Here is a 72,089-nt window from a genome sequence, read left to right as displayed (position 1 = left end):
CACAGACCAGGAGACACTAGTTGTGGAACAGACAAATGGCACCATCCGGGTCCGCTATCAATGTGCTTGGCCAGAGAGATTTGATTAGCAGCTGGTCCTCAGAAAACCCTGCCCAGTCTGACTTCTCCGGGCCCCAAAGGGCCCATTCCCCATATACCGCTGTTTTTACCCAACTTGCCACATAAAGGCCCGAACCCCAAAAGTTTAATATGTAAATGCAACTTGTTGAGGATTGAGGGTGGTGGCTCCTAGTCGCTGTTATCATCTTGATGAGGAGTGTGGCCCACAGACTCAGGGGTTTGACATTTGGTTCCCAGCTGGGGGGTCTCTTCCAGAAGGTTGTTCACCGCCTAGAACTGTATTCTAACTAGCTGCATGGGATGCTGGGAGTGGGTCTTGAGAGTGACATCATCTTCAGGTTCAAGCCTGAGAGCTACGCTTTTTGATCCTCCAAACCTTGAGAAACTGCCATGCCGGGCCCCTGGCTGCCTATGACGATGCCTTCTCTGACCCAGGACTGTCACTGTGAGCTGAAATCCGGTTTCCTCCTCTAGGTTGCTTCCTTTAATTATTCTGTCACGGTGAGGAGGAAGTCATGGGGGGGATTTGCATATTTTGGAACAGTGAAGGCAGGGAATTAGGAATTATTTTCTCCCTGTTTGTATTAAAGACAGCTGGGCAGGTTAAATGGGCATACAATTTCCGATAACAGGACTCTAGAGTTCCCTTTAGTTTTTGCCTAAATGGGGCCAGGAGTTAGTTAGCAAGGAATACAGGGTAAGAATGGAAATGGAAATAGGGGAAATTTAGCCTGAGGTTCCTTTCACCCTAGGTGGGGACCCCTTTTGTGTCCGCATCCCACCCCAGCAAGGCTACTCTCCATAACACCCCAACCATCCTAGGATCCAGTGATGTCCCAGGGCTAGAGCACACAGCTAAAGCACCAAGAGGAGTCTTGCTTGTTTCTGGAATTTTAAATTTTTTCTTTTGTCCCATTGCATTAGAATAATGTAAACAGGTTGTGAAAGACACAAGCAGTCTCCCTCTGAAGAAGTGCCTCTATGAGGTCAACCCAGTCAATGGTGAGGCTCTGGGCATCACCACCACATCCCTAGCCCACTTCTGAGAAGCAAGAGGTACTACCTGGGGTGGGTGATGTGAAGATGGTTTCAATTTGCCCTTATCTATAAAGACACGTGGCCTTTTTGTTTGTTTGTTTGTTTGTTGTTTTGAGACAGGGTTTCTCTGTGTAGCCCTGGCTGTATTGGAAATCTCTCTGTAGACAGGCTGACCTCAAACCCACAGAGATCCGCCTGCCTCTGCCTCCTGAGTGCTGGGACTAAAGTCATGGACCACCACTGTCCATGTACCGCCAGTCCTCTGCTAGACACGTGGCCTCTAAATATCACACCATATTTCTCTAAGGCTAATACCAGCACGATGCTGGAGAGCTGAGGCTGTTCTCACAGGGTAATACCAGCCTGATGATGGCATGCTAGATGGTGTTTTCATGGCATGACAGTAATACAATGTTTGCGTGCTAAAGGATGCTCTCATTTTAAAGTTTTAGCACATTAGTGGCTAGTTCATGGATATTATTTAGGACGAGACCAAGTAATAACCAATCTAATTAGATAATTTAAATAATAAGCTAATGGTATAATGACATACAAGCAGCACAAAATTCAGGAAACAGGAATTTTCCCCACTGTGTGCCAGCTAGGTAATTTACCCAGTGTGCACAAAAAAATAAGGTCTAGAGATGGCCTCACAAGAGCTGTGAGTTTAGAGCATCCATGTTCAGAGCTGGCTATTGTAGCTCACTCCTGTAATCTCAGCACCAAGGACACTTCAGCAAGAGGATCAAGAGTTTGAGGCTAGACCAGCAAGACCCTGCCTCAAACCAAACCAAACTAAACCAAGCCAAATGAAATGTGCCAGAAAAGGTCCAAATCCTAGACGTGTTATTTTCTTTGCTCTGTGACAGAGGGCAAATCATCTCTCTGTGTCTTTCTGTGCACAGTCTCATGTACCCTAGGCTAGCCTCAAACTCTATGTAGCTGAAGCTGACCTTGAACTCCAGTCCTCCTGTCTCTGCCTCCAAGTGCTGGGATTTCATATAAGTCACAACTCATTAAGCTTTAGCTTCTTCATCTGTAAGATAGACTTTAAAATCCTACCCCAGAAGATAGCACTGATGATTAGATAGTACTTACAAGGCTATTAGCAGCAGGTGGCAGATAGTAAGGAAGGGCTGGGAAAGTAGGGGTGGTTCTAAGCCTTTGGGGTTAATCAAGAGGCTGAGGACAGGGGCCTGAGAGATGGCTCAGTGGTGAAGGGCACTCATTCTTCAGGAGGACAGGGGTTCAGTTCCCAGCACCCACATAGCTTCACTCCACTTCTAGGGGATCTGATGCCCTGGTCTGACCTCTGCGGACACCAGGCGTGCACAGGGTGCGCTTACATACAGGCAGGCAAACATTTATACACATGGGGGAAAAATAAAGTTAAAAAACTTCCAAATACATGCAAAAGACACTTTTCTAAGATTGTTTTTATTCTAAAACTGATTGTGTGTGTGTGTGTGTGTGTGTGTGCGCGCGCGCGCGTTTGTGTTTATCTGTGTCTGTGCACACACCTGCGGTGTGTGTGCCCCAATGGGCAGGGTGGATGGACATACAGAAGTCAGAGAACAGTTCCTGGGAGTCTTTCCTCCCATCAGCGGGTCCCATGTATTGGACTCAGGTCCTCCGACTTGGCAGCAGGTACTGTTACCTGCTGAGCCACCTCGCTAGTGTGGCTTTTTCTTTTGTTTTATTGTTTGTTTTGCTTTTTCCGGACAGGCTATCATTATACAGCCCAAGCTGGCCTCAAACTCACAGACAACCTCCTGCCCCTTCTTGAGGGGTTGGGCTACAGGCCTGTGACACCAAGCCTGAATTCACAGGACTCATTGCTAAATTCTAAATTTCTAAATGTTCTTATCCTCCTCTCTACCCTGAGATAACTGCCCTGGAAGATATACTGTCCAGGACCATCTTTGCTCAAGAACTGTTCCTGAGAAATAATAAAAAAATAACACTTGAGACATTGTCAAGTGTTTCCTGTCTCAGAGAGCTCACAAACCTCCGCCCTAGTTAGTGCCCTTTGACCTCTTCTAGGCTACTACAGACCTGGTGGTGAACAAGGACCATCTCTCCCAAGGCTTGGAGTCACCTTGCCTCTAGGTGTGCTCCTGATCAGACTCCAGTTGACACTGGGGGCCTCTTACCATGTAGGCCGGCCACATGAGTCTCCACATGAGTAGAAGGCCTGCTGCGTGTGCTCTGTCAGCACATACAGCCTGCCCACGTACTAAAGGGGTTGATAAATTCATGTGATTGGTGAGTCTACAGGGAATGGCTTCGTCTGGGTGGGCTGCTGATAGGGTGGGCTTGGGCTTCTGCTATTTCTGCTTAAACACTGAGAGACCCCTGGGCAAGCAAAAATCCTTTTGTGTTCTGAGCATCCACAGCTGCCATCTGAGGTCCAATCTGGACGTCGTACCCGGCTCACCGGAGTGGAATCGTGGTGAGAGAAAGGAGAGGTTTCCTACATCTTATCAGACAAATTTATACCTGGAAGACTAAGCTATCTTAGTCCTGGGGGCTCCACCCTACCACTTCACAGATTCTCAACAATCAAGAGTTAGGGAAAAAAAGTTTTCTAGAACATTCTCTACAGATCATTCAAGCAGGACATGTGGCAAGCTCAAACCATGGCCTTCCCTTATCACCCTGGAAAGAGAGGCTTCTCTCAACTCACAGGAGGGGTGTGTGTGTGTGTGTGTGTGTGTGTGTGTGTGTGTAGGGGGGTGTCGTTCAGGACCTAGTGAGTTTACCTGCACTTCCTTCCTGTGTTCCCAATAGGAAGTCAAGATCAAGCCTAGAAACACTCCTTTGGAAACAGTATCTCAGACAGGTGCGTGTGTTCCCCCTATGACCATTGAGTTCTTACAACTCTGTAAGTGATGTGTGTGTGTGTGTGTGTGTGTGTGTGTGTGTGTGTGTGAATCTTTCTTCAGTACCACTGTGGGCTAAAGTTTGATTCTGCCACCTTGTGCATTCTGGGCTTCCTGGGACCCTGCTGGTTAGAGTCACAGCTGCAGTCTCACCAGGCCCAGGCCTGGTTCAAGTCAGGAAGCACAGGACTGGGTCATTCGTGAAACTGCTGGAAGATGTGAAACAGAGCAAGCGGTGTGGATCGGTGCCTTTCGTTTCTGCTGTAGATCTCTACTTAAATATTGACTTCAAAAAAATGTTCAAGCCAGGAGTGATTGTAGCACACAACACCTGTCTGCGCCCTATGCGCTACCATACAGTTTGTGAGCTTCGGGCAAGGGGCTGGAGGTTGAAACACATACAAAGACACAGACAGACAGAGAGACGGAGACACAGACCTCTAGTCACTGGTAAGGAGCCCTTTATTCAATAGCACCACGGAGGCTTAATATACCCAACAGTCAGGTGGGCCAACAGGTGAAAACCTTATCCTCTGATCCTCAAGGCAAGGCAACATGTGCTCGTAAACAACTTTGACACAGCTTTCAGTAACCCCAATCAGAAGGAAAGTAAAGATCACTAGCAGGGAAAAGCAGCTGGAGGCCAAGACTCCAAATGGTCCCAACAAGTGGTGGCACACACCTTTAATCCCAGCAAGTGGGAGACAAAGGTATCTCTATGTGTTCAAGGTCAGCCCGATCTACAGACTGAGTTCCAGGACAGCCAGAGCTACACACAGAGAGACCCTATCTTGAAGGGGGAAAAAAGTTCAACTTGGAGACAAATGCCTGCCCTGAGCGCTCTAAATGCAAATGAATTTGTCCCTGTAAACATCTTGGTATATCTGAGATAGTTTGGCAGCTTCGATCTTCTCTGATGTGAAGACTGGAGTGTTCTCAGAGGTCTGAAGACTGTTCTTCACAGAAAGATCCTTCTTGAATACAATAGCATGAGTGGCATTTTGAGGCATTAAAAAATTATTAGTAAAGTGCTTGCTTGCAGGCATGAGCTCCGAGTTTGTACCACGAAGCCCAAGTAAATGATGGCACACGCCAGGAACTACAAGCTCGGAGAGACAATGCTGGGGAAGAAGGGACAGGCAGATTCCTGGGGCCTGCTAACTACCCAGGCCAGCCTACTTGGTGAACTCCAGGTTAGTGAGAAACACTCCAGGATGCTGGACGGCTATGCAAAGGGCATTTGTAACCTGAAGATGCAAGCCTGAGAACGTGGAGTTCAGGACCTGAAACCCACATAGAGGTGGAAGGGGAGAAGCAGCTAACTCTACAGATTTGCTGTCTGATCGCCAAATATGGGCTGTGGCGTGCAAACCCCGTACATCTATCATACACACACAAATACACAACACATACACACATATACACATCATACCCACACCCACAAATACATGACACACAGACACATACACACATACCTCATACACACACACACACACACAAATACACATCGCACACACACACACACATACCTTTTATACATTCAACCATACAATGACGACAAAATATTTTAAAAATTAAAAAAAGCATAGCACTGGAGGAGTGACCCAGACAAGGCTGGGAGTAGAATTCGGTGATGGAGCACTTGCTTCAGATCCTGGGTTTGAACACTGAGATGCCTAAAGGAAAGAAGGCCCAGGAAGAACAAAACAGAGAGCTGGGCGGTGGTGGCGCACGCCTTTAACCCCAGCCCTCGGGAGGCAGAGGCAGGCGGATCTCTGTGAGTTCGAGGCCAGCCTGGTCTACAAGAGCTAGTTCCAGGGCAAGCTCCAAAAACTACAGAGAAACCCTGTCTTGAAAAACCACCCCCCCCCCAAAAAAACCCAAAACAGAATGCTGAGAACATAGTAAATAATAAAAGCCACCTGTTACCATGGCAAGCATCTGTGACAGTCATTACATATTTACCGAGGGTTTAAAGCTTCACACGAAGTCATTTGGTGTGAATTTCTCACCAACAGAGAAACTGGGTCTCTTGTACACTGTAAGGTTGAGGACCTAAACCTAACCAAGATCATCTATGACCAGTCTTGTCATGTAAAAATACAATTGGCTTAAAGGGGTATGAATGCTTATCAAATTTATAGTGTTTTGATAGGATTAAGTGTTGAAAATTATTTGCTGGGGAAGCGAGGCTTTGCCTGCTTGGTGGTAGAGAATGCAAAATAATCCCCTTTCTAGTAATCGTCAAGGATCAAGTGAACGTGCACATTAGTTCCTACACAAATGCTCCACGTGGTTCCTAGGAAAGCAGCATGCTGTGTGCTCTCGTGCGGGCTGCTGCGGGAATGTGGGAGGGAAGGAATGGCTTGATTAATCCGGGACAGCCTAATGACAACCTTCGGGACTGCAGGGATGAGGAGAGGGAGGGAGTGGGGCATGAAACTGTGGTCCTGAGAAGAAAATGAATGGCCTAGGTTAGAATGACATGGTTCCGACTTTCAGAGTCCTGTCTCTGGATTGGTGCTGGAGCTGAGAGCAGCACTATGGACCGGGCACCTCAACCTGCTTTATCTTTTTCGTTTGTTTTTGTTTTTGTCATGTGTCCCCCCCCCCCCCCCCCAACGTGGTTTCTCGGTTTCTCTGTGTAGCCTTGGCTGTTCTGGAGCGAGCTCCACAGAGCAGGCTGGCCTTGAATTCACAGAGGTCCGCTGTCCTCTACCTCCCGAGAGCTGGGATCAAAGGTGTGTGCCGCCACGGCCTGGCTATTACTTTATCTTCTTATTTTTTTAAGTTTTCTTCCCCCAGATATGTGTCTGTGTATGAATATATGCTTGTATGTGCAGAAGCCCATGGAGGCCAGAGAAGATGCTGGATCCCCTGGAGCTGGAGTCACAGGATGTGAGCCATATGACAAGGGTGCTGGAAATTGAGCTGTGGTCCTCTGCAAGACCAGCAAATGCTATTAATTGCTGAGCCATTTCTCCAGTTGCTATGTAAATTATCTTTATTTAGAACTAGAAACAGCCCTGGGTTGAGGATGGAGCTAGACTGATTCAGCACACAACGTCCCGGGTTCAATGCCCAGGACCTCATAAACCCAGTGTGGTATTACATGCCTGTAATCTGAGAGCTAAAGTGGAGGAAGAAGAATCAGAATTTCAAGGTCATCCTCTGCTATATAGTGAGTCTGAAGCCAGACAGGGCTGCATGAGACCCTGTCTCAAAAGAAAAATAACTAAATAGCCGGGCGGTGGTGGCACATGCCTTTAATCCCAGCACTCGGGAGGCAGAGGCAGGCGGATCTCTGTGAGTTCGAGGCCAGCCTGGTCTACAAGAGCTAGTTCCAGGACAGGCTCTAAAGCTACAGAGAAACCCTGTCTCGAAAAGAAAAAAAAAAAGAAAAAAAAGAAAAATAACTAAATAAAAACAGCCCAAGAGGAAATATGTTAACCCACAGACAGGAACACCAAAGACAGGAACCCACAGACAGGAACACCAAAGCGTAGGCAGGGTGAGCAATTGAGCAGGCGGGGGGGGGGGGGGGGGGGGGCGAGGTCGAGCCCTAGGCCAACAACTTCCCTCGGCAGCTAGTTCGAAGGCCTAGGCCCACAGTCCCAGCTGTTTCACTCTGCATCCTTCTAGGTCCCCTCTGGGGCAGCCTTTCCAGTGAACAGCCACCTGTCCCTCTTCTGAAGCATTTGGCTTTTATGAAGAACTTCTAGACAAAAACATAAACGAGCAGATGACGGCCTCAGCGTGGGGGAGGAAACACTCCAGCAGCACTCAAAGTCTTCGGTGGTTTTCTGTTGCTGCCATAAAGAACCCTGAGGGGCTGGAGAGGGGGCTGGAGAGATGGCTCAGAGGTTAAGAACACTGACTGCTCTTCCAAAGGTCCTGAGTTCAATTCCCAGCAACCACATGGTGGCTCACAACCATCCATAATGAGATCTGGTGCCTTCCTCTGGCCTGCAGGCACACATGTAGACAGAACACTGTATACTAAATAAATAAATAAACTTTATATATAAAAAAAGAGTCCTGAGTAAAGCCACCTAAGGGTTTATCTGGGCTCACAGTCCAAGGTACAATCCACCAAAGCCGGGGAAGTCGACGCATCAGTCACAGCAAGAGGAGCACCGGGAAACGCCTCTGTTCAGCTCGCCTTCTCCCTTTTATACAGTCCAGGACGGTGCCCTAGGGAATGCAGCTGCCCACAGTGGAGGACTCTTCCATCTCATTAGCTTCATCAATGTACTCTCCCCCCCCTCCCCCCCCCGCCCAGGCATCTCCAGCGACCATTTCCCATCTGATTTTACCAACAGCTAAGACTGACCATCGCATCAAGTAAGGCAGAGGAACTTTATAGTCAATGGGTTGGAGGTACTGCTCCTGAGAATACCTGTCTGGTGACAAGCAAGGCCCTGAGGCTGATTGCCAGCGTCCCAAACCCACACTAGCACAGAGGTAGTATGATGTGGGAGGGTCTTCTGTTTGAATTGATTTCATTGGTTAATAAAGAAACTGCCTGGCCCATTTGATTGACCAGCCCTTAGTTGGGTGGAGTAGATAGAACAGAATGCTGGGAAGGGAAGTCAATTAATCGTCATGCCTCTGCTCTCTGGGTCAGATGCGATGAAGCTCCGGCCCAAGATGGACAGTACGCTAGAACTTTCCCGGTAAGACACCACTTCGTGGTGCTACACAGATTATTAGAAATGGGTTAATCTAGATGTGAGAATTAGACAGTAAGAGGCTGGAACTAATGGGCCAGGCAGTGTTTAAATGAATACAGTTTGTGTATTGTTATTTCAGGTGAAAAGCTAACCATGCGGGAGCCGGGCGGGACGATAAGCAGGCCTGCCCGCAGCATCTCACCACAGTAGTATTTATCAAATAGAGACCCAAACCACGCTACAAGAAACCATGTACAGCCAGGCTTGGTGGATTACGCTTGTAATTCCAGCACCAGGGAGCTGAAGCAGGAAGATTACTCAGTTTGAGCCATGACTTGGGCAACAGAGTAAGTTGAAAAGGCTTGGGATATACAGTGTGAGATGCTGTTTTAAGCAAGCAAATATTTTTAGTTCACAAAATAGTTCCTAATCACTGTATAAACAAAATAATATGAATTTAAGAAATATGGAAATGAATTTTTTTTTAAAAAAAATAACTTCTGCCAGTTGAGGTGATGCTTGTCTTTAATCCCAGCACTCAGGAGACAGAGATAGGAGGATCTCTGTGAGTTTGAGGCCAGCCTGATCTACAAACTTGGTCTACAAACAAGCAAGAGCAGTCAGAGATGCATAGCAAGATCTTGCCTCCAAGCAAAACAACAAAGCTGAATTGCATCTATGCATAACATACAGAAACTGGTTTTTGTTTGGCTGGTTTTGTTTTTTTGAGACAAAGTTTCTCTGTGTGTACCTTTGGCTGTCCTAGAACTCACTCTGAAGACCAGGCTGGCCTCAAACTCATCCATCTCCCTGCCTCTGCCTCCCTAGTGCTGGCATTAAAAAGGTATGTGCCACCACCACCTGGGCTGCAATTTTTTTAAAAAGTAGAACGTGGGGTTCGTGGGTTAAGAGCACTTACTGTTCTTACAGAGAACCCAGGTTCCATTCCTAGCACTGATATAGTGACTCACAACTAGGAACTCCAATTCCAAGGGCTCTGACACCCTCTCCTGGCCTTGACAGGTACTGCGTGAACACAGTACACTTACATACATGAGATAAAACACTCAGACGCATAAAAAAAAAAAGTCTTTAAAAGAAGTGTTTGCTGCTCTCCTACAAGAGCTGGTTAGTTTCAAGCAGCTCACAACCACCTGTAACTCATGCTTCAGGGGATTTTCTGGCCTCCATGGGCACCTGTACTCACATGGCAAGCACACACTTGTACACACACACACACACACACACACACATACACACAGATACATCTTTTAGAAAAAAAACAAAACAATATAGAACTTGGTACTGCTAACCCAAGGGATTACCCAGCTCTCATCTGTATTGTTTCTGAGGGGAATAAAAACCATACATGGAGAGGAGGCTTCAGGGACTTGGGATTTGAAAATGTAGGCAACATTTCTTGGCTCCTTTTCAGCTGTCTGATGTCACCCAAGAAGTGCTCTGGAGAGCAGACTTGGATAAACTTATGACCTCTGTCTGGCCCTGGATCCTAAAATTTTTATGGGAAGGTCGCTAATAAACTAAGTGTGTAAATGCTCCGCCATCCAGCTAAGAGGTAATGGCTACCGGTGCTCACACTACGTATTTTCTGCAAACATTTATTTACCTTTCCTTCTAATAAAGTACACTCGCTGATACATAAAAGGTAGTAAAAATATCCACAGCCTGCTCTTAAACTTGGTGTTTTTTTCCGACAAGTTTTAACATACTGTTTTTGGATGGGTCGGGCAGGATTTGAGGACAAGCAGCCAAGGAGGACAATGACTGAAATTAGCGCCCGGGCCCAAGCTCGGTCATCTGTCCAAGTGCGGCGTCTGTCCCGAGCGTCAGTACCTCCATCTCAAAGATCAGACTGCCTGTGAAAACAGCCAATGTGCTTCTAGCAAAGAGTCAGTCACTTGCGTAAAAATGCCACCATAAAACACATTAGACTTTTGGGGGTTTTGTTTTGTTTATTTAACTTTAAACTGCAGTCTGGTGAATTTAATTCATCACATTCTCACGAAAGTACTGCAGGGGCAGCGAAGGAGAACCTTTGAGTAGGGATCCAGTCACTTCTTGAGACAGCTGCATGTGTAAAGGAAAAACGACCCAAGAAAAGAACCTTTTAAAAAAAAAATCCTTAGTCTTTAACTCACGCTGGCTTCCTTTTACAGAGGTCAGGGAGCTCGTGCGATCGGCTGGCAGTGTACACAGCGGGTCTGGGCGACCACAGTGGGACCAAGAAAGGTGTTCATCTGCTCCGCACCCCATCCCATCCCACCCCCAGTCCTTCCCTTTCTCACCGCCCGCATCTGGCTTTCCTAGGTTACCCTCCTTGCCAGGATCTCCCATCTACTCTCCCCTTAGTAGAAGTAGTCAATGGGAACATCAGAATGGCCCATCAGTAAAATTCTTCCAGAGTCAACAAACATTTGAAAATAGCTTAGGATCTAGACAGCGATTTTGTTTCCTGATGTAAGAATTCTGGATAAAGGCGAGAATGGTTCAGCAGGTAACATAATGACCTGAGTTAATCCCTGGATCCCAAGACAAAGATAGAGCCACCTCCCTCAAGTCCTCTGGCCTCCGCCTATGCACCCATGCTCACACACACTTCACAAAGAAGCAAATACAGAATCCTGGGCAGCCCAAACCTTTCTAGTGGAGCTTTAGCAGGAGGTAGCAGTGGGAATAAGCTGACCCAAAGAGTTTGCCAAGGAGCTCCATTCATTCGCCACCTCCCTCTCCCCTGGTGCGAGATGGCCTAGGACAACACGGAAGGTGCCATCAAAGAAAGCACAGGCTGAGGGCATCTGTTGGTCACACTGTCACCAACATGGGTCCTTCCACATCTCCAGAATGCTGAGGTCTCACAGAGGCTTCTGAGTCCTTACCCTTGAACCATTCTGAACAGAGAAGGATCTACCACGATTTTGTTTTTGTTCATTACATCTATTTTGTGTCCTCCTGTGTGTACATGCGCAAATAAGGTGAGGTGCTTCCTCGAAGAAGGCCAGTGACGAGAGCAGATGCACTGCCAGGTGATGGGCTGGCTGCGGTAACGAGTGCTCTCTACTTGGCTCTGGGAGTCTGTAGCACATAGAGGAAGTGGTTCTTAGTAGGGATACAAACGCAAACACAACTGCAAGCTGCAAGCTGCAAGGCTCCATTCAGGCCAGGCTAAGACAGGGTCTCGCTGTGTATGTAGTTCCGGCTGGCCTCTAACTCACAGAGATCCACCAAGGCAGCACCTTTTTTTCTTTTTCTTTCCTTCCTTCTTTCTTTCTTTCTTTCTTTCTTTCTTTCTTTCTTTCTTTCTTTCTTCCTTCATTCCTTCCTTTCTTTCTTTCCTTTTTCTCTCTTTCTCTTTTCTTTCTCTTTGTTTCTTTCTCTCTCTTCTCTCTCTCTCTTTTGTGCACATGATACTGTGATTTATTTTGGGAAAAAACTTTTTATACAATATATTCTGAACAGTTTCCCCTCCCCCAAGTCCTTCCAGAACCCAAACTCTATACCCTTCTTTTTCTTTATTAGACCAACAGGCAAACAAACAAATAAAAACCCAGAACAAACAAAAAGCATGAAACACATACACACATGGAAATATACACAGAGGCAAACACACATAAACACCCCAAACCAAACCCACAAAAAAACCCCAAAAACTGGAAACCATAATATACAAGCAAAAGACTAGTAAAAAAAAAAAAAATTAAGCAGTATACTACATACAGTCTAAAAAAAATGCCAGTGAGTTTACTCTGTGTTGACCATCTAATGCTGGGCATCGGGCATAAGGGTGGTTAATATACCCAGTGAGACTCCACTGGAGAAAACTAACTTTTCCTTAGCAAGCCGATATCAGTTGGAGAGTGTCTTGGTTAGGGAGGCGAGTTCATGTTAATTTCCCCCCTCATCTCTGGGACCCTGTCTGGCTTGAATTGTGCAAGGCCTAAGCGTGCAAGGCAAAGCAGCACTTCCTTCCCTGCCAGCCCCCATCCCGAGGCAAGGTTTCTGTTTTACAGTCCAGCTCCTCCAGGATGGCCTTGAACTCACAGAACCACCTGCCACTGCCTCCCAAGCACTGAGATTAAAGGCATGTACCACCACTGTCCAGCACACAGTACTTCCTAACCAAAATCCAGTCTGGATTCCGCTTTTTCTAATAATACTGTGTTGGGGATTTTTTTTTTTTTTTTTTTTTTTGTTTTTCGAGACAGGGTTTCTCAGTGTAGCTTTGGTACCTGTCCTGGAACTCACTTTTGTAGACCAGGCTGGCCTCAAGCTCAGCCTCCCAAGTGCTGGGATTAAAGTGCCACCACTGCCCAGTGAATTTTTCTTCTTTTTTCAAGATTACATTTAGATTTTGTTCTATTATCTTCCCACCCCCACCCCCCGCCAGGCAGTATCGTTCTTCAGAACGTGACAGTTAATCTTCACTGCCACCTAGGGACACACCTTTGGACTTGCCTATAAGGCTGTTTCCAGATCAGGTTCCTGTGCGGGGAGACTTATTCTGAAGGAGGGTGGCAGGCACCCTGGACACCCTGGGACTCCACACAAAAGACAAAGGCAGAAAGCAGGGGGGCACTGGCTCCCTGTTCTCTGCTTCCTGCTCAGTGCCATGGACCCAGCAGCTCCCACCATGCCTTCCCTCCATGTTGCTCAGACTGTCTCCCTTCTTAAGGCCCTAACCAAAGGAAATCCTTCTTCTCAGTGATAAAATTAACTAATATACCAGACAACTGAAGAAAAACAAGGAACACTGCCTTCTTCCTGAGCCTTCAGGACACGTCTTCTCAGATTTCAAGGAAGCCACCCTCCTCAGTTTGGGAATCTATCAGCGCATGATCACGAACAGATGGGAGTATCTTTTCATTTCCCACATAAATGACTGGGTTATGCTCGCGGTGCTGAGTGGCGGTCGCCAGGCTTCGTAAATACTAAGCACATGCTCTACCACCGAGCTGCGCCCCAACCCATACATGATTTTAATTAATTGCTTTTGGAGAAGGATGAGCCATACACAAAGCAAGCTGGGTGGCAGGGATGTCCCACAACTCCCATGCCAACCTTCATCTGAGCATCTGCACAGATGCATGTCTCCCCTTCCTCTTCACAGTCGTCTGCACTCAGGTTAAGAGATCTGGTTAACAGGACATGCTGTTCTTACTAGAGCTGGGTTCTTAGCACCCATGCCAGGTAGCTCACAACTGCCTGTGGCTGCACCTCCATGGGCACCTATACTCGCACACGCATACCCACAGAGCAACACACATGTGCACATAACTAAAAAACAGTAAAAAGCGAGGCATGCTAGTATCCGCCTTTAATCCCAGCACTTGGGAAGCAAAGGCAGGCGGATCTCTGATATTGAGGCAAGTTTTGGGCCGGTCAGAGTCAAGTGGTAAGGCCACCTCAAAAGCCAATAAACAAAAACAAACCTTAATGCTGGGCGGTGGTGGCGCACGCCTTTAATCCCAGCACTCAAGAGGCAGAGGCAGGCGGATCTCTGTGGGTTTGAAGCCAGCCTGGTCTACAAGAGGTAGTTCCAGGACTGGCTCCAACAGCAACACAACATTAGCAACTAGCAACACAGAGAAGCCCTGTCTTGAAAAACCAAAAAAGAAAAGAAAAAAAAAAAAAAAAAAACATTGGAAAGATTTACACTGAAATTAGTTTTTTTAAAAAAACGTGTGTGTGTGTGTGTGTGTGTACGTGTGTGCTGGTACATGTATGCTATAGGAAACATGATTATCTGGAGGTCAGAGGACCTCAGTTAGTACTTTCTTTCGAGTCTCTTGTATTTTCCCATTGAGAACAAGCTAATTGGCTCACAGAGCATCGAAGGATGCTCCTTATCCACCCATCTTCCTACAGAACACAGGGGCAGATATTTGCTATTGCATTCCACTTAACCTTGGTCCTGAGGACTTGAACTCAGTCCCTCAAGCTTGCACAGCAAGTGCTAACTCCACTGAGCCATGTCTCCGGCCTCATCTGACTTTCTGCTGCTGGTGGGGGAAGTGGAGGCTGTGCTGGGGATATGCCCAGGTCCCTGTGCATCCTTCACATGGACTCTACGCCCCATCCCCACTGCTTTGCCAACTTATGAATTTAGGATTAAACCTCAAAATTAGAAGACAATGCTTTTTGGAAAATGAAGAAATGAAAACAAAACAGTCCTTTTAAGTAAGGATTGGGATCAAATTAAACTGGAACCTCTGAGTAACACACTTACCCTTCAAGTGGCCAACTGTGACAAGGGTGCATGAGGGGTTAAGACACTGTGCAATAGGGCTGAGTGTTTATTTTTTTATTTTCATTTAGCTCTATATTTCTCTGTATTTTTCTCTGTTCCCCTCCCTACTTCTCCCCTCCCCTTCAAGCCTCTCCCAAGGTCCCCATGCTCCCAATTTACTCAGGAGATCTTGTCTTTTTCTACTTCCCATGGAGATTAGACCTAATTTACTCAGGAGATCTTGTCTTTTTCTACTTCCCATGGAGATTAGACCTATGTAAGTCTCTCTTAGGGTCCTCACTGTTGTCTAGATTTTCTGGGATTGTGATTTGTGGGCTGGTTTTCTTTGCTTTATGTTTAAAAACCACTTTTGAGTGAGTACATGTGATAATTGTCTGTGTCTGGGTTGCCTCACTCAACATTTTGAGACAGGCAAAACTATGAGCTCAAGGCCAGCCTGGTGTACATAACCTGGGTTACAAGGTGAGATCCTGCTTCAAAATATGAAACTAAATGAAAACATTATGCAGTAGATGGAGTGCTTAAAATATTACCAACAGGGACACCAGCCTGGGAAAACAGCTCTTTCACAACCAGGAGGCTGTGGGTGATACAAGACGGCTATAGAACAGCCTCTTGCAGGAATGGGTGAGGCTGGGTGTGCTGGCAAATGCATGTAATCCTGCGAGCTCAAGGCAGGAAGATGCTGTTGAGTTTGAGGCCACCTTAGGCTACATAGTGAAGTCTAGCCAAGCAGGGAAAATGCAATTTTGTCTCAAACAAAAGCAGGGCTAGAGAGTGTTTGCTGCTCAGTAAAGAGGACCTGAGTTCAAATCCCAGCAGTTCACAATCACCAGCACCCCAGCTCCAAGGGATTCAATACCTTCTGGCTTCCACAGGCACCTCCACACTGGCACACTCGCTCACAGGGACACACATGCACATATACAAATAAATAAAACCAACCTTCAGCAAAGAATGAGGATGGTAAAATATCAGGTTCATAATCTTTTCCCTTCAAGCTAAATTCCTTTTCCCTTTGGATATTCCTGGTGAGTTTTTTTCAGAGGGGTTTCCCCCAGCGACCTATGACTACCCAGAGCCCTCCTGCAGCTAAGGAGGTCACGTGGGTGACTTCAGCAAGAACTCTGTCCAACAGTACACACCCAAACTGATCCTTCAATCCTGGTCTGGTAAACGATCCCGGCCAACTCATTTTACCAACTGCAGTAGATGCAGATACTAGATAGCCTCCAAAATAGACAAACTAAAGCCAAACCACCACACATCCTAACCATCTATGGAAGCACATCTCACATTTGCATCATGTTACACCTTTATTATTCCCCAAGTCATCTTTACTGGAAGGCAATTATCTTCCAAGTAGCTGAAAACAGACCAACTGGACACCAGCAGAGGGGACAAATTATTAAGCTATATCTTAGCAGCTCTGTGTTCACTATTTCTTTTTTTTTCCCCCAAGACAGGGTTTCTCTGTAGCTTTGTAGTCTGTCCTGGAACTAGCCCTTGTAGACCAGGCTGGCCTCGAACTCGCAGAGATCCGCCTGCCTCTGCCTCCAAAATCCTGGGATTAAAGGTGTGTGTCACCACTGCCCGGCCACTATTTCTTTTAAAAGTTTATTTTTATGTACACTGGTGTTATGTATGTCATCAGGTATATCTGTGTGAGGGTGTCAGAACCTGTGGAACAGAGTTACAGACAGTTGGGAGCTGCCATGTGGGTGCTGGGGTTTGAACCCAGGTGCTCTGGAATAGCAGTCGGTGCTCTTAACTGCTGAGCCATCTCTCCAATCCTGTGTTTACTATTTCTTCATAAGGAAATTTATCAATGCTGTTATTGCCAAACAATCTAGTGCTTTCCAGAAAAAGGAATGACAATTACACAATGCTCTAAGCATAAGCACGCCTACTTCAAATGGCAATTACAGAGAGCGGTGTTGATCCAAGCCAATTTATTCTGAACCTTCAGCAAGTTGTGTTTCCTTCCTTTCTTCTTCCAAAGTAATTTATTAAAATTTCTACCTTTTATCATATTTTACTGTTCTGCATGACAATTTTAATAGTTCCCGCTGCATTTCTATTTTCAGATTGTTTTCATTAAGGAATTAAGACACAAGAGGTCATAAAAATGTCTTACTGGTATAATCTGATGGAGGGGGATTTCAGAGACTATCACCACAGCTGAGCATGGTGGTAGACGATGCCATGAGGGTGGGCAGGAGGGACGAGAAGTCAATAGCAGCCTGGGCTAAACAGGAAGCCCCTCAAACAAAACAGAACAAGAATACACCATAATAACCAATAATCTGGTTGTACTATTGATGTGTCAATCTAGGCAGGGTGCAGTGATACACATCTGTAATGATAGCACTCAGGAGGCAAAGGCTTGAGGGCTGATACAAGTTCAAGGCCAACTTGGTCTACATTAGATTTCTACATTAGTGAGCGCCTGTCTCAAAAAATAAAAAAACTGACCGGCAGTGGCGCATGCCTTTGATCCCAGTGCTAAGGAGGCAGAGGCAGGCAGATCTCTGTGAGTTCAAGGCCAGGCTGTCTACAGAGTAAGTTCCAGGACAGCTAGGGCTACACAGAGAAACTCTCTCCAAAAAGCCAATAAACAAAGTAAAATAACACAACATACACACATACACAACAAAGCAATTCCAGGAGGCTCTGATGTTTAGTTTCAGACAACTTAATGTTTCTATGTATTATACACTAACACCCCAAAGACTTCCTAGGTTGTTCCCAGGCAGCAGACAAATGAGCACTTTTATTAACTATCTCATATAGCTAGTGCTAGTTTACAAGGTAGTTTGAAACCTTGTGGCGTATTTTTCTTTATATTTCATCTAAGTAGAATACGGTGCAAAAAAAAGGCTAATATGACTACCACTTGTCTTTAAATTTAATACAAGTAAATGGCAATAAAGATGTGGAGGAATGAGGACCCTTTCCCGTTCATTCCTTAAGTCATAGGCTGTGTTAAACTGAGGGAGGCGGTCAATGATCCAAGCAGGCTTTTTATGGTTGTGGCACCAGAAGGAAGCAGACAGCGAGCTCCACAGCAGCTTCTGCAGGCTTGCCATGCTCCTTCTACTTTGGTTTATTGTCTTTTGTAGGGGTAATGTTCAGATACTTGTAGGAACGTACAGAGTGAGACATGAAAGGGGAGATTTCTACTCCAATTTGTGAGTGTACAAACATGAACTGTGTGCAGAAGTGCAATCATAGCGTGTTGGCCAGTTTTATGACAGCTTGACCCAAGTTAGAGTTAGGAAGAAGGAACCTCAACTTAGAGAATACCCACCTCCAGACTGGCTGTGTACAAGCCTGTATATAGTGCCTTTTTTTTTTTTTTTAACTGATAATAGGTTCGGGAGGGCCAAGTTCACTGTACGTGGTGCCATGCCTGGACAGGAGGTCCTGAGAGCCATGAAAGACAAACCAGTAAGCAGCACTTTTCCATGGCCTCTGCTCCAGTTCCTTCCTGCAGGTCCCTGCCTTGAGTTCTCACCCTGACTTCCCTCAGTGGTGGACTGTGTTGTGGAACTATAAACTGAAATAAACCCTTTTTTCCCCAAGTGGCTTTTTTTGAGACAGGGTTTTTCCTGTGTAACACTGGCTGTTCTGGAACTCAGAGATCTGACTGCCTCTGCCTCCTGAGAGTTGAGATTAAAGGCATGTACCACACCTGCCTTGGCTGTGATATATTTTTTTCCACAGCAATAAAACTATAATTAAGACACAAAGTTTTAATTTTTAGAATATATTCTGGATTATTGTGTAAGATTAGAAAATGCAGTCATAGTCAACAACTTTAAACTCCAAAATTAAACACTGATTACAGTAAAAGGTGCTACACAAGAGACATTTATTAATGTTCTATTGTATTTACAGTTTAATATAGCAACCAAAGTGAGCTAGCACTTGGGCAGCAAGCACATCATTCTACAGTTATAACAGTTGTAAAAGCAAGGAGTACAGAATGTTAGGGATCCTCTCAAAAGTTCCAAGCTAATTCTTGGTTCCTGACCCTCTGGAATTCTAGCCCGTTTCCAGAATAACGTTTAGTATTTAATCTGAATCTGCCTTTGCCCTTTCCATTTCATACAACGACAAATGCCTTTAGAATTCCTTTGTACACAGAACTACAGAATGAAAGGTAATTTCTGAATAGAGACTATGAAAAATTAATGCTTATGTACCAATTGAGAACATCTTTTTAACACTACAATGACTTTTGCACTATGGTTTTGCTTCCAGGTGTTCACACAGTACAATTTAACATATTTCTAGATTAATTTGAACAGGAATATGGATTATGTGCAGAAATGCAGTCATAACCAAAGTTTTGACTTTTGAGAAAACCCCCTTTCAAACAGCCAGCTTTATGCATAGCTAACACTAATCTGAAATTTCAAATCTGCTTTGAGATGGAGAATGAATAAAGCAAGATTGCCCCCTACTGACTACAGGGGCATGGCTCATGCTATTTAAAATGACTACAAACAATATATAAGGCATTATTAATAATACATCACAGACTTGATTGCAAGAGCTTTTTCAAACATTAACCACTAATGATTCAATGATTACAGAATTCTGCATTAACTATTAACATTTTACACCTAGGAACAAATAGAGAGAAATGATCTTTTTCAACAGTACTTTTATTTTTTAAAGCAGGTGACTGTTCCTCCATTCTGGTGGTGATTCACTTCCTGCAGGTGCACGCTCTTCTCAAGGGACTTCATCGGTGCAGGAAGGCCTTTGCCAGAAACTATCTGCCAGAGAAGGATGTTGAATAGTCAATCTCTAGTTAGCCTGCTATTTTGACTAAAAGCAGGATATAGTCACAAAAGACAAGATGTTTTGAGACATTTGTGGTATATTTCAACATAATCTGAAGATTACTATACATGGACATCATAGTAGCCAATAAGCAGTCAACTTTCAGTTTTTAACACCACCCCCCCCAAACACACACTATAAATAACTGACACATTCTCTCTAAAGATTTATTTTATGTGTATGGGTGTTTGTCTGCATGTCCATCTGTGTACCACATGTGTGCAGTGCTCTCCGAGGTGAGAAGAGGGTACTGCAGTCAAAGATGGTTTTGACCACCATGTGGGTGCTGAGAATTGAACCCTGGTCCTCCAGAAGAGCAGCCGTGCTCTTAACTGCTGAGCCATCTCTCCAGCCCCAGGATGTTTTCTCTTTAAAACAGAGATCAGGAGTTTTTCACTCTTTTCTCTTCTGTTCTAAAAAAGCACAAAATGGAAGTGGTGGTTCTTCATCCTACAGTTATTCTCCTTAGGACAGACTAGAACAGGACCATCTCCTAATCCACCTATTGTTAGCATTCACTTGACGATTCTGTCAGCGCTCACACAGTGAATTCCAGTGAGGATACCAATGATGTCACTCTCTCTGTAAATGGGCAAAGTTAAAAAGTGGGCATAGTAAACTCACCTGTCCTAGTCTACAAATATGCTGCAGAAATTTTCAAACCAATGTGTGCGGGAAGCTGTTTTTCAGAATATATGCAATTCCTAAGCAACTTTTAAAAAGTAATATGACAGACATGTATACTTTCTTTTTTTTATCTTTTTAAATGTATTTATTTTATGTGCATTGGTGTGAAGGTGTCAAATCCCTTGGAACTAAAATTACAAGCAGTTGTGAGCTGCTATGTGGTTGCTGGGAATTGAATCCAGGTCATCTGGAAGAGCAGGCAATGCCCTTAACCACTGAGCTATCTCGCCAGCACCTGAAATGTATACTATACTTTCAAGATGATGTCTGTGTCTATGTGTGTCCCTGCCCTCCTCTCCTGTGCTGGAAACTGAACTCGGGGCCTTGAATGCTAAACAGAGATGTGTCACTGATCACAGTCCCAGCCCTATACAAACACACTGGTTTAGTTCTTGTGGAGGTCATGTGGGGAAAAACGTTGAGTAACTCCTCATTGTAATGCCCAAAGAAAGAGCACTAGGGACACACATACCAATTACTTTAACAAGTGTAAGGCACTACTTTTTGGCACCCAATGCTGCATGACAACGGGATGGGTTCATCTATGATATGAGTCTTTAGTGTCCCCTTTCTCTCCAGATTGTGGTAAAAACCACACAAAACCTTGATGTTCCTTTTGTTTCTCCTTAGACTATATAAGCTTAAAAGGTGCCAACATGCAAAGAAGATTCAAATAGTCAGGGAAACTGGCCACAACTCCAGATTCATTCCTGTCTGGTAGATCACTGGTATGGATTGCCTTTCACACCAAGAAGACAAAGTGACAGACCACAGCTCACCATCAACACCGGAGGACTCAGACTGGAAACGTGAGCAGAAACAGAAAGGAAACCTATGGCTACTGCCTGGAGGCCGTTCAAACGAGGCCTAATGAACTCAAGTCATTCCACCTTCATCAGTTTTGATGAACAGATGAAAACCAAGAGTCAATGACCGCCAAGTCCAACTGCAGGACACTGGAATACAGGTAACTTTCCCCACCAGTTCGTCTCTGCTGCTTTATAAACAGCTTTAAAGGGACTCACAGAGTCAAAACCTGCCACTCAGCAGTCACGTAACATCCTGCTGGAGGATCCAGACTGAAGAAAGGAGCGAGAGCGGAGTATCAGCATTCATCCTCGCCTCTCAAATCCATTTGTCATGTGACCGCGAGAGCGGAGTATCAGGAGTATCAGCATTCATCCTCGATTCTCAAATCCATTTGTCATGTGACCAGCTGGCTCATGGCCATACTGCCATGCCTTCCCTACCACTATCTTCTCAAACTGTGAGCCATAGTAAGCTCCTCCTCTTTCAAGCTGCTTGTTGGGTGTTTTGACACAGCGGAGCAGTAAAGCAGCCACTGCAGTGGGCAGTGGTACGCCGTCATCACAGTGGCACTCAATTGAGGAAGGAGTTGTTACCTATGTAGACAATGCCTTAAAAGAACAAAAACCAAATACACTGCTGGTTGTTGGTGGTGCACACCTTTAATTCAGCACACAGGGGCAGAGGCAGGTTGATCTTCGTGGGTTCAAGGCCAGTATGGTCTACAGAGTGAGTTCCAGCATGGCCAGGGCTACCCTGTCTTGAGAAACAAAAAAGCAAAACCAACCAACCAAAACAAACAACAGAAAACAAGTTTGAAAAATTGGAGGAACACTAAATGGCCTCAGCAAGTTTTGTGTTTGTATATAACATACATGTGTAATAATAATTTGACAGCTATGAGATGCAGGAATAGTTGGAAGGGAAGAAGAAGTGAAGATGAAAAGACAGTACTCATGCATGAAATTCTCAAAAAGAGAAGTTTTTCAAGTTCAAAAGTATAAAGGGTTAATGCAGCTTAAAAAAAAGCTGTGCAAATGCACCGTGCTTCTTCCCTGTGCACTGTGCACATGCCCTGGTGTGCCACAGCTACAGGAGAGTTCTTCAGCAACAGCAGCTTGCCCTTGTATTATATACCAAGATGTATTCTATAAAAGCACACTTTCAGTGAAGGAAGAACATTATCACTTCTGAGTAATATAAAAGGTACAGGTTCTTTCTGCCGCTTTCATAGCCACAATTGATATCACTATGCCCATTCATAGAGACCCCGCTGACTTTTCTTGCAAAGAGGGAAAAGTGTTGAGTTATTTAGTTAACTATGTACTTTTTCATTTGTTTTACTGAGACATATTCAAAGCTGGCCCGTAACTCACTACCTCCCATATCTAACTCAGTATCATCCTCCTGTCTCAGTCTTCCCAGTTCTGGAACTGTGGATGGCAAGCTATCAGTGTACCATTTCCCCCTAGAGCCTGAGTGAGCTGTGAAAGGGTGTCTGATTACTGCTCTACCATAGTCACAAACTCTGTAACTCCTGCTTCAGTTGGTTAAAGACGGCCTTTTTCTTTAAGAAACTTATGGGCCAGGTAGTGGTGGCACATACCTTTATATCTCAGCACTCGGGAGACAGAGGCAGGTGAATCTCTGAGTTTGAGGCCAGCCTGAAGTACAGAGTTCCAGGATAGCTGGCAATCAAAACCCGGTCCTCTTGAAGAACAAGTGCTTTTAACTGCAGAGCCATTGCTCCAGCCCCCATGGGTTCAGTCTACTGGGAACACTTTATAGTTATTTTTGTTTGTCCTATATTCTGAATAGCCTAGAAGTCTCTATTCCCATTGCTTTATGTTTTCAGACAGAGTCTTTCTACAAAGCCCTGGCTGTCCTGGAACTATGTAGACCAGGCTGGCCTCAAATTCAGAGACTCCCAGCACAGCCAGTAAGAGAAGTCTCTGTTCTAACAGCCTCTGTAAACACCAAGCTGAATCCAGAATGAAAGGTGTGTTACTTTCTACCATTGAGTTACTTCTGAAATTCCTTACCTGTGGTCTTTCTGGCACAGGTAAGCCTACAGCTAGCTTCTAATAAAGGATATCACCACGAAAGAAAGTCAGATGCAATGAAGTAACGCCATAATACTTCACATGATGGTTTTACTGTAACTTCTAACCAAAATGTCCATCAACTAAAGAAAACAAGTGTTCTACATGTGGATCTGGACAGAGGTTTTAGTCTTTTCAATAAGCAAAGATCACTCATACCTACAGACCCTTACCATCTCCCTCCCAAGAATTCTCTGAGAGCTAATTGGTAAGGAAGCAATTAAAACTGTAAGCACTGCTTTCCAATCCATTCCCTTCACCTGATGCGCTAGACTCTCTGGGCCTATCTGACTGCTTTCACACTGATGCTAGGCAGAAAGCAAGGAACTGTTCTGGTGCCCTCAGAAAGCTCTCATTCACTGGTATTTTCCTTCCCTTTTTTTTTGACCACCTCTAAAGCACACTGCAGCAGCCTTGCTCAAACCAGCTCCCGACAGCTCCCACAGCACTGGCACTGTCCTGAAGACCGGTGCTGCAAATCATGGCCCGGCAGATTCATGACTTTCCTTTTCTTTCAAAGATAGATTTATTTATTTATTCATTCACTCACTCACTCACTCATTCATTCATTTATTTATTATGTATGTATGTATGCAACATTCTGCCTGTATATATGCCTGCATGCCAGAAGAAGGTGCCAGATCTCATTACAGATGGTTGTGAGCCACCATATGGTTGCTGGGAACTGAACTCAGGACCTCTGGAAGAGCAGCCATCTCTCCAGCCCCAGATTCATGACTTTCAACCTAGACCACTCAGAAATATCCCAAAAAATTTACAATCACCCAGCAAAATTCTTCAAAGACCTAGAAAGAACGGTACTCAACTTCATTTGGAAAAGCAAAAAATCCAGGATGGCCAAAACAATCCTGGGCAATAAAAGAACAGGCATCACAATCCCTGACTTCAAACTCTACTACAGAGCTACAGTACTGAAAACAGTCTGGTACTGGCATAAGAACAGACAGGAGGACCAATGGAACCGAAAAGAAGACCCGGATATCAATCCACACATCTTTGAACACCTGATATTTGACAAAGAAGCAAAAAAATATCAAATGAAAAAAAGAAAGCAGATTTAACAAGTGGTGCTGGCATAATTAGATATCCACGTGTAGAAAAATGAAAATAGACCCATATCTTTCATCATGCACAAAATTCAAGTCGAATGGATCAAAGAAAAGTTATCCAAGTTATCAACATGTAGAAAAATGAAAACAGACCGTATCTATCACCACACACAAAATTCAAGTCCAAAAGAATCAAAGACCTCAAAATAAAGTCAACCACACTGAACCTTATAGAAGAGAAAGTGGGAAGTATACTTGAACGCTTTGGCACAGGGAACCACTTCCTAAATAGAACCCCAGCATCAAAGACACTGAGAAAAACAATAAATGGGACCTCCTGAAAATGAAAAGCTTCTATAAAGCAAAGGACACGATCAACAAGACAAAACGACAGCCTACAGAACGGGAAAAGATCTTCACTAACCCCACATCAGACAGAGGTCTGATCTCCACAAATAACAAGAAATTGAACACCAAAAGATCACATAATCCAATAAAAAAAATACAGACCTCAACAGAGGAATCTAAAATGGCTGAAAGACACTTAAGGAAATGTTCAACATCCTTAGTCATCAGAGAAATGCAAATCAAAACAACTCTGAGATTCCATCTTCCACCTGTAAGAATGGCCAAGATCAAAACCACTGACGACAACTTATGCTGGAGAGGTTGTGGGGAAAAGGGAACACTTCTGCACTGCTGGTGGGAATGCAAGCTGGTACAACCCCTTTGGATGTCAGTGCGGTGATTTCTTAGAAAATTAGGAAACAACCTTCCTCAAGACCCAATAATACCACTTTTGAGTATATTATCCAAAAGATGCTCAATCGTCCACAAGTACTTGTTCTCAACTATGTTCATAGCAGCTTTGTTTGTCAAAGCCAGAATATGGAAACAACCTAAATGTACCCCAACTGAAGAATGGATAAGGAAAATGTGGTACATTTACACAATGGAGTACTATACAGCAGAAAAAAAGACAGCTTGAATTTTGTAGGAAAATGGATGGAGCCAGAAAACATTATTTTGAGTGAAGTAACCCAGACCCAGAAAGACAATTATCACATGTACTCACTCATAGGTGGTTTTTAAACATAAAGCAAAGAAAGCCAGCCTACAAACCACAATCCCAGAGAACTTGGACAACAATGCAGACACTAAGAGAGACTTAAATAGATATAATCTACATGGGAAGTAGAAAGCAGAAAAAGACAAGATCTCCTGAGTAACTTGGGAGCATGGGGACCTTGGGGGAGGATTGAAGGGAGGGAGCAGAAAAAAAATGTAGAGCTCAATAAATATCAATAAAAAAAAATTTACAATCAAAGCTATGGAATGATTCCCATCAAAATTCCTAACACAGGAAAACAGAGTGTTAGGCAGTCCCCATTTCTTTTGTATAAGAAGATGAAGAAAGGACAAAATTCCCCAACATACTCAAACCTTCCCTGCTTCTCCTATTCCTCCCTTTCCTTCTCAAGGAGGAATTAAACCTTGTACACTGAGCTATAAGCCCAAGCCTGTCAAATGTCCTTGTAATGAAAAATGAAGATGAAGGACAATAAGGTATTCCAGGAAATTCACAGCTATCATCACGTTCCTGCAGGGCAGTTAAGCCTGTCCCACTAGGTTACTGCGGTTAGCAGTAACGCTTTGGAGGGTACCTGTCGGTGACTTCAGCACTGTTTACAGTGAGAACCCACAGCCACCCTGAAGTCTGTTTTTGTTCTCTACTGACTCAGGAGACTGAAGTTCTCTCCCACATGAGCCACGTTCTACAATCTGAATCCTACCTATCATTTAAGATTTGTGACAGCTGCTACACACAACGCCTTTTCTGGACCTTCAATAGGACTGATGTTTAAGGCTTTATTCTATCAAACATATAAATCCCCAAAGCCCAAGGAGCAAAGAATTAAGTCCACAAAGGCACAGCCTGCCCTGTCAGAGAGAACCTCTGCTATATTCTTTCTCAAGTGAGCTCACCCTTCAGGTAGCTGCTGGATGAAGATGGGAGTCAGCCACTGGGGAAACTGGAGACTCAAACAGGGTTCAGGACTTAAGTCTGCTCCAGGTAAGGGAAAGGTCTCTCCTTCCCTCGGATTTGAGTGATGAAATCTGGGTGTGATCTTGAAAACAGGCTGTTGGAAAGGCTCAAGGACTAATTTTAAGAAATGGATGCCTTAGTGGGCTTGACAGGAGCTCAAGTAAAAGGACCTACCCCAAATGTGCCCTCAGAGCATTCTCTGCAGGACATTCTGGGCCTCTGTGAGGTTGGTGAAGAGGGAGGAGGTCTGTGGGCTCAATCACACCATCAATACCTTACTCGCACCCCTATTACTACTACGATTCTTGCCTTTATGCTGGCAAAATATTTCTCTTCTCCCTCACCCTCATCAACAGCTTTCTGCAGACGCCACCCCTCTGATAAAAAAGCGACAAGACAAGGAGTCTGCATCCCAGAATCTCACTCGGAACTGCGCGGAACTCTGCAATGTAGAAAATGATCACAATGCCACTAGAAAACAGCGCCCCATCCCTCCTTCAATACCTTTAATAAATAAAGAGAACTCTGGTCCTGGGGAGATTTGAGAAAGTTTCTGGCATCTTCCGAACTTTTGCATAATTGATAAATCCTCTGAGAAACAGGAGAAAGCCTAAATAAAAAAAGAAAAAGTCAAGAATGAACTTCTAAGTCCTATATTAAGTTCGTCCCCCAGAACCACCCCCTTGTAACAAGAACAAGTCATTTTCCTGCTGAAGCCTATTAATACAGGCGTTTCCAAGGGGCTTTCCTATTACAGTATCCACTTTTCAACGGGAAGACATAATCTCAAGTAAACACCTCTTTTGCATAGGATCTAATTGGTCTCAAAAGGTTCTGGAATGTAAAATGGGACCAAACATTTGCATGTGGAAGCCTCACTGGGAAGGCTACAGAATCTCCCTGCTAAGTCCCCAAACAGCATCCACATAATTAACTCCAAAAGGAGTGATTACAAACGGCTTTTGTTTGTTTTCTGAATATGGTCTCAGTACACAGGCTGGTCTCAAACTCCTAATTTTCTAGCCTCCATCTCCAGAGTATTCTGGGATTACAGGAACATACAACTATACTTTTCTCAAGTATTCTAATCTTTTGTTCTTTTTCTGCCAACAGTACACAATACTGTCCACTAGATGTCAGCATCCACTTATGTAAACTCTAGTTTTCTACTCTTAAAGGCGGTTTGACAGTACCAGGCTTACACATTCACCCCTCAGGTGGTGATATGCCCCTCCAATGAAAACAACACTCTTGACCTTCCTTCAGAGACACTCTAACAAGATTTCAAATATTTTTACTTATACAATTTGCATGTTATAAAGTTCATTGTATACAATACATGAGTTTTAATGTATTTACTGACTTGTACAACAACCACAATCTAATTTTTTTTGTTTTCTTTTTTCTATATTTTTAATTTTTTAATGTATTAGTTTTTCACCTGCAGTCTGTCTGAGGGTGCCAGATCTTAGAGTTACAAACAGTTGCAAGTTGCCATGTGGGTGGTGGGAATTGAACCCAGGTCCTCCTGAAGAGCAGTCAGTGCTCTTAACCGCAGAGCCATCTCTCCAGCCACTTTTGTTTTTCAAGACAGGATTTCTCTGTGTAACAGTCCTTCAGCTCTCCTGGAACTCTGTAGACCAGGCCGGCCACCACCTCCCCGAATGCTCCCAGGCTCACGATCTAATTTTAGAGCATGTTTGTCATCACCTTCCCAACCCCTGGACCTTAGTAGTTGTTCATTCACCTGCTCCCACCTCCTCTCTCCCAGTCAAGCAATCATTAACTTAATTTGTCTGAAGAATTTTAAAATAAACTTTCTTTGATTAAAAACCAAGATATCTGTGTTGAGACTAATAATACCATTCAGTTTAATTTCAAAACCAGAAATATAGCATATGCTCATATACTTGTTCTCCTGAAATGGGAGCTCCATCATTGGAATGGAAGGGACCAACAGGTACTACTTGGGAATGCAGGTGAATTTTTGCTAGATATTTCAACTACTAAGAAAAGCTTACAATATCTTTAAATGCTGCCAACTAATAAAAAACAACTTTAAAAATAACTGGAGTAACTTGGAAAACAGATTAATATTTTATTGTTGATTATTTTGCTGTGTTCTATTTTTATATTATAAGAAAAAAGGGGTAGCCAGGCTGTGGTGGCACCTTTAATCCCAGCACTTAGGAGGTAGAGGCAGGGAAAGGGGGAGGGAGGGAGGGAGGGAGGGAGGGAGGGAGGGAGGGAAAAGAGAAGAGAGAAGAGAGAAGAGAGAAGAGAGAAGAGAGAAGAGAGAAGAGAGAAGAGAAGAGAAGAGAAGAGAAGAGAAGAGAAGAGAAGAGAAGAGAAGAGAAGAGAAGAGAAGAGAAGAGAAGAGAAGAGAAGAGAAGAGAAGAGAAGAGAAGAGAAGAGGGGCTTTGGCCAGGCAGTGGTGGTAGTGGTAGATATCTTTAATCTCAGCACACAAGAGGCAGAGACAAGTGGATCTCTGTGAGTTCAAAGACAGCCTGATCTACATGAGTTTCAGGACAGCCAGGGATACATAAAGAAACCCTGCCTTGAACCAAAATAACAGCAACAATAATAACAAGTGGGGTAAATAAACTACTAGTGTAGGTTAACCACAGCCACCAAGTTGAATGTGCTCTGAACAGATTCCTACAGAAGCTCCCAAAGAGAGAATATAAACACACAAAGGTACACAGTCCTACCCCAGCTTTTGCTTTGAGGTTTTTTTTTTTTTGTTTTTTTTTTTGTTTTTTTTTTTTGTTTTTTATTTGAGACAGGGTTCTCTGTGTAGTCTTTGATATCCTTAAACTCATTCTGCAGATGAGGCTAGCCTTGAATTCAGAGATCCACCTGCTTCTGCCTCCCGAGTACTGGGATTAAAGGCATGTGACACCAATGCCTCGCCAAACCCCCCCTTTTGCTTTTATTACAGAAATAGAACACAGCAAGAATAATCAATAATATCAATCTCTCACCCATGAAACACTAATACAGAAATCAATCCTTCAAATTATATTGCCAATAACCCATGTGAAAATGTTTACTGTCTCCCCTTTGATTGGAGCTTCTAGGCCACGGAGCTCAATATCCTACCTAGCCTTTCTCTCAGAGTCCACCTTAGAGAACAAGACAATAAAGGATTGCTCCCGAGCTACTCTCATGCCACTCATTTTTACTAAACTTGTGGAACTCAAGGGAGGAGGAAATTCACCCTTTCTCTCTGGAATCATTAGATTCCAGTGAGCAAGAGTAGACAATGTCTCAGTGGAGGAGGCAGGGAGCGACAGGACCACTTGCATTTCCTCAGTAAGATGCAGGGTCAGGAAAGCATGCATCTGATGGCTAAGAAAGGCAGGTCTCAACTCAAGTTCCTGATGGGTGTAGGTTAGGCTAAGCAGGCAGATTCTCAAGCAACAGTACACCAACAGCTTTAACAGATGATTCAAGGTATGTAAGGCACAAACTAGATACAGAGGTGAACACTTGGGAGGCAGAGTAAAAAAGATCAAGTTCAAGGACATCCTGATCTACACAGTGAGTGCTGGCCAGCGACAGGGTGCACAGTAAGATCTTGTCTCAAAAACAGAAGACAGTCAAATTACGAATCTGAACACCAAGTATGATGGTGTATACATATAACCCAGTACTTGAGGTGTAGGCAGGAAGATCAGTAGTTCGTCATCCTCAGTTACACAGCAAGTTCAAGGCCAGTCTGGCCAACACTGGGACTCAAAACAACAACAAACAAACAAAAAATACACGACCCCACAAAGAAGGCCAGATGTAGCTGCACATTTTAATTCCAGCACTTGGGAGGCAGAGGCAGGCGGATCTCTGAATTTAAGGCCAGCTTGGTCTACAGAGTGAGTTCCAGGGCAGCTAGGGCCACAAATAGAAACCTTGTTTCAAAAAAAATAAATAAATAAAATAAAACAACAAAAAGCAAAGCAAAACAAAGTCTAAAAAGGAACGATTTTTGCAATAACCAAGAGTCTTGTTACGAGTGCTGAGCTTTCAGTAGACAGAGCGATGATGTCAAAGATGTCTAGTGCTAACCAATTTTTTCTTTTTAAAAAATTTGATTACATAAGTATCTTTGTTGGGGTGTGTGCAGGTGCTCTCTCAGTCAGACGTGGGTGCTGGGAATAAAACTCGGGTCCTCTGCAAATGCAGGAAGCAAAGACCTAGATCTGCATTTTGTTTACAGTCATCTTAAGTTCACAGGTAAGATATTCATCTTTGCAGGCAAGTTCCGGACCTAGGGCATTTAGCCTAGTGAGACCTGGAGGCCCCAGGCTTTTAGAAAACATTAGCATTTTCCTTTGTTAGTCAACAGTCACACAGACCCTCAGTATTTACCTACCAGCTAGGGATGTCTCCAGGCCTGAATTCCAGCAGACCTGACACACCTCCCTTTCCCCTTGCCAGTTTGCTATAAAACTGCTTTTGAGGAGTAATAAACTTGGCGGCTTGATCAGAAATACTGTCTTGCCGTCAATTCTAGTGTCTCTTGTTCTTCCACTCCTCTTCCTCCTATAGGTTTATCAGGGACCACCGTTTGCATCCCGCTGGCTGGGATGTGCAAAAATACTATGAACTTTTAACCACTGAGCCATCTCTCCTGCCCCATCATCTTTAAAAGCTACTGGGGGCTACTGCTTTGTAGACATGACAGCAGTAAAGAGTGGTTTCACACATTTTTTTTAATAGATAACATTAAAAAATTCACCCCATGCTAATTTCATTGCTTTAATGATTTAGGAGGAAAATAATTTAAAATAAACAAGAAATCATTATTTTCTAGAGATTAATAGTCAGAATGCCTTCATGTGTGCATGTAACACATATGTATATATGTATGTATGTATACGTATACAGTTTTAAAACTTTTTAATATAAATTAAGTCTTTTTATCAATGGAGAACTACAGAATTCTGGAAAGCCCGTAATTTCAGAAGTTATGTGCATTAGAGCTATACGTATTTGGTGGTTTACTGACAGGTCTAACTTAAGATGGCTCACAAATATACAGGAATTAATTCAATTGGATACAGTACACTAATAATCAACTTAGGGCTGAGTCTGCAAACCCTCTGCGGAAATAACTCAAAAGCAGAAAAAAAAACCCACACTCTACTGTCATTAGTATGCCCCACGGATCACACATAAATGGACTAGAAAAGCACTTCACAGACTCTATTTTAACATGCATGTATTAGGAAACTAGCTAATCTTTAATGAAAAAATATAAAAATTATGTTTTAAATTGATGGTAAATATAATACAGTGAGAGGAGGTTTTATTAAAGTAATCTTAGCTAAGACATTTTAAATTAGATAATTTTTTTTACTTTAAAAAGTTAAAAGCACTTACCTAAAACCAAGAACACCCACCAGAGCCAGTACTGGCCATCAAAGTATCCAGGGAAATAGGTGGAAAACTGGAAGAAGAAGCAGAAGAAAAAGGCAGAGACTTTATTGCAGCCTAACAGAACAATTTCACTTACTAATTTAGGAGCACACAAAACACAACTGTCACTTAGACCACATATACATACTTTTTACAATTAATTAATTAAACATGTATGTTTTGCCTGTACTGTTGTATGTGTACTACATGCATCAAGCTTGGCGCCTGAAGAATTTGGAAGAGAGCATCAGATCCTCTAGAACTGGTGTTAGGAATGGTTGTGAGACACCATGGGGTGCTGAGAACCAAACCCAAGTTCCCTACAAGTGCAACAAGTGCTCTTAACCACTGAACAATCTACTAGTACCATAATAATTTTAAAAAATATGGTCTATTTATTTCTAATCTGAAATCATTTACAAGAAATGCAAATCAACTTCTAGTGGAAAAAAAACTGTAAAGTTCTGTTTTCTTCCGGATTCCTTATTTTCTAAGTGTGTGTGTGCGCACACACACGCGCACACACACACACAAAATGGGTTTTGAGGGTGTTGAGGACTGTTTGGTATACAGCTCAGGCTGGATTTAGTAACGCTTCTTCTCCTTCAGCCTTCCAAGGGCTAGGATAACACGCTTGTGCCACCATACTTAACTCTTCATTTTGTTAGAAAATTTTAAAATCTCTGGCATGGTGGTGCATGCCTGTAACCCTGGCAATACTCCACAAATACCTATCTAAGTATGTTTCTAGTTTCATTGTATATACTTAGCATTAGACGTGATTATTTGGTTGGCATCACTGTCTCCTTGCCAATGAAGTCCAATTTGTTGAATTCTGAACTTTGTATCCTGGTAATCCTATACCTTTGCCAGGAATTGGGACAAGGCATTCTTTTGGCAAGTTAGAACTGAAGGTCTCTTAAAAGAGAAAAAGAATACAGATGGTCTCTAACAAAAGTGATTAACTTTATGACAGAACAAGAGCAATATGCACTCAATAAAACCATCTTTTACATTTGAGTCTTTCCTCAGCTTTGTGACAGGCAGGATGAAACAAAGTCCCTCAGGATGCTGAGTGGCAGTAGTCAGCCACAGGTCTCTATCAGCTTTAAGATCATGGGGTGAACCAGAATGTGCCATTGGCAGGGTAAATGTATTAAATGTATGTGAAGTTCATGCTCTCTTGTGAAGTACTGCTGTGTTTTAGTGTGATACAGAACCACCAGTCTTTAACCCCGAGGGGAGCAAGAACTACAGTACAGCTGAAATTCAGCTCTCCCTGCTAGTGATTTGATCTAATGAACATCTCTGGCAGGACCTGTTTTCGTAAGGAATGAAAACTTTCCCTATTTTTTTCTGACTTGCTAAGCCATTCTGACCTTGGTTTTCATTTAGATTCCAAAGATAACTAATAATGTAAACTTAGTCTATTCTCTTGGATGCCCTGGTGTCCAAAGTCTGACAATAAAAGTGTGGTATTCGCTCTTTGTCCATGAGAGATAGCGTTCAAGACCCTCAGGAATGCTTTAAATGGCAGACAGCTCCCAAGCCTATGCATATACAGTCTTTCCATATATGTGGATCTTTGATAAAGTTTGATTATGAATTGAGCACAATAAAAGATTGATAAGTGCCACTAAACTAACAATATACTGTGATAAGTTATACAAACATGGCTCTTTAAAAAAATCTTGCCGCTATAAAGATCTTAGAAACCTCAGTATGGACATTTTTTCTTTCATTACCGTGTGAAAACTTTCACCTTTCATTAAAAGCACGTGGCTTCTCTTTGGCATATCCAAACTGCCAGCATTGCTACGACTGCAATTTCGGACTTTTAAAATAAAGATTATCAACCACAAGCACTGTGATACCAATATGGTTCCCAAACATGGCAAGTTTTGAACAGAATTTCAGAATTTATTATTTTGTATAGCATGTCAATTAAAACTTATGACTTGGATCAGGCATAGTAGTGCATGCCTTTGATCCCAGCACTTAGAAGGTAGAGGCAGGTGAATCTGTGAATTCTAAAAGCCAGTCTGGTTTACATAGCAAGTACCAGTCCAGCCAGGGCTAAACAATGTAACACTGTCTCAAAACAAACAATGAAACAAACAAACAAAAACCTTATCAACTGTTTCTAAATAATTCAGATTTTGACCAGAGGTAACTCAGCTAAGAAGCAGAGACACCGGAGGCTCCAGTGCATACATACTTTATATTCCGTGTGTGTTTATATGTAAAAAGCATGCGTGTTTGCGCACGTGTGCGTGCATGCCTTGTATTATATGTGGAAGTCGGAGAACCTCAGATGCTGGTCCTGGCTTTCCACCTTGTTAAAAGCAGGGTCTCCCCATGCTACATACAGATGCTGGCTGGCTGCTCCCTTCCAGGGATTCTTGTTTTTGCCTGTCATCTCCCACAGGAGCGCTAGTAATACTACTGAATCTGGGTTTTCCTTAAGCTTTAGGAACCCAAAATCAGGACGTCAAGCTTTTGCAGCAAATACTTTCCCCCACTGAGTCATCTCCCCAGCTCCTAATATTTTATTTCTTAATAAAACAAGTTAAAATTTAAAAAAGAAATGTCAACTTCTCTTGGACTTGGTCTTAAAGTCCATTGGTTTTTACTCTTTGTTTTTCTGAAAGTCCATGTTTTTGGATGAATATAAATGAACTATACAGGGAGAAAACCCACAATTACCTAAATTTCAAAGGATTTTAGATTTCTAAAATAGTCAATGAGTCCTTTGACTTGCTCTGAAAAACTGCATTGGCCAACTAACATTGATTAGCTATGTATGTTGTGTGTGGTGTGTATGCATGGTACAAATATGCACCAGTGTGCATGGACACACAGAAGCCAGAGAGTGTCTTCAGGTATCTTCCTCTATCACTAAGACAAGGTCTCACTAAATCAGAAGCTTGCCTTTTTTACTGGACTGGCTGGGCAGTGAGCTCTGGGCAGTGAGATCTGCCTATGTCCACTCTCCAATGCTTGGGAGTCATAGACATGTGCAGCTACGCCCACCTTTTTATATGTGGGTGGGGACTCAAAAGCAAGTGTTCATACCCACTGAACATTTTCCCCAGCCACAGTTTACCAGTTTATAATTACCTGGTTTCCTCTGCCAGGTCAACAATAGCAACCTGAAGACAAAATATACTTGTTTTGCTTGCTTGCTGTTTGTAGACAGGATCTCCCTGTATGGTCCTAGCAGGCTTGGAACTCACTATGTAACCAGGTTGGCCTTGAACTCATAGAGATCCATCCATCTCTGCTGGGATTAAAGATGTGTGCCCATGTGTGGCAGCAAGTATACTTAAAAAAAAAAAAAGTATTGAATCAGGGAGCTGGAGAGATGGCTCAGAGGGCAAGAGCATTGGCTGCTCTTCCAGTGGTCCCTAGTTCAATTCCCAGCAACCACATGGTGGCTCACAACCATCTGTAATGTAATGAAACCTGGTGCCTTCCTTGCCAACAGTACATTGTATGCTTAATAAATAAATCTTTAAAAAAAAAAAGTATTGAACCCATTGGTGAATCTTTTTGTTGTTGTTTTTTGTTTTTTTCCAAGACAGGGTTTCTTTTCTTTGTAGTTTTGGAGCGTGTCCTAGAAACTAGCTCTTTTATACCAGGCTGGCCTTGAACTCACAGAGATCCGCCTGCCTCTGATGGAGAACTCTTATTGGTTAATAAAGAAACTGCCTTGGCTTTTTGATAGGGCAGGATTTAGATAGGTGGAGTAGACAGAACAGAATGCTGGGAAGAAGGGAAGTTAGTCAGTCGCCATGATGCTCCAACCTGAGACAGACGCCATGGAGCCAGCCACCAGGTCAGACATGTTAAATCTTTCCCAGTAAGCCACCACCACGTGGTGCTACACAGATTATTAGAAATGGGTTAATCAAGATGTGAAAATTAGCCAATAAGAGGCTGAAATTATGGGCCAGGCAGTGTTTAAATGAATACAGTTTCCGTGTAATTATTTTGGGTAAAGCTAGCCGGGTGTCAGATCGCAACCCGCCGCTCCCATCACAACAGAGTGGCACCCAATGTGGTAACTAAATCCACTTAAAAACCTGAGAGAGCTTAAAAAGAAAAGAGAGAGAGAGTTTAACACAGCTTTTTGCTGTTTGCTAGGGCATGCTGTAGAGAGATTTCCTGATTTAGCAATGGGGGGGGGGGGCGTCCCAGCCATTTTAATACGTGGCTTCCTGGGCCCTGCCGCCAGTGCAAACTCCAGCTATTGAGCATTTCTGGGCCCACTAGGGGTCGGGAACAAAGTAGCTGAGACCATGCATGTGGCTCAGCTCTTCCTGCCTGAGTAGGCCGCGGGATCAGGTCTGCTAAAAAGTGGCGGTTTTGAGATACCAGTTTCTGGGCCGTGCTGCCATTGCGATCTCTGTCTGGCTTTTGTGGGGAGACAGAGCTTTTGAATGGAGCATTTGGAGTAAAGTGCTAGACTCGCTGTGTGCCTAAAAGGGGGACATTGTGTGCTGCGGCTCAGAGACACGAGTGGTCCCGCCATGTTGGACTGGGCGGAGCAAACCTGCAGTACCTGTTTTGACCTAGGAATGTGACAGCTTAGATTCTTAAGTGCTTAGTGATTTAAAACTGCAAAACAAAAATGCTCCTGGATAGTAAAAAAATTACAGATTCACAATAAGAAAGATTCAGACATAGAAGACCTTTAAATAGGTCACAATGTTGGATGAGTGTACGTAGGCTTGGGAAAGAAAACAATATATAGAGAGAATAAAGTTAATGCCTTAAAAAAAAAGGCCAAAGTCTTTAAAGAGACAGAGTACAAATAGTTATAGATTAAAAGAAATAAAGAAAAACAAGCCACGTAAAAATGGAAAATTCACAGAGGGTCTGGATTCTATGTGTGTTTTCTTTAAATTTTTTGACTGTAAAGGAGCTAAGTACAGAGAGACCTTTCATTACATGGGCTGCCAGGCTAGACCAGAATGGATATCATAAGGGTATGACTTCAGAATTTGGATCTAAGAACATGATGCTTTGGAAAAGAGGGTCTTCTTTTGTTCTCAAAGAGGATGAGACCCCGTGGATTGCTTCTATTCCAAAATGGTATGATAGACCACGCCCTCCTGAAAGGTTGCTGTGAACACCCTCAAAAAATTACTTCACTCAACTGACAACTGAGATGAATCTAGCACACAGGCTATTTTTATTTTTTTATTTTTATTTTATTTTTTTTTTTTGAGACAGGGTTTCTCTGCAGCTTTAGAGCCTGTCCTGGAGCTAGCTCTTGTAGACCAGGCTGGTCTCGAACTCACAGAGATCCACCTGCCTCTGCCTCCCAAGTGCTGGGATTAAAGGCATGCGCCACCACCGCCTGGCTTAGCACACAGGTTATATACCATGAAAGATCTGATTAACAGTGCCCCCATTCAGGAGGAAGCAGTTTGGAGAGAAATAACTGCGCCCATATTCCCAAATATTGTTTATAAATGTTCTTTTACATTTAAAGGGGGATATGATATAGATATGAATAATTTGCATTGGTATGGATCTTAAGGTCAATTTTGTTATATGTATATGTATTCTGCTCTTGATTAAGGTATTTTGATTGTGTAGTTCATTTCAAAAACTGTTATGTATAATTAGGAAATATAGGTTGTTACTGGATAGTCATTGATAATAGTGAAGCTTGTAGTTATGTTAGTTAGATTTTCTAGATATATAGATATATATTTCAGTTAGATAGGCATTCTTCATATCTTTCAAAGGCTACAGAATATGGATGGCATTTTAAATGTTTTAATAACTTAGGGCTTTTCATGATAATGAGACACGTCTGCTCCTGGCAGCACCAATCTACTTCAAGAGGAAGATGGGCATCCAAGAGGCTCCTTATGGAGTTTGATAGCCATTTGGGCAAGAAACTGCTCTTGCCTGGACTGTTGCATAAACTGAACACAGAGAACCCGCAGAGAGAGAACCGCTGAACTTGCCTAAAGGTGTGATGGTCTTTTGGGGTTCTTGATTCATGAAAGAGTCTGCAAGACATTCTGCAGGAAACAGCAGAAAGTAACTGAACTGTCTTTGAAATTTCCTGCTTCATGGAAATGTCTGCTGGATACTATGGGCCTAAAGGCTGAAGATGGACGCCCCAATGGTACAGAAGAACTTTGGGTGACTGTCCAGGTGGCGAGATTTCTCTCTGTCATTTCTAGAGTTTTGGAAGTTGCTTATTTCTTGTTTGCTTGGGTAATATTATATCCTTCTGGAGTCTTTGATGGAGTTGAAGAATGGATAGTTATAGTTTTACTTAGTTATGATAAAATAGATCTAAATATTGTAACTGTAATTCTTGCTTGATAACTGTTTTGTTATATGTAATTTTACTATGTTAAAGTTAAAGCCTTTCTTTTTTGTTTAAACAGAAAAAGGGGAAATGATGGAGGTGGGTCATCTGTCTATATGTTACTTTCATTGGTTAATAAAGAAACTGCCTTGGCCCTTTAATAGGACAGAAAATTAGGTAGGAGGAGTAGACAGAACAGAATTGTGGGAGAAAGAAAGCAGAGTCAGTCAGACGCTTCAGGCAGTCGCCATAGCTCTCCTCTCCTAGATGGACACAGGCTAAGATCCTTCCTGGTAAGCCCACCTTGTGGTGCTACACAGATTACTAAATATAGGTTAAAGCAAGATGTGAAAATTAGCCAATAAGAGGCTGAAACTAATGGGCTAGGCAGTGTTTAAATGAATACAGTTTCTGTGTAACTATTTCGGGTAAAGCTAGCCGGGTGGCAGAATGCAACCCGCCGCTCCCATCACAACATGCCTCTGCCTCCTAAGTGCTGGGATTAAAGGTGTGCACCACCACCACCCAGCCTGACTGATGAATCTTGTTCAGCATCTAGGTTTTTGAAGTATAACATGTACAGCAGCTCCATCGAGATCATCAGGTACATCATCAAGGAGTATTCAGGGAACACTGGAGAAAGCCGAGCCTTGAGTTCCAAGACTGAGCATAAGCACATCCAGGATTACTGAAGAATTTCTAGAACCCTAGGTCAAGCATCTTGTGTACCTTGGCTCCCCTCTCTGAAACCATTTTGTACAGTTTTGTGGCTTTGAACAAATTAAAGTTACTTTTTAAAAGCGTCTATATGTCCTAGAACTTAAACTATTTTATTTTAGGCAGTATCAACTGGGAACTCCCATATAACCAAAGACATTGCTATAACTGTATCAAAGAAATTCCCTAATGGAGCAGTAGATGCTTCTACATAACCAGTCCTAGAAGGAAAAACTAGGGAAAGATGGACAATGTCATGAAATTAAAACTTCACAAGAATTAACATGAAGAATGCCCATCCCTCTATCACAGAAACTCCAGGTGTCCACACACATTAGCACTTCATACATATCAAAACAACCTGTAAAACAGATCATCTCCTAGATGTGAACACGAAACAAGAAGATAGGAATTATATGCAACTGATTTTAGCTCACTTTACCGTCATTCTAATTACTGCCTCTTGACACAATCTATGTTCTCTGCTATGCAACTTACCCTGACAATAAGGATCCACTTAATTAGAGAAAGACCAAATCCTGAGATGGCCCCATATCTTCCCGCAGCTGAGGTGGTCAGGCAAAAAGACAAGAAAAACCCAATCCAGTTGAACAGGAATGCCACTGTAAGAGTGGAGGGAAAAGATACGTTAGCCAAGGGACAGAAGTGTTCTCTGCAGCAGCCCCTACTTATGTGGCATTCCCTAGGATATAAAAAGATAGCCTGCTCTTGACAAACCATCTCCACCTCCCCTTGATCTCCCTCAAAAGCAAGGGAAGACTTTATGAATCTCATGCTGCATGCTCTGTGTGCTGCTGGTCAGTGCTTACCAACCTGCTCCTGTCTTTGTTGCCATATAGGTTAGTGAGTAAATGAAACACTTCGGATAGCAACCTGGCGCCTCCACATAAGTGAATCAAGTTACTCATCCTTCTGCTGTGTCTTCTGACAGCTCAGAGCATCACTACTTTTGCACTATGGTTTTTTTTATTTTTCACAGAGTAAATAAAAAAGGGGCTCACATGTAAGTGAGGTGCATCAAAATGTTAAGAAGGGGAACATCTGCTGGAGAGATGGCTCAGAGGTTAAGAACAATGGCTGCTCTTCCAGAGGTCCTGAGTTCAACTCCCAGCAACCACATGGTGGCTCACAACCATTTGAAATGAGATCTGGGGCCCTATTCTGGAATGCAGTCAGAACAGTTATAAATAATAGCTGGGTAGTAGTGGCGCACGCCTTTAATTCTAGTCCTCAGAGGCAGGCGGATCTCTGTGAGTTCAAGTCCAGCCTGTTTTAGGACTGGCTCCATGGCTACTGAGAAACCCTGTCTTGACAAACAAAAAAAGAAAGAAAGAAAAGGGAGGGAGGGAGGGAGGAAGAAAAAGGGGGGCAGAGTCAGATTGACTTTGATCTATCAGAAAATTAGAAGTTTACAGAAAAAAAATCCAGCAATGCTGTTGCATTCCTACTCTGCCATCTGGATATGAGCAGCAGCAATAACAATGGGCCCTGTAAGCCTGGAAGATGAGATTTGGCATGAGTTAACACTGTGGCATCCATAATTGCCTTAACACTTGGGTTTATAGGAAATGACTGCTGCATGTATACTTACTGAAAAAAGTTAACATAAAAATCCCATCATTTCCTATCCTCAGCTGGTCAGCATCATCAAAATCATCCCGACCCACAAAATCTTCATCCTAAATGAAGGAAAAAGAGTAAGACAGAGTTATGATGAATTATTTCTAGACAAAGGAATGACATCAGGAAAAATACAAGGAGCGAATACGAGTATCTAGGAGTACATTTATTACTGGGGTTCAATTCAGAACTAGAAGCTATTAAGGTTCAGCACCTTAGTATCTCCAGAGCTTTCTAAACTACTTTCTCATTTTATAGTCCAAGTTATTAGTTATTATTTGGTCTAGGACCTCACGAATGCTAAGCACGAATTCTACTATTAAGGTACATTTCTAGCCCCATACCAAATTCTTTCAAGAAAATCCCTCAGCTGGGCATGGTAGCACACAACTTTAACCTCAGCACTCAGGATGCGGAGGCAGGTAGATCTCTGTAACTCCCAAGACAGCCTGGTCTACATAGCAAGTTCTAGTCCACCAAGAAATACACAGTGAGACACTATCTCAAAAAAAAAAAAAAATATCTATCTATCTATCTATCTATCTATCTATCTATCTATCTATCTATATCTACACATTTGACTTAAATTCTAGCGTACCAACTACCCAGGGTCTGTTAGTGGACTATAATATCAGGAATCTAGAGCCCACTGAAGAGGGCAGCTCCAGTGCTTCCTGAGGCTGACCCATGAAGAGCACACAGCTGTCCACAGCTTGGCAACATAAACACTTGTTTGTACTGGAATTCAGATCTGATTGCTCACCTCCTACTGACAGATAGGACCTGTCCATCCTAATCTGAAAGCACAATTATTACAGTCTAGATGATCTTGGTCAACACCAAGCTATGTGGCCTACCTTTTCAAACGATGCAGACTATGTATTGAGTGATTTAGAAGAAACAGACTATGCCAATAGATGGTGGTACACTCCTTTAACCCCAGCACTCAGGAGGCAGAGGTAGGCAGATCTCTTTGAGTTCTTGATGTCTACAGCTCTTGTGCAGTATAGATACAAGTATTTGGGAGCCCTTTACCTAAGCTGGATAGTAAGCTCTATGTACTTATGCAAACAAATCTCCTTGCCCACTGCAAAATATACTGTACCCTGTATTAAAAAGTACCTCTATATATCTACCTTTAAGAAATATCGGCCGGGCGGTAGTGGCGCACGCCTTTAATCCCAGCACTCGGGAGGCAGAGGCAGGCGGATCTCTGAGTTCGAGGCCAGCCTGGTCTACAAGAGCTAGTTCCAGGACAGGCTCTAGAAACTACAGGGAAACCCTGTCTCAAAAAACCAAAAAAAAAAAAAAAAAGAAAAGAAAAGAAAAGAAATATCTAAGCTATGGACACCTGTCTAAAGAATTTTAAGTGTTCTGTAATTAATCAGAGCTACGTGTAATTTCTACACAGTTTCTTCACAGATTTCAACAGGTCTGCAGAGCACAGTACATGTACAGAGTATATGAAATACACAAAGGAGCCCCACCTCTCACTGGAGCACTAGGCGGCACTTAAGCACTACTTTTTTCTTTTTAAAATTTACTTATGTATATATTTTGAGGTATGCATATGTCTGCATTATGCCTGCATGCCAGAAGAGGGCATCGAAGATGGTTGTAAGCTTCCATGGGGTTGTTGGGAATTCAACTGAGGACCTCTGGAAGAACAACCAGTGCTCTTAACTGCTGGATGCATCTATCCAGCCCCTAATTGAGCACTATTACAAGTGCTAGACCAGAGGGGAGCACTTCTGGTGGCCTGGCAGAGTCATTGCTGTGGCTGGCATAAAAGGTGAGATGCATAACCAAAAACCTTCCTTTTCGTGAAAGGTCTACTGTAATTGGTGCAAACATACCCCTTCACTGACTAAGTAGATTGCTTGAGACTGCTTGGTAAGTTGGCTAAGAGACAAACTTTCTTTGTTGCTTCCTCAGTGCTGCAATGTTAGACCCAATAAAGGATTGCCTAAGTCTTTCTTTTTTTGCTTTTGTTTTTCAAGACAGGGCTTCTTTGTGTAGACCTGGCTATCCTGAAACTCACTTTGTAGATCAGGCTAGCCTCAAACTCAAAGATCTGCCTGTTTCTGCCTCCTAAGAAGCAGATGGATCTCTGTGAGTTCAAAGCCACCTTGGGCTATAGAAGACTGAACCTGTCTAAAAGAGAAACAGAGCCCATACAGAGGTAATCCCAGCACTTGGGATCACATGCCTTTACTGTAGTACCCTGCACTACAGAGGTGGCAACAGGAGCTATATGGCTGGGTGGGGAAGAGACAGGAATCAGTGGAGTGTGGAGTCTGAGGTTGACGGAGAGCACTACAGGATCACCCTTTTGGTCTGAAGATTTGGTAATGATAAAAGGTCTCTCTAGTGGTTGGCAGTTTTGTTTTTCTAATCTTCAGGTTGAACCCCAATATCTATCTCTGGTTTTTTATTATTCATGCTATACTGCTTGGTGCATCATTTTCAGAAGATGCTTACTATTCCAAAAGAAAATGTATATGCTTAAAATTAGCTGTGACCATGACAATTCTAGTAACTCAATAATGGATAATGAAAATAACTCCAACTAAGCAGCCCCCAAACAACACAGATCAAACAAACAAACTGCTTACTCTTCCAGGAACCAAAGGGATTGTGGCTTCAGTCTTGGTTCTCTCAGCCTCATCATAACTGGGCAGTGTTGTAGCCACGTTATAAGAAGGGGGCTTTGGAAACCCAGATTCATCTTTGTAATCAAAATACGCTGCAGAAAAAAAGGAAGTAGTAAAATCCATCTGAAGCAAAAGACATTCATAAATAAATGTGACACTCGGAACAATTTTTAAGTATGTATTTAAAAACAAGATTGTCCATACCTTTATTCCCAGCACTCAGGAGGCAAAAGTGGGTGGATCTCTGTGAGTTCAAGGACAGCCTGTTATACACAGCAAGTTCCAATTCAGCCAAGGCTACACTGTGAGACCTTGCCTCATACATACATACATACATACAAACATACATACATACAAACACACATACTTAAAAATAAATAAGTAAATTAAAAACTCACGTGCTATACTTATTTCCAACTGTTTTGGAGCACTTTGAATCTAACACGCATTTATTCTGTGGTACTGGGGATCAAATCCAGGGGCTTGTAGGCAAGTATTCCACCATCGAGCTGCCCTCTCCAACCCTCTTTTTACCTTTTATTTGCCCAGGCTACCCTTGAACTTACAATCTGCCTGTCCCAGACTCTTAAGTGATCACTAGACCTGGTGATTTAAATAGTCATGGAAAACACTTAGGCTAACACCTTACACAAGCCAGGTATGGTGGTGTGAACCTGTAATCTCAGATTCTTGGGCGATGGATGTTACAGGGTCACAGCTTGAGTTCCGCCTAGGAAACACAGCCAGATCTCCTGTCAATGGTTAAAAAGTCTTCACACATGCACTAAGATCTACACTGTAGTTTCCTCTCAGTAAAAAAAGCAAAAATCAAACTTGAAAAAATGGAAAGGGCTTAATATTCATGTGTTCCTGTTTTTACTAGGTAACTAATTGGGTCATAAAATAATTCTATGAACTCTTCCATCTCCTTTTATGAACATTGTACTTCATACTCACTGACTTCTGTTACAAAATATGCAGCACAACAGAAAAGACGTATTTACAAGATTAAACTTTTTGTTGTTGTTTTTGTTTTTTGAAGTAGGGTTTCCTAGCTGTCCTGGAACTAGCTCTTGTAGACCAGGCTGCCCTCAAACTCACAGAGATATCCACCTACCTTTGCTTCCCAAGTGCTGGGATTAAAGGCATACACCACCACCGCCCGGCTTCTAAACATCTTTCAAGTTTCAAAAGAAAAAAAATTCTGTTTGTCTTTCTTTTACTCTCTAGTTATAAATTAGCTTCTCCATAAAATTTGTTGTTGTTGTGTAGCCTCAGCTGGCCTGGAACTGCCACTGCTCTGCATTGACCTCCAGGGTATTGATATTAGAAGTATGAACTACTACACCAGCTAACTTCAACATTCTTATTGTAATAATTATTGAAAATGTCAATCATCAATGCCCCTCATTAACAAAAAAGGAATAACAATCTCCCTCTCCTCCTCCTCGTCTGTAATAGGATCTAGTAATATAAAACTCAACCTGGGTGACTAGAGAGATGGCTCAGTGGTTAAAAGCACTGACTGTCCCTTCCAGAGGTCCTGAGTTCGACTCCCAATGATGACATGGCAGCTCACAACCATCTGTAATGGGATCTAGTGCCCTCTTCCATCATGCAGGCATACAAGCAAGTAGAGCACTTCTACACAGAAAATATATGAACCAGTATGTATTCAAACGCTCCAGTCTCAACCTTCCAAGGTATGAGCCATCGTGCCCAGTATTCAGGTGTTGGGTGTGGTGGTACATGCTTATAATTCTAACTTTCCAGGTAGACGCAGGAAAACCAGGAGTTCAAGGTCAGTCTCCCTATACATAGTATTTGAGGACAACATGGTCCATGGAGATCTTTTCTCAAAACAAAAGAACAAAAATTTAATATCCATTTGGAAAAAAAGGGAAAACTTCCTTAATTTGGTCACAAATGTCTAGAAAATACTCACTAGTGTGACCTGGGCTCTAATACCTCAGTGGCAGAGCACCTGCCTTATGTCTCCAGTACTACAAATAAACACCCAAGAAAACATTACAATCATTGGTAAATTATTAAAAGCTTTCTTCCTCAAGGTTATAGAACAAAAGGCTGGAGACAGGACAGCAATGGTAAGTGCTTGCTGCCTCTCCAGAGGCCCAGTTAGTTCCCAGAACCTCCTGTAACTCCAGTTCCAGGGGATCCCATGCCCTCTCTGGCTTCTGCTGGCACCCACACAAACACGGCATACATACAAAACACATGGATATATAAACTAAAAAAAGTTTAAAAAAAAACTTTAAAAAAATATGTATTAGAGAATAAGACAAAAATGTCTACTATCACCACCTCTAACCAAATCTCTCTTAGAAATCTTAGTCAGTACAACAGGGTAAGAATATGTTTTAAAAAAAAAAAAAAAGAGCCAGAAAGCAAGGTATAATTGGTAATCAGCAATCAAAGATGGCATTACATACATAGAAAACCCAAAATAATCCAAAGGCTAGTCAAATGCATAAACAGCATATATAGTTAATTTGAGCCATTATCTGTACCTGCATATATCAACAACAAACAAAATCTCAATAAACAGGGGGATGGGGGTGGGTGTTTGACCATGTTCCTAAGTTGGAAGGCATTACACAGATACTAACTTTTTGTGTGTGTATGTGTATCTATGGTATATACATATATGTTTATGGTGAACACATATGTGAGTATGCACACACATGGGGAAGCAAGAAGGCAGTCAGCATTGCCTATCACCTATCACTTTCAACCTCTCCCGCCCCTCAGTGTTTCAAGACAGGGTTTCACTCTGTAGCCCTGGCTGTCCTGGAAATCGCTCTGGAGACCAGGCTGACCTCGAACTCAGAGACCCACTTGTCTCTGCCTCCCAAATGCTGGGATTAAAGGCATGCACTACCACTGCCTGCTACTTTCAACCTTCCCCCCCTTCTTTGTGCGTGGGCTTGTGTAGGAGAGGGCGTGTGGGTGTATGGTGTATACTTGCATATATGTTCATGTGTGCGAATGTGAGGTTGACAATAGATACCTTCCTCTGTCACTGTCTATTTTTGAAACAAAGTCTCTCACTGAACTTGGGAGTTCACCAACTGGCCAGACCGGCTGGCCAGAGAGCTCCAGAAACCCACCTATCTCTTCCCACTAGCATCGTGGATACAGATATACATGAGATTCTATCTCAAACTGTTTTCTGCCTGCCTGCCCCTCCCCACAACTCCACAAACCTCAACTGATAGACATGATCCTACTATCTAATGTAATTTATCTACCAGACATTATTTCCAGTTATAATCCTTATGCCAAAAGAATTTTTAGAAATAATATAGAATGTAGCTGAATAAGGCAGAAGTATTTGAGAAAATATATCTAAAATGGTTTAAAGTTGGAGGCAGAAGGGTCAGGAGTTCAAGGCCAGCCTCAGCTACACAGAGTTGCTTGTATGGGCTAAGAGACCCTTATTTCAACCAACAAAACAAAACCAACCCCCCCAAAAAACAAAAAAAATTTACAACTACAGAAGGTAGATATCCAAATATTAGTCAGAAAGGGATGATTCTGGGTAGTAAATCGTAAAGTAAAGGACATTTTATCGTGAATGAAACAATGAATGCGAACTCTTATTAATGAATTGGGTACATTTAAGAGAAGACCAGTATTTATGATCATGGGTTGAGTATGATCGCACACACCTGTAATCCCAGCACTGGGGAGCAAGAGGACTGACTGCATAGTATCAAAGTCATAAAAAGTGATTTCTTTTCCAAGTTTTGGTGTTCTACTCCTTAAAAAAACAGTAATTACTACAGGACAGGGGAACAAACCCAGGGCCTCGCATATGACAGGAAAGCTCTCTACAACTGAGCTATACTTCTATCTCTTGGTGTCCTAGTCTTAGGCTAATTCCCTGAGATAACTTAAGAGTTCTTCCAAAGTCTAAAATTTAGCAGAGTATGATTCAGGAGCTCAAAAAAAAAAAAAAAAAATCAAAATCATAACTACTACTATAAGGAAATAGAAGTGGAGGAAGACCAACTCCAGAACTCAAAACTAAAGCCAGACTAAAGGTGAAACACTTGACCTATGTTCCACACAATAAACGGTGGCTTCAGAGCCCCAGAATAACAAAGGAATCAATCTCATATCAATTGTCAACAGCTTCCCAAAGTGTCAAAATAAAAGGATGCTAAGTCTGTCAAGCTTTTACAAGGAAGAATGTTTTCAATTTTCCTATGATGAAACAGAGACTGGGGTTCAGCAATAGCACACGGCTTTCTATTTACCACTCTGTCATAATCCTGTTTTACAGATATGGACGTAGTTCTATCAAACTGGTGAACTGGGGCTGAAGAAATGGCTCAGTGGCTAAGAGCACTTATTGCTCTTGCAGAGGACCTGTTCGATTCCCAGCACCCACATGGTAGTTCACAACCATATGTAGCTCCAATTCTAGCAATTTTATGGCCTCCATGCAAGCAAAACACTCTCATATAAAATAAAGTATGTAAATCTGAACTTTTAAGAGCTATAGAAGAAATAATTATCAGAAACTCTAGTTATCAAAAGTACTATAGACCTTGTTTTCCTACACAGGGGAAAGAAGCTTCTACAATGAAGAAATTGTGAAAACCAAGGGATCACTAAGTTCCTCAACCCTTCATTCCTTTCCTTGTGTCTTTGTTCACGTTGGGTTTTTTGAGACAAGGTCTCATGCTGTCCAGGCTGCCCTCCAACTTGCTAAGCACCTCTCTAGTGCAGAGGCTGCAGGGATATGACACCATGCCAAGCCTGTTCCTCAGTTTCCCCTTCCTTTATGAGTCACCTGGAATGAAACTGAGCTCTTTTAAAAGGCTGCAGCATGGTAAGCAGGGTTTGGGAACTTTGGCTTCAGTGGTCTCCCTTCTGCTCTGCAGAGGGTCATCTTCTCTGTGTCACTTTACAGTGTGTGTCTATTTCTTCCAACTAATAAAAGCCCTTCTTTACCAGTTGGGAAAAAAGGGGGTGCTGATCTGGTTTTTAGAATCAGATAACAATAACAGGAGTTTTCACCTTAGGCTACAAATTAAAACTCAAGCCAAAGACAATTTATAGAAAGCGATGGGAAGACAAACACCAAACAGCACCCACTGGATGGTGGGGGAGTCCTTCTGTTTGTGTGCTGCTTTTATTGGTTAATGAATAAAGAAACTGCCTTGGCCTAGTTGACAGAGCAGAACTTAGGTAGGTGGAGAAAACAGAACTGAATGCTGGGAGGAAGAAGGACAGAGTCAGAGAAGCCATGGATCCTCGGCCCGAGATGGGACACCGGTTGGAATCTCCGGTAAGCCACTGCCATGTGGCGATACAAAGATTAATGGAGAACGGTTAAACTAATATGTAAGAGTTAGTCAATAAGAAGTTAGAGCTAGGGGCTGGAGAGATGGCTCAGTGGTTAAGAGCACTGGCTGCTCTTCCAGAGGTCCTGAGTTCAATTCCCAGCAACCACATGATGGCTCACAACCATCAGTAATGAGATCTGGTGCCCTCTTCTGGTGTGCGGGCATACTTGGAGGTAGAATGTTGTATACATAATAAATATATAAATAAATCTTTAAAAAAAATCTTGAAAAAAAAAAAAAAGAAGTTAGAGCTAATGGCCAAGCAGTGTTTTAATTAATACAGTTTCTGTGTGGTTATTTTGGGTGTAAACTAGCCGGGAGGCTAAGACAAACAAGGGACCTGCTTCCTTGCAACAACTGGAGGGGTCTGTGTCTAAGTGCTAGCCCTGGCCTCAGTACCCACCTGCATTCTCTGCAGAAATGCTGCTGTATGGTGGAGGAGCATCACCTGTAGTCTGCTCAGGTTCCCCAGGCTCCTCTTCATTCTGCAGCTGAATAAAAACACCAGATATTAACACACACACACACACACACACACACACACACAAACAAATTCAAAAGATGCAAACCTAAAAACTAGAGGAGCCTATCTGGTATTGTGTTTGTTTCCAAAGCCTTCTTAAAAGTATCCTAATCCCAGGAAGTTATTTTAAGGAAATGAGACAAAAAGAAAACGTTATATAAGAATCATACACCAAGTACACATTCCTGTAGCCTCAGTCATAGACAAGCCTGGGCTACATAAAATATGAGGCCTAGATAAGAAAACAGAAAAAGCCAAATGTAGCCCAAGCTTGCCTCAGATTTGTCAAGTAGCTGACAAAGGCTTTGTACTCCTGCTCTTCCCACTCCTGCTTCCCACGTGTTGGGATTTCAGGTGTGAACCACCATGCCCAGCTATCAAAAAACAGATTAAGAAAAAAATCAAACTACAAAGAAAATTCGACAACTTGGAAACTTATAGAACCATTACATGAAGAAAAGTCTGATTTGTAATCAAACAATATGCATTGTGCAATTTGTTTGTTAAAAGATAATTATATAATGGAAGAAGATCTAGAATGACAAATATCTATAATTCAGAATGATCTTTAGGTAATGAAGTATAAAGGGTTTCTCCTTGTTTACATTTAGACTCTAATTTCAGGACTGAACATTCATTGCTTGTATAATTTCCTTAAAGTCAGAAAAGCAATCTGGTAGGACAAATATTGAAAACACACAAACCAAGTCCTACTATCTTATTTGGTGTGTGTGCAGAAATTTAACATTAAGTAAGTGAGACAGTTATGAAAAAGGTCTAACCTCTGTCAGCACTGTCTCTCAACTATCTGATTTAGTGTTTTAGGGCTGGAAATCAAACCCTGGGTTTTAAGAATCCCACAGCAGAGCTGACTCTCCAGCTCCTCCAGTTATTTAAATAGTTCACCATGAATGTGTATATGTCTACCAATTGTTGCTGCCATGGATGGCCCACCCTAGTCACTGTCATGAAACAAAGATTTCTTAATAGATTATACTTTTTAATGAGTCGGTCTACACTGGCATTAAGGGAATTTGCTGATAAGGGTCTGATCCTGTTTTCAGTATTACCACACAGGAAGTCAACTGAGGTGCTTGTAAGACACATCAGCTCCTAAGCACACTTTACAAAGAAGTCCATGGTAAGCTGAGACAGAAGAGAGCCTGGGTTTTGATAAGAAGCAGAGTCTGTATCAATCCCCAATCCTGCGCTATCCACTAATTACAATATAGATTCATCTATAAATTCAACTTGATATGGGTTCTTGGGCCATATTCTTAGCAGCACCTACCATCCAGGCACTTTCTATAGCCAGTGCAGAGTATGAAACCTAGAACAAACAATTTTACCACTGACTTTCATCTCCAGTCCTTGTTTTTTTTTTTTTTTTTTTGAGACAGGGTTTTCCTGTGTACCTTTGGGCTGGCCTGGAACCCTAATCCCCTTGTCTCAAATATTGGATTATAGGCATGTGCCACCATTTCTAACTTGGGCATATTTTTTAGCTCTAACAATCTAATCTTAAACTTAAGGCATTCCCAAAATAATTGTATTGTTAACTAAGGTAATTTATTTCCTTGGAAAAGAAAACATACAGGCAAAATAGTTCTAGGAAAGCAAATATTCCAGGGACATCATACGGTGACTTATTTGAAGAGTTCCTGGGAGCATGAGTCTCCTCACTCCAATCTTAACCTATGTGAGCCTTAAAAGGATATTCTTAGCCTCCTCACGACTAATCATCACTGTATGAGAGAAGACAGCACCGAGGGACAACAACAGCAACAAGAAAGGAGAAAAAGATTATTTGAGAATGCAGTCTTTATCTGTAGCAGCTGGTACCATTCTGTATTTCTAACCTGCTTTATAATTCTGGAGTCTGGTCAAAGCAAGCATGTTTCTTCTACACAAATTGGTTTCAGAAAGGAAGCCTGGCAGTTCTTAGAAACATAGACATTCAAAAAAATCAGAAGGTAAAATAGTCTACCATGCCAGTAGCTGTAAGATAGGTTGCCTGTCTCCTAGCAACCTAGAAATGTGAAATGTGATCACTCCCCAGCACAGTAACAGATAACAGCAGAGAAATTCCAGCCTTCTCAGAATCGCTATCTCTTTGGTGAGAAAAAAACAAACATTACCAGGTCAAGATTTTTTTTCTCCCTTAAAATTCAGTATTTTAGAACCATACATTTCCAACTAAAAAAAAGAAGAAAAAAGAAACCCCCTGAAAAAAACCATTATGACTATGGAGGTGCCACATATTGGACTGACCCCCCACTCAACTGTTCTCAGAGCCTCCTCCTACCACAGAAACCTGATTACTTCCACGCTGTTGGTGATAAGGTTAGGCTCGGAAAAGCTGCTCTAAAACAAAACACTATGAGAAGAACAAAGGGAATCACATTCCAAAGGCCACGTGTGCTTAGTAATGACTGCTGAATGACAGAGCTGTAAGCACCTGCATTCTTAAACTTTGGGGCCTCAAGTCCACTGCTCAGCAATGAAGGAAAGAAATGTACGCACCACAACTGGTGTCTCGCCTTTTAGGAAACAGTTTACTTGCTTTCCATGATGAGTTTTGCCCATTTTCTTGTTCTGTCCCCAAGAACCTTTCTGGTGCAGCCTACCCAGCCACATTGATTCCCTCCTGGTGCTCACAGAGCACGAGCATGTTACTTCTGGGTCAGCACCAGAAAGGCTCCCACTCTTCCATCAGTTGGGTCAAGTGAGCCCAGGTCCAGCTTAACTGCACAGTACAGGCCAGGCTGTAGCCGGTCCTTGAGGCAGGTCTAAGAAGGAACTTAACTCAGAGCACACACAGCAACAGTCTCTGACGCTGACTCTGGAGACTAATAAATACTACTGGAGCTAGAGTTTTCACCCCATTACATCACTTTTGTTACATTTTGAACCAATTTTATCTTTATTGTGACCAACAATAATGACATTTTAAAAAATTATGGCACTGTTTTACAAATTCAACTATAAAATTACTCATAAATGACAGAAAAGGCCAGGTGTAGTGGATCACAATCGGAATCTCAATACTTGGGAGACTGAAGCTGGAACATTAAGGAAGTAAGTTCCTGGCCAGCCTACCAAAGGAGCCATACAAAGTGTTGAGCTTAATACAGAAATACCTATGTCTCTACCAAGATGAAAATAATCCAATAATCTAAAATTTCAAGTGGCATTTTGCTTTGTCACACACTTACACTATGTCCTGATTTTCTTTTCCATATCCCCACTTGGTGCATGATCCCAATCTGCCATAATACTCCTTGGTCTTATTAACCTTTGATTTTGAAAATATGTATCTTGGGGGCTGGAGAAATGGCTTGAAGGTTAAGAGCACTAACTGCTCTTCCAGAGGGCCCAGATTCAACTCCTAGCAATCACATGGTGGCTCACAACCATCTGTTAATTATGCATGTGGTACACCAACATACATGCTGGCTAAACACACACACACACACATAAAATTTTTTTAAAAAGTTTTAAGAATATGTATATTAGGACTAGAGAGCCAGCTCAGCAGTTAAGAATGCTTGCTCTTCTTCAGAGGACCTGAGTTTGGTTTCCAGTACTCATGGTCAAATGGCTCACAACTACCCTTAACTCCAGCTTCAAGAGTTCCCATGCCCTCTTCTGGCCTCCTTGGGTACCTACACACACCTGCCAGATATACATACAGACACATAAAATAAAATGATCAAAAGCTTATAAAAATAAATCGGGAGGGGGATGTTGAGACAAGGTTTCTGTGTAATAGCCCAGTGTTCCTGAACTAGCTCTGAAGACCTGGTTGGCCTCAAACTCAGAGATCCACCTGCATCTGTCTCCCGAGTGCTAAGATTAAAGGTGTGTGTGCACCACCACCACCATCCGTCTATAAAAAATAAACCTTAAACTAGGGGGTGGTGGCACGCACCTTTAATTCCAAAACACAAGAAGCAGTGGGATTAAACTCTTGAGTTTGAGGCCAATCTAGTCTACAGAGTAAGTTCCAGGAGCCAGGGCTACAAAATATAGCACATCTAAAATAAAGGAATCACCTTCCTTTGAATCTAAGTATTGTACCTATTAGAAATAAATATATCATTAAAGAGCCAGGTGCAATGACACTCACTGGTAGTCCCAACTTGTGGGGAAACTGAGGCAAAATAATCACTTAAGTCTAGTTGACTGAGGCCAAGCTGAGGAGCATGAAATTATATTAGTATCTACTTAATTTGTTGTTGTTGGGTCCTATTTAATTTTACTTTATTTGTTTATTTTGGTTTATCGAGACAAGTTTTCTTTGTGTAGCCTTGGCTCTCCTAGAACTAGCTCTGTACACTGTCTGGTCTTGAACTTAGAGATCCACCTGCCTCTGCCTGGGATAAAATATAGAGCCAGAGAGCAAGAGCTGTGCATTTTCTACTACAACTAATGCATCTACTGTGACACTTTAGCCTCATCAGATTCTTTGCTTCTTTAAAAAAAAAAGTGTTTATACTTGTGTTTGTGCAAATGCCGTGTGTGTGTGTGTGTGTGTGTGTGTGTGTGTGTGTGTACACTCACACACAGTTGCTGGGAACTGAAGTTGGAAGATTAGCAAGTGCTCTTAAGCACCGGGCATCTATCTTTCCAGCCCCAAATTCTTTACTTGCAAGAAGAGTTCTCTGCTAACTTGCTATTAATATATTAGGTATATTTTAAGTAATTCTGACAAGGTATGAGAACCTCAACTGTAAGAAATGCAATCTCATGTAACGATGAACAAAGGAAGGCTAGAGTTTGCCCAGTGAATAAACTGCTTGCCATGCAAGCACGAGGAAGTGAGTTCAGACCCCCAGTACTGCATGCCTGCAACCCTAGCAACAAGGGGAACATAGACAGAAGGATGGCTTGGGCCTGCTGGCCAGTCAGTCTAGCCCTAACGACAAGGTCAACCTCCAAGCTCAGTGAGAACCCATCTCAAAAAATAAAGTAGAGAGCAACTGAGAAAGGCATTCTGATGTCAACCTCAGGACTCCACACATGCCTGTCTGTAAGTGCACATGCACACAGATATGCACACTCAAACCACACATACACACATGCAGGAGTTGATCAAACATTTCTCCAAAGACCAAAATGAAATGCTCAACACTCTTAAGGTCATCAGAGAAAACCATGAGATAATACTTCATACATGCTAAAAAGACAAAACAAGTTCTTTTTTTCCCCAAGTCAGAGTTTCTCTGTGTAGCTTTCAAGCCTGTCCTGGAACTAGCTCTGCAGACTGTTCTGAAGACCAGGCTGTCCTCGAACTCACAGGGAACCGCCTGCCTCTGCTTCCCAAGTGCTGGGATTAAAGGTGTGTGCCACCACTGCCCAGCCAGTAACAAGTTCTTATGCTTGGGAAAAAGAACTAGAACTCTAACAAACTACTGGTGGTAACAGAAAGTGTGTTTCTACTGGTAAATGGTAAGCCCAGAGTCAAGACATGTCCACTCAAAATTTGATGGTACAGCATTGCCAAAAATTTAACAAATGGATACAAGATCTGTGGTTTATCTATACAATGAAACACTATTCAGCAAAAAAAGAAATTGCTTGTGATATAAATAAGCTTTGAGAGCATTATACTAAGAATAAAGCCACTAAGTAAATACCATCTGTTGCATGCTTCTATTTATATTAAAATGACCAAAAGTGTGGATTCATAGAGAAAAAAAGATTAATGGTTATTGGTAACTAAGATAATGGGGGTGGAGGGAATAGTAGCTTACTGCTGCTATGTCTGAATTTCTTATAGGGTCAGGGATAGTAATAAAAAATGTTTAAAAATTAGATGGGGATAATGGTTTTACAGCCTAATGGAAAATAGTTTATTTTTAATTATACTTTAAAAGAATACACTTGGGCTGGAGAGATGGCTTGGAGGTTAAGAGCACTTGTTGCAGAGAACCTGGGTCCAACTCCTTGTAGACACATGGTGGTTCACACCATCCATAACTTCAGTTCCAAGGGCTCTGAATACTCTGCTGACCTCCAAAAGTATCGAACATGCACATGGTGAGTGTACGTACATACATGCAAGACAAAACATCCATACATGTAAACATAAAAATGAATCTAAAGAGATTTTTAAAAGAGTAAACTTTAAGGAAATAAACTTTAATATCAAAAGAATAAGGTAGTAGCGTTTTCTATTTTCGAAAAGCCAAATCTGTACTGTATAATTTTATTTAAATAAAACTTCAAATTAACTGTTGTACATCACTGTTCCCTTGTTACGTCAGTATCTGTCACCCTCAATAGCCCACAAATCATCACAGAACGTGACTGTGAATGGGTAAAAATGACGAGCAGTGAATCACTGCAATTTAAAAAAAAAATCATTTCCTGGGACTGGAGAGACAGTTCCGTGGTTAAGTGCACTGGCTGCTCTCCCAGAGGGCATGGGATTCAATCCCCAGCACCATACAGCAGTTCACAGCCATCTGTAACTCAGGCCCAAGAGATACAATACCTACCTCTGACCTCTATAGGCACTGCATACATGTGGTGCACAGACATCTGTGTAGAGAAAGCATCCATACACATAAAGTAATAATTTTTAAAGTTATGTGTGTGTGTATCGCACAACTGCAGCACTTAGAATATCCAAGACTACTATGTAGTACAGGCTGGTCTCCTTTTTATTTTTATGTATTGTTTCAGACCATATTTTGTGTCTGTCTCCCCTTTCAGCTCATTATGCCATTTAAATCACTGTTAAGTGATTTTAGAAACCATATAATATAGAATTACATAGTCAAAAAAAAAAAAAACTTAAAGTGTGTTGGCACATACCTATATCCCCACTAAAGAAAACTCCATTTTCCCAAATTCCCAAATGCAGAAGGGACACCTGTGGTGCCAACTGGCACAGCAAAGCACCTGCTGGCCTCTCCCTCACTGTCACAAGTACCTGTTACACTTTCAAAGATATGTTAACATTCCAGCTCTTCTCCCCTACCCTCAACTCTCAACTCATGGGCTTCCCTCCCCCAGCTACTCATTCTCCAGAAACCCTGATCCCCACCACCCATCGCCCCCGCCCTCCCTCCCTCTCTCCCCCATCTCTCTGCTCTGCTCCTGCTTCTCTCATGGCCGGGTTCAGGCTGCTGGCCATGTTCTAGTATTTTCTCTCTCAACTCTGGACTCCTCCAGATGCCTCTGCTTGTTCTCTCATAACTACAATAAACCTTCCCCGTAAGCACGAGCGGTCATATCATCAGTTTACATAGTAAGGAGGACAACTGCCCAAGCTCAGGTACTCAACACCAGGTCTCGGTGCTACACAGTGAGCCCTGGCTCAACAAAGAACCCCCCCACACAGCAAATCCACGTAAGTAATAAATCCAAGTAATTAATTCACACAATGATAAGTTACAGGGGCGAGGGAGACAGCTCAAGAAGTGAAGTGCTTACTGCACAAGTGTGAGGACCCCCTCCTCACATATACAAGTCAGGGCTTCCCATGCAGCTCACTGGTAGAACACTTGCCTAACATACAAGGTTCTGGGTTCAATTCCCAGCACTGAAAAAAAAATTAGCTGGGTATGTGGTGCACATCTTCAATCTCAGCATTCACGAAGTAGAGGCAGTCAGTCAGATCTCTGAGTTTGTGGCCAACCTAGGCTACATAGTGAACACCAGGCTAGCCAGCATTACACAATGAAGCCCTATCTCAAAATGATGGAAGCAAAGACCTGTATTTTGAGATCTGCATTTTGTTTACAGCCATCTTAAGCTCACAAATTAAGAAAAATATTTACCTCTATCCCCTCAGCAGGGTCTAGGAAATCAACCTGGCATCTTAACGTCTAGCAAGACCTGCAAGCACCAGACTTCAGAAACAATTAGCATTTTCCTTTGTTAGTCATTGATCACTGAGCCTCAGTATTTACCTATCAGTTAGGGGTATCTCCAGGCCTGAATTCCAGCAGACCTGACATCCCTCTCCTTCTCCTTCACCCATTTGCTATATAACAGCTTCTGAGGCATAATAAATGGCGTTTTGATCAGAAATACTGTCTTACCATCATTTCTTGTGTCTCTTGTACCCTCCATTCCTCTCCCCTAGGTTTATCAGGGACCACCATTCGCATCCCGCTGGCCGGGATATCAAAAAAATTTTTTTATTAAAATTTAATGAAGGCAGCAGTATTCTGTTCCTTGTACTAGTCAATAATTTTCCTTTCCTTTCTTTTAAAAGGTAATTGAAATTTTAGCTACTTATGGATGAGTGCTACAACCAAGGAAGGCACAATGACAATGGCTCCAGGAGTGATCTGTAGGTAGGTAGTACCCATCACTACTGTCCATGGGCATGTGTTAAAAACAGACACTAAGGGAAAGGAGCCTTATGAAGCATGGGAGGCTCACTGTTACCATATAGTGTAAAAGCAAATTTGTTTGAGAAACAAACCTTAAAAAAATAATAATAAAAACATGCTATGCCCGAGGATATAGAGCCACAAGTGCTTATTATCACTCTTCCTAGGAACAGGAACACCCCCCCTCACACACACACACAAACAAAATGTACAGTATGTTCCTTTCCTGTGTATCAAATTAATAACATAAGGGAAGAGATGGTAGTTATATAGTTAATGATTTTAAAAAGAAATGGCAACAAAATTAATAAACAAAAACAAGTAATATATCTCTAAGTCTTTAAAAATAAGCAATACTGAATGGGGATGATAAGGATGGCTCTGTGAATAAGAGCCTTAGACCCTAAATTCAATCGCAGGAACCCACATGGAAGGACAGAACAGAGTCCTGTAAGCTGTCTTCTGACCTCCAGTGTATAACCATGGTTACACACATGCGCACACAGGCATATACACTAAACACGTTTTTTTTTTAAAAGAAAAAAAACCTTGACTGTCCATTATTCAATCTGTAACACATACTATAATCTGCTGAATACAAATAAGCATCTAATAGATGCTTCTGGTACACATAAAGAAAAATTTGGTAATTTTATCATATTGCAATTCCTAAGATGTTTTTCCTTCTAAAAACACCAGTTGGCATATTTACTAAATGCAATACTCTCTATTGTCAAGACAGCACAATTAGATATAGAGGCTGAAAGTCAACAGCCATGTTGTGATGTACATTGCATTGTTAAACCATGTGTTGTTTGAGCTTACTGAGAAGCTGGCTCTGGAAAAAGGGTTGATCACCTTCCCTTCAGAATCAGGCATGTGTATCTCAAAATGTCCTTCAGTGTCCTGAGTCCAGGGATGGGCTGGTCCTCCTCCCTGCTAACTATAACAGGGGGGAAAGGAACAGCAAAATAGCTCAAGTAGAAATGTTGTGTACTTGAGAACGACTAAAAGGTGAACCATTTACAACAGAGGTTTATCCCAAAATATAAAACTGCCATGGGAATCTATCCATGGAGCCAAAACTCAGTCAGGAACTCCAGCTGACTGCCTCAATTTCCCCTGGAGGTTTCTGCTGGGTGTTGTAAGTGCCAGATTTGATGATGTTATCTATCTGTTGCTATTGGAAGCCGCACTGGAGGGAACACTCTGCTCTGCCTAGCTGTCCCTCAATCCGGAACTCCAGCTGGCTGCCTCAACTGGTTTTCCCAGTTATTTCTGGTCAATGTTTATAAACCCTCAATTGACGGTGTCTTGCTATTTCTATCACCTGCTATATTCTTTAACTCTTGCTTATTCTATACTTAATAAGCTCATAAAAAAGAAAACAACAAAACAAGCAAACAATAACAAAAACAGGCATGGTGCACACACCTTTAATATCAGAACACGGGAGACAGAGGCAGGTGAGTTCCATGATGGCCTGGTCTACACAGTGAGTTTTAGGCTAGCTAGGGCTACGTAGAGAGATCCTAACCAAAACAAACAAACAAACAAAAAAAATCAGGGCTGGAGATACGGCTTCAATTCCCAAGGAACTACATGGCAACTCACAACTGTGTATGACTCCAGCTCACACAGACACATATGCAGGCAAAACAGCACTGAACATAAAATAAAAATAAATCATAAAAAACAAGCCAAAAAAGAGAAAAAAACTATAAAGTCAAGCAACAAGACAGAAAGTAGCAAAACCTTGACAGCTGTAAGTGAGATTAACATGGGGGGCTGGTTCAGCACACAGGGAAGACTGAATCCTAAATCAGAACACAAAGTAGGCAACCTGTTTTACATGACCCAAAAGCTCAGAAATTGGTAACACCAGGTACTGATAAGCTGAGTTGAAAAAGATTTAAACAGAAAGAAGGAAAGGTTGTAGGAACAGCTAAAACATGCAGCTCCCAGGTCTCCTTTAGAAGGCTCACCTAGTATGTGTAAGACCACAGGTTCTATCCCCAGTACAAAAAACAAAAAACAAAAAAAAAAAACAAAACAAAAAAAGCTATTCTCGGGAGAACATAAGACAGGGAGAGAGCTTTGGGGAGACATCTGTCCTGTAACTAGCTCTTGTAGAACCAGGCTGGCCTTGAACTCACAGGGATTCACCTGCCTCTGCCTCCCGAGTGCTGGGATTAAAAGCGTGCGCCACCATGGCCCAGCTCTGTCCCCCCCACCCCCAAGAAAGGGTTTCTTTATGCAGCCCTGGCTGTCCTGGAACTCAGAGAATCCACTTCAAATCTGCATGTCCTCTTACCTCTAGATGCACGCGTGTGTGCGCGCACACACACACACACAATAAAGATATCTGATGCAGAACTGAATTTATTCAGCATTTCTTAGTTTCACATTAACGAACACCAAATGCAGGCTCTCTGTTGTGTATCTTCCAATTCTTGGCGTGCACAAAGCCCTGGGTTCCCCAGCTAGGGCAACACAAAATAACCCTGTCTCAGAAAACAAACAACAATAACAAAACTGTAGGAAACCACTTCTCCTAAGAGGGCAGAGGTGCCATTTATTCTAGAATCTAGTAGTTGACAACTGTGTATGTGTCCTGACTTCTGGAGAATAAGTTTCCCATACGCATGAGTTAATAATTCTGGTACCACTTTATATATGTATACTAAAACTGAAGAATGATGTAAAAAGATGCTACATGTAGGAGTCAAGTTTTTCACTGTTGAAATGGGAGTTTACAGATTAGGAGAATAAGTTAGTGTGATCCCCATGCTTGAATTAAAGCTGGAGACACTATGTGAACTTGGCTTTGGGTAATTTATTTATACAAATATTGTTTATGAGGCTGAGGGTGTAACTGAGTAACAAAGTATACACGCAGCATGTGGTAGAGCCTGGCTTCAATGTTCAGCACTTAAAGAAACAAGTACACAGACAGACATTCCTGGGTTTTGCCACCTTAGAAGGCCTACAATAACAACACCCAGGACAAGGACACAGACCTGGTTTCTGCTATCGTTCTCCAAAGAAAGGAAGGAAGGCTTTTTGGGGACATGAATCATTCTAAGATGGTATAAAAAATATACTAGATAAGACTGGTCCAAAAAGGAAGTGCTCTAAAACAAAGCAAAGATGTAGGTGTCCCAAAGGGAACCAGATACAGGACACAGGACCAACTGAGAGTTTCCCAAATTGCCAAAGACAGCACTACACAGTGGTACTGGAATTATAGTTCCAAATAATTATAAATGAGTTCATACAGATATAAATGACTAAGTAAGCTAATAGAGAAATCAATGTTACACATATAAAAATGGCAAATAATGCATGTTAATATTGTTAGTTCCACCCCTTCCACTTGGTCTGCGAGGGCCACCATTCGCACACAGTACAGCATGCAAGAGGGGAGAGCACCTTTTACAGAAGAGAGCCTGACACACACTTCAGTCATGGAGTAAGGCATGTTGACAGTATCATTTGTTATATGTGTCTATGAGCACATGTGTTCAGTCATGTGTAGAGGCTAAAAGTGAATTGAGGGTATCTTCCTCTCGTTTTCCATTTGTAATTTTACTTTCTGAGACATCTCTCACTGAACCTGACTGATTGGCAAGGAAGTCCTAGGCATCCTCCTGTCTCCACACCAAACTCTTAAGTTAAAGCATGTATGTGCATACATACTGCATACAGCCTGCACCTTATGTGGGTGCTGGCAATCAGAACTCAGGTCCTCAGGGCTACAAGCACTCTGACTGAGCCATACTTCCAAACTTGGTGAAATAAGAAATCAACACACAAGTGTGGTACACACCTTTAATCCCAGCACTCCAGAAATAGACAGATTCTAGGAGTCAGAAGCCAGCCTGGTCTATCTACTAGGTTCCAGGACAGCCAGGACCGCAGAGAGAGGAGACCCTGTCTCAATAAACAAACAAAAACAAACAAACAAACAAACAGAAATTATGTACTCAGAAAACAGAGTGAGAGCCTAATTTATAGGCAGGGTGTACTGGCTAATAGCACACCTGTTGTAACACTACACTTGAAACTGATAATAGAAACTGTGCCTCTACCTGGCAGCCACCAGAGGTGACTGTAACTAAAATGTTTGCAGAGCACAATTAATCTGATAAATGTTGACCACTTGTCTAGCTTATTGGCAATAATAACAAGGTGGAAAATACCTTTGACCTTATTTTCAGCATTAATCTGCAATTAAATTTCTTTATCTAAGTAGGTATATACCGGCCCTCTACAAGAATATGGTTCTTACTAAGCCATTGTACTTATGCAAAGATAATTTCAAAATAAAGTAATTTAAGGATTTGGCCGGGCGGTGGTGGCGCACGCCTTTAATCCCAGCACTCGGGAGGCAGAGGCAGGCGGATCTCTGAGTTCGAGGCCAGCCTGGTCTACAAGAGCTAGCTCCAGGACAGGCTCTAGAAACTACAGGGAAACCCTGTCTCGAAAAACCAAAAAAAAAAAAAAAAAAAAAAAAAAAGAAATTTAAGGATTTATTTTAAAGCCTTTGTAATCCCAGCACTGTGAAGGCTGAAGCGCAGGGGTCCCAAGTTCAAAGCCAGTCTGCGCTACACAATGAAACCCAATCAAAAACAACGAAGTTATTCTTGTGGTAATATTTATTTTTATAACTTAACATAGTATATATAGTGTATTATAACTGATGTTTGGAATAAACATGTATGCACAGGACCAGTGATGACCAGTCCTTAGAACAGGATTCTAGGGCAGCCCAATTGAGCCTTGGTTTCTACCCAAACCAGGAAGTTCTGTTCTGTTTACAGAGCACAGAGTGATGAAGCCAATAAATCTCCCCTAACAAGTGATGACCAATGGAGCCAGCCAGAAAGCAAGAATGGATAAGAATCTACCAGTGCCACAAAAAAAAAAAAAAAAAAAAAAAAAAAAAAAAAAAAAAAAATGATGCAGAGAACAAGGCTTGCCAAGAGTGAGCCAATTCAAAAACAAAGGACAGTCACAGTTCTGTGCTTCCCAACATTTACAAATCCTATTTCCATACTTCTAACAGATTCAAAGAGAGCTCTCAAGGCTGGCAAGATGGCTTGGCATGTAAAAGACACTAGTCGCCAAGCCTGACAACCTGAATTCCTTATCTAGGAGTTGCACCTGAGGAGAAAATCAGATCCTCTACCCACACCCACAAATAAAAAACACAATAAAAGGTTTTTTAAAGCTCTTATGATACTAACCTCATGTGACAATATCCACTTGAAACATCATTCTTTTCTCTATTTCACATAAAAAATATTTGTAAATGAAATTATAGGATTTACAGCCAGGCATAGTAGTATATGTCTGTAACCCTAGCACTTTGGAGACTAAGGCGGAAGGATTGTTTTAAGTTCAAGGCTAGTCTGAGCTATACTGTGAGTTCTAGGTCAGCCTGAGCTACAGTGTAAGATCCTGTTTTCTCCAAAGATAAAAATATAAAAGTATTAACAAAAGAGAAATTATATGATTGATGCAAAATAAAAATTTCTGATCCAGGAATATAAATAAGACTGGCTATTGATAGGTATTTACTGAGTACAGGCGATGGCTTCCATAAGGCTTATCATACTATTTTATTTTGTATGTATTTGAAATACTAATAAAAAATTGAGCCAGGGATAGTGGTACACTCCTTTTAATCCCAGCACTCAGGAGGCAGAGGCAGGCAGATCTGTCTGTTTGAGTCCAAGGCCAGTCTAGTCTACATAGCAAGTTCTAGGACAGCCAGGACTACTACGTACTGAGACCCTGTCTGAAAACAAACAAACAAAGGCTGAAAAAACAAATACCATTAAGAAATAATTACAGGGAACAGCAGAGAAGGTTCAGCAGTTAGATCACTAGGTGTTCTTCCAGAGGACCTGTGTTCAATTCCCAGTACCCACATGACAGCTCACAACTGTCTGTAACTCCAGTTCCTGGGCATCTGACACCCTCACACAGATATATACATGCAGGTAAAATACCAATACACATAAAATAAATAAATAAATCTAAAAATATAATAAGTACAGGCCAGGTGTGGTGGTAAACACCTTTAATCCCTATAGGTGGTAGAGGCAGTCACAGCTCTGTAAGTTCAAAGCTAAATCAACCTACACACATAGGAAATTCTAGGGTAGCCTGATTCAAGTAACAATTACAAAAGCCATCTTTCCAAAGACTATATACAGTCAATGCAATGAAAAAGAAATCAATACAACTGACAAACAGATGTCTACTATCAAGAAATCAGAATAAGGCTAGTGTATGACTCAAGAGGATAGTGACTGCCAGCCATGAACAAAAGCCTAGCTTCCATCCTTAGCACTAAAAAAAAGGAAAGAAAAATTAGAAACTGCTCTTGAGAATATGGAGAAACTGTAATCTCTGTAAAATGCTGGCAACATTCAAGATGGTGTGGCTGCTACGGGTAGCAGAATAGTAGTTCTAAGAAAACTTAAAAATAGAATTGCCAAACCATCCAGGAATTTCACTTCTGGGTATATTCTCATAAAACTCAAAAGTGAAGACCAAGAGGTATGCATACACCCATGTTCTCAATGTATTATGCACAAAAACCAAATGTCCACCAGCAAAGGAATTTATTTTTAAAAATGTAGCACAGTATGTTGAAGCCTTACTTTTTATTTAAACAGAAAAGGAGAGATGGTAAAAAAAAAAAAAAAAAATGTAGCACAGGTAGGTCTGGTGCCATCGGCCTGTAATCCCAGCTCTTGGAAGATAGAAGCAGGAAGATAAGGAGTTCAAGGTGAGCCTCAGAGAGAGGGGTGTTGGGGAGAGGTCAGGCCTTGATGTCAGACCCCATCTCAAAACCAACAAACAAGAAATTAAATATAGACCAACATAAAACAAAATATTGTTCAGCCTTAAGAAAGAAATTCTGAGGCTGGAGAGATGCTCAGTGGTTAAGAACACTGACTGCTCTTCCAGAGGACCCAGGTTCAATTCCCAGCACCCACATGGCAGCTCACAACTGTCTATATAATTCCAGTTCCAGGGGACCAATGGCAAAAGCACCAACGCACATTAAACAAACAAACAAATGAATAAATAAATAAAACCATGTCAGCTAATAAATCCTACCTAAAGGGGCTGAAAGATGATGGCTCAGCAGTTAAGAGCACTTCATTATTTTTCCAGAGGTCCTAAGTTCAATTCCCAGCAACCATATGATGGCTCACAACCATCTGTAATGGGATCAGATTCCTTCTTCTGATATGTATAAAGACAGGATGCTGGTGTAAAATACATGAATAATTTTTTTTTAAAAAAAGAAAAATTCTACCAAAAAAAAAAGGACAGAAAAAAGGAAGGAAGGTATTCTGACATTTCCTATATGGATGAACCTTAGCAATATGCGACATGAAAAAGATAATTACAAAGGGATAAATAGCTGATGACATGTCACATGAAAAGACAATTACAAAAAGATAAATAATTGGTTGCATTTACACTGGTTTCTAGTTGACACAGGCAGGAATAAGCAATGTGGAGTATTGTTTAATGGGAACTAGACACAGGGTAGGTTTCATACATATGAATACACTTAATGCTGGCAGATTTTGTACTTAGAAATGCTCAGGGTGGGAGGTGCTCTGTGGCAGAGCATGTGGTTACCATGTATAAAGCTCTAGGTTTAATCCCTAGCACCAAGAGGCAAGGGGATGGAAAATTAGTGTGGTGTATTTTATTTTACACAATTCTAAAACATTTCAAAGAAACAAGTAATCTATCTTCCATAAACAATCTACCCATGTTTGTTTCAAACAGGATCTCACTATGTAATCTAGCAGGCCTAGAGGTCACAACCCTACTGCCTCAGCCTCCAAAGCCCTGAAATCACAAGAGTGCACCAACCACTGTGTCCTGCTTCAAGGATTTCTGTATGTTTTCTTAGATGACTAACAATTGGCCACAAATACAGCAAATAATCTTTAAAACTAACAAGATGTGAAAGAGATAACCTGTCAATGTAGCTGTAACTTCTGAAAACTTTATAACAAACATGCAGAAAACAACCACGGGGCACCTTGACCTTCTTCCTCGATCCTAACTTCACCGCATACTCAGTTTTACCCAGCAGAGAGGTGACACTCTTCCCGAATCTATCAAAATGCCCTTTCAGAATGCTCAGGGAACTTAACCCAAAAAGTTATCACCCATGCTTGGTTTATGATGTCATCTGAGTGCTACACAAACTTACTGGTGATGACCGCAAATAGGCCATGAGCTATGTCTAAAACAGCACACCCTGTTTTTTATGAATATTGCAGCACTGTCCATTTACATAGGATCCAAATTCAAACTTTTTTGTTTTTGTTTTTTGAGACAACATTTCTCTGTGTAGCCATCTGGAAGTTGCCCTGTAGACCAAACTGGCCTCTAACTCAGAAATCCTCCTGCCTCTACCACCTGAGCACTCGGATCACAGGCATGCACCACCACCACCCAGCTCAAGTCCAAATATCTTAAAATATCTAACATGAGGTAGCAAAATTCATGAAATAAAGGCAAAGATGTATTGCAGTAAGAAAAATGCAACTAATGTCTTCTCTGAGCTAGCCATAGCTGGGCATGAGCCCGGTTAAACCTTTCAGAAACATTGCTCCATATATTTGGATACAGTCTCAGTTTTAAAACAGCAAAAATGGGGGTGGGGGGAGAAGAAATCATACTACAGGGAAACTGGGTCCATATTAAGTTCAAGTTGTGCATAAATGTGCACACACTCATAAAATCTTGTAAGAGCAAAGGAAACCAGCAGTGTTAGCATTTCTGAATGAATCATAAAGCTTTCCATTACAGTCACCTAGCTGGAAGACCATCTCAGATGAACCAGATCAAAAGAAGTCAGAACAGTCTTTTGTGACTGCCTAAAGAGTAGCATGTTCCTGTCAAGTGGCCTGGACAATTCACCAGCATTCTATAATTCAAAAGCCTTTTAAATATGTATAGTCTCTGATCACACTATAAAGGACAGTTACATGTGTGTGGAAAACAAAACTTCAATGAATGAAAAAATTAAAAATATTCTTAGGGACTACCAATAGGTGGTTGAGTTATGGCTCAGTCATACAATTAAATATCACACAGGCATTAAAAATAGCTGATATGTTACACAGAGAAATACAGTCTCGACCCCCTCCCCCCATGGTTGCTAAGAGAGGCTAGAGACATAGTTCAGTGGCAGGGTTTACCTAGAAAGTGTAAGGCCTTAGGTTGTAGGCCCTACTCTCAGCACTGACTTTAAAAAAAAAATTAAAAACAAAAATGAGGAGAAATAAAAATCCAATTTTGTTAATAATTGTGTGCCTTTGTACATACATTGATGCAAGACCAACATATGAACATTCACGAATGCACATGCCTGAGACTATGGACACATCCAAGTGTGATCAGGAGCCCACAGAACTGCATGAATGTAAAGATGGCCTGTATAGACATGCATGTGTACATAAGACACATGTACGCATATGTACCTGCTAATGGACACAGCCTGTCTTTGGGCCTTAAGCCTTTTATGTAGGTAAGTACATAATTTCTCTTATAATCACAATCTGAGAGCTTTGTTGACCTGAGCACGTCACTGAGCCCCTAAGAGATCTGACTTCTATAAAACGTCATCTATAAAATGAGATAAACCTTGAGTCATCAAGGCGTAGTCAGGGTTCCATGAAGACGGATTTAAAGGGAGTCCGCGTGCCTGGCACAGGAAGATCAGCTAGCACTCCTCATCTGACACATGCACACTGAGCACACTTTTTCACGTCTACTCAGCTCCAATCCACAAAAATACCGAACCATTCATTAACTGTGCTTTTCCACGGGGACGGATTTGGGGTTGCCTCGACCTTTGCTTTCAAATTTTACAATTTTTTCCTAGGAGGATTTTTTTCAAGTTTTATTGAAGATTATTTCTTGAAATTTCTTCAAATTTATTTTGCTGTTGTTGAGGCAGGATCTTCCTGTACCTCAGGCTGCTTGCAACTAATCTGGCAGTCCTTAAACTTCTGATTTTCCTGCCTCGGCCTCAGAAGTGCCAGGTTAGGGACACGAGCCACCACGCCCAACAAAATCATTACTTTTAGAGTAATGATAAAAAGATGACCCATCTCTATCTAACATACCTAAATTCTGCATAATCAAAAAGCTCCTAAACACAGACGCCAACAAATGCATTATTTCAGTACTCTAACAAATTTCCTGTATTCTAGCCGTAAACAAGCATTACCCCGTAGCTCAGTAAGATGGCAGTACAAAGAAAATCCACAGTTCTTCTGCTTGTTTGCCTATCCAAGTCGGGATGGAAAGATATGGCACTCTTTAAGGTTCAGGGGATTTGTAAACAGGTTGATAAAAGTCTGTGACTCGAATTTACTAAAACAGGAAAGCACTGGATTCTCATCCAAGGTCACAGAAGACAGAGAAGACGTAAAGACAGACTGCGGGGGCCACAATTTGGGGTGTTTATGAAACCAAGAGGCTAAATCCTTAACTAGTCATTTCAGGAGTCCGGGCGGGGGCGGGAAGGAGGGCGGATTACAACACACCGCTGAAGACAGCAAAACAAACCAGGAGCCGACTGCGCCAGGGTTAATCTGCAACACGCTTTAATCGTACTGGTTTTATTTCTACAACGTAGTAAACGTAGATCACTTAAATCACGCCATTTTATGTCGGAAAAAGCAGGATTGACGTTTTCGTATTCAAGTTACACTGAAAACATTTGAAATTTGACAAAACAGAAGCAGTTCAGTCAACAACTCTCTGGCTCACCTCCCACAATTACGAGGTTTTATATTATTATCTCTCATCCCCCCCCCCCAAAAAGTGTCTAATTTCCCTAGGAAACCTACCCACCACAGGCCGGTAGGGGAAAAAAAATCTCTTCTCCCTAGGGCCTCAATTTACAGATTCACACAGCAGATAATAATCCAATCATCTGGATATATTTCCTCCCTAGATATGCTATTAAATCTCTTTAAACGTCATTTCCAAGCGTGCAAAATACACCCGGGCACACGCCCTGCAGCCTCACGGTAGCCCTGCATTTTGGGGCCTCTCTCCAGCCAAATATCGCCTTTTCCAAATCGATTGAAAGCTGCGGGTTCGCCTCTCGCTTCATTTTTTTGACTCGAGTCTTAAAGGGAACGAGGGGGATGGGTTTGGACAGAAGCGAGGCTCTGAAACCCTGAGTAATCGCACCTTGCTGCGGACAGCCGCCGGCGGCAGCACGGGCGATTACGATCTTTACTTCTAAACCCATTTCCTTTACCTTTTTGGCTTAAAAATATAGGAAAGAAAATCCCCTCCCCCCCCCCCCGATTTTCCAATGACATCAAACCAACGCTGAGAGAAGGAAGGACGGATGCCTCCAAGTCGGAGCCCCCAGAGCGCCACGAGTTCGGCCTCCGGGCCCCGCCCGACCTGGGAACCAGGGTTAATGAGGTCCCCGCCCGGCTGGCCCGAGCCGCGACGGGCCCAGGCCCCGGGGTCCGGCCCAGGCCCGGCGCGGCCTGTAAAGCCCCGGCGTCGAGTGGCCGGCGGAGGGCGGGGCGGGCCCAGGGCCGCTCACCTGCTGGTACCCGGTGCCGCAGGCCGGCTCCACGGCTGCCAGCGCTGCCAACGCCAAGGCCATGGCGCAGCGGGCCTCAGGGAAGGAGCGCAAACGAGCGAGCTGAAGAGGCGCGGACGCCGCGGCCGAGGGTCGCCGGGAGGCCGAGAGGTACGCGGCGCGGCGTCGGGATGGCCGCTGCTAGCGCTGGCACGCTCTCCCCGGACACTGAGCGCCGCCGCCGAGGATCCGTCGCGGCCCCTGGGGAGGAGGCGGGGACGAGGACGACGACGCTGCGCCGCCGCCCCGCCCCCTCCGCGCCCCGCCCCGCCCCGCCAGGCCCGGCCGCGCCCCTGGCCCCTGCCCCAGCCTCTGCCAGTTTCCGAAGTCGCTTTTCTGTAGGTTTGAGGTTCCTATCCGCTCCCTACCTAACTGCCATCCTCAGACGTCAGACGTCAACCAGCCATAGAGCAGGGGCCTCATCCCGCCAGTCAAGACCCTTAAGATGCATGTAAAGCCAAGGATATATGTAAATGCCTATTTAAATATCCTCTTATAAAGTTTTATTGTAACACAGCCCCTTCCGTCTAGTGTGGCCTGCAAACGCTGAAGAATGTATACTGCCTGCCCTTTAATAGAGAAAAAATGCTGACCCTAAATCTTAGACTGGGTTGTTTATAATACAGCCTCATGTATGTAGCCGTGTAGTAGATCTTCTGTTGATACAGAATCCATATTATCTGAAACAAAACTCTGAGGAAGTGGCATGAAAGTCAAACTTGAAGGATTTTATTCAGATAGCAGGAACGTGTGTTGTGGCCGTGACAAGAGAGAGCTAGCCTCACAGAACTAAAAGGCTCTCAGCCCTTGGGTGGAGGAGTTACTGTGAGCGATGGTTCACAAATGAGGAAATTGTATGTGAGGATTCAGTTCAGCTCCTGAAAGGAAGAGGTGGAATGCAAGCCCATTAAGCCAGCTTTCTTAACCATTACCACACAGTTTAAATTATAAGCTTTGTGGAGACAAGAGTGTTTCTCAGGTGTGAGAGACAGTTATGTTTTAAGTCTTAATTACTGGGCCTAAGATTTCCGGGAAACAAATGCCTCTAACTTGCAAGCCCCTTGCCCGAGGACAGTTCCTAAAACGCTGGAGGCTGTTGTTTAGGTGAGATAACAGGTCACATGTTTTCACTCCCCAGAACAAGTTGTTTGACCCACCTGCACCGGATATGCTTGATCACAAGTGGGTGGAAGTTCATTGGCAGGAAATATATCAGAATGTATGCTTGCCCTCGATTGGACCTGATGGAAAATAAGCCCCTGCAAACTGTGACTGGGGGTCATTTTCTGGGAAACCAGAGATGGACCTGGCCAGAGTCCATCCACCTGACCAGTATTTAATTAAAACTTGCTTCAAATTTGACTTTGAACTGTGGTAGTGGTCTTATTCTCTACTGGTGGGATTGACAAGCCTTTCCTACAAGGAATGAACAGTGCGGCTGCATAGCACGCAGTTCAGGGACTGTTTCTTCTTATCACATTCAGCAGTCTAGAATCACTTATAAGAACCCGCCTAACACAGAAGGAGGCATAGGGGAGAATTCTTCACTCCTTAAAGCATGTTGCAATTCCTGTTCCTTTTTTGTTGTCTTTCCAAGTTAGTGCTCTGCAGTTGGTTAAAATAGGATTATCTTAGCTTCTAATTTTGAAGTTTAGCTATACCTTTATGTGTTGGTTGTATTTTAAAAAACATAGCTGTTTTGAACTACCCTAAGATTTCCATGTACAGAAGTGCATTATAATCAAATAAAAATTCATGGGGCAGTGGTAGCTCACTCCTTTAATCCCAACACTCGGGAGGCAGAGGCAGGCAGATCTCTAAATTCAAGGCCAGCCTGGTTACAGAGAGAGTTCCAGAACAGCCAGGGCTACACAGAGAAACCTTTTCTCAAATAATAAAATAAAATATTCTATAGAGAGGGAACGATGGCTTAGTGGTTAAGAGCACTGATCGTTAAGAGCACTGGCTGCTCTTTCAGGGGACCCAGGTTCAATCCCCAGTACCCACATAGTAGAAACATCTGTAACACCTGTTCCAGGAGATCAGACTCCCGTTTTTAGCCTTTAAGGGCATTGCAGGCACATGGTACATAAACATACATGCAGGGAAAACACCCATACACACAAAGTAATTTTCAAATGAAATATCAAGATACATATATTTTCACTCTGGGTCTTCCCACATCTAAACCCCTATATAATTCCCTATTTCTAAGTATTAGCACTGGGTCTGTATTTATGTGCTAAGAGCGTAGATACTTAGCAATATGCTAAGCTGGGAAGTCGGCTAGGCTGCTTGCTCCCTTTCTCTTTTGTTTTTCCTCTTCCTCTTCAGTGCTGGGAACTGAAGCCCGCGCCTTGAGCACGCAAGACAAGCCCTCTCTGCCTCTGAGTAGCATGTCAAATCCAGAAGGACAAACTTTACATGTTATTTGCTACAGCGAACCAAACAAACACAATTTCCTTCCATGTGGTCTTATATAAGAAAGGAGGAAGTCTGATTTGAAATTTAAAAGCATATATCATCAGTGGAAAATAGAAATCAGGTCACTTTGTCTAAATTTATAAGTAAGAAGGAATAAAGAAGCATATGTCTGTCCTGTCACATATGGCTGTTGCAGGAACTGCCATCTTCTCGAAGGCTTACTCTGGAGGAGGAGATGCTCTTCTTCATCTCTTATGTCTCCCTTAATATCTATATACTGCCTGCATGTGCACCCAGATAATAGCAAGCTATAAACAATAGCCACAGACAATCAATCTCTCCCTTCTAATGCCCCTTCCCAGCTCCTTTTTTGATACCCTCAATCACGGTGTTTTGAGTAACATTTTGCTCTATCTCTTTACCTCCCCCCCAACAGGGTTTCTCTGTATAACAGCTCTAGCTGTTCTGGAACT

General features: G+C 42.5%; 1 protein-coding gene across 1 annotated transcript; it reads right to left on the bottom strand.

Annotated features, from left to right (window-relative positions):
- Positions 1-18,782: 18,782 nt before the first annotated feature.
- Ndfip1 (Nedd4 family interacting protein 1) lies at positions 18,783-69,400 on the bottom strand. The gene is made up of 8 exons (XM_038330816.1): positions 69,154-69,400; positions 49,054-49,141; positions 43,237-43,367; positions 40,593-40,680; positions 39,479-39,603; positions 31,891-31,957; positions 27,010-27,115; positions 18,783-19,725 (listed from the first exon to the last, which is right to left on the bottom strand). The coding sequence occupies exons 1-7, from the start codon at positions 69,214-69,216 to the stop codon at positions 27,012-27,014; spliced, it is 666 nt and encodes a 221-aa protein (XP_038186744.1). The 5' UTR covers positions 69,217-69,400; the 3' UTR covers positions 18,783-19,725; positions 27,010-27,011.
- Between the last annotated feature and the right edge of the window lie 2,689 nt (positions 69,401-72,089).

Source organism: Arvicola amphibius, chromosome 5 (assembly GCF_903992535.2).
Source record: "Arvicola amphibius chromosome 5, mArvAmp1.2, whole genome shotgun sequence".
In the NCBI taxonomy this organism is placed as follows: Eukaryota; Metazoa; Chordata; class Mammalia; order Rodentia; family Cricetidae; genus Arvicola; species Arvicola amphibius.
Note: the sequence above shows the minus strand (reverse complement) of the source record. Positions and strands in the feature narration are given on the sequence as shown.

Bases quoted from the DNA above. Each gene is read 5' to 3' on its own strand.
- Ndfip1 (XM_038330816.1), bottom strand. From the start codon at position 69,216: ATGGCCTTGGCGTTGGCAGCGCTGGCAGCCGTGGAGCCGGCCTGCGGC. The intron at 43,368-49,053 runs GTGGGTACTGAG...TTTTTTCTGCAG, and splicing joins CATTTCTGCAGAGAATGCAG to CGTATTTTGATTACAAAGAT. The intron at 27,116-31,890 runs GTAAGTGCTTTT...TTTTTTATTTAG, and splicing joins GTGGGTGTTCTTGGTTTTAG to GCTTTCTCCTGTTTCTCAGA.